The 72,089-nt window shown below is 43.7% G+C and overlaps 1 protein-coding gene across 1 annotated transcript; it reads left to right on the top strand.

Annotated features, from left to right (window-relative positions):
- Positions 1-3,417: 3,417 nt before the first annotated feature.
- LOC138753157 (uncharacterized) lies at positions 3,418-48,957 on the top strand. The gene is made up of 3 exons (XM_069915783.1): positions 3,418-4,763; positions 11,222-11,326; positions 48,028-48,957. Exons 1-3 carry the CDS (start codon positions 3,418-3,420, stop codon positions 48,836-48,838), a joined length of 2,262 nt encoding a protein of 753 aa, XP_069771884.1. The 3' UTR covers positions 48,839-48,957.
- The last annotated feature ends 23,132 nt before the right edge of the window (positions 48,958-72,089 follow it).

Genomic DNA, 72,089 nt, shown 5'->3' on the forward strand with positions numbered 1-72,089 from the left:
GAGTACAAGGACAAGAGAGAGGAGGAACCTTTTGTCCCTGAACCACAAGGGTGGGATGTGTTACATTCCCTCCCTCCACCTTATGTTCCTCCTATGCCGGCTCCTATCTTTCCTCCCCCTCATATAACCTACCCTTCTGCACCTTCCCCACCTCCCCCACCACTAGAGAAGAGAGAAGAGAGCAGGAGTGGTAAGATGACTTGCTCACAAAGCACTCGATTACCACCTCTGTTGACAGGAGAGAGAGGTAACTTGAATTCAGAACAGCGTGAGAGTCTTCAGGAAGAAAGGGCAGAACCCTTTGATTCATTTCCCAGGGAGCAGGAACCCAGACCTAATAAGCCAGAAACCAACTGGATGAGACCACTGCGGGAAGTTCTCATGGGAGAGGGTCTCGGTTTCGTAAATGTGCCCCTGACCAGTACTGAAGTGCGTAACTTTAAGAAAGAACTGACCTCCCTGATAGAAGATCCCCAGGGATGTGCCGAACAGTTAGACCAATTTTTGGGACCAAATATATATACAATATGGGGGTCTCGACATAGAATCCCCAGCAGGGGAACAATTGGTACTAACTGGTTTTGTTACCAACTCAGCCCCAGACATTAGAAGAAAATTACAAAAGACAGAATATTGGCATGAGCAGGGAATAACCCAGCTTCTACAGATCGCACAAAAAGCATTTGTCCAGACATCTGAGGATAAGCAGAAAGCAAAGGCTAACATTTTGATGCAAGCAGTTAAAGGAATAGTAGATGAGTAACATGAAAAAGGCAGGGACTGTGTGCCAGCTCCTGAATGTTGGGAGAAGCGTCGGGAGTGGGAGAGTAGAGACCAGAGATAATTTCATAAATCACGATTTCCCACTTCAGTCACTGACCAATATTGATTAAAATTCATGCTAAAATTTAAATGTCATAAAGGATCGTTTATCAATACTGTAGAATGAGCGAATTTAACTACCAGTTAATTCCAATTTATGAAATAAATTGTATTCAAATGTGATTTTGCACAGGGAGTACCTGAGAGTTGAGTGATGTTATAACATTTGCAGGGAGAAATGTTTGCGCAAATAGGGTGAGTTCTACACGTCAAATTTTAAGTGTATGTAAGATAAAGAAAGGATCTGATGTGTAAAGTGGCTGGATCAGCCAGTTGAAGGGGGAGTGTGCATGTCCCTTTAAGTGCACTGTGGCACTTGAAATTGAGGCTCCAGGCTCTTGTCTTGCAGTTAGAGGTATGGAGCCCTATCAATAGATTTAGTACATTTCTTCTACACATTCAGCAGTCAAGGTCCGTGAGTTTAAAGATCACCCACCTCTGGAGAATAAAGATACCTCTGGGGATTCCTATGGGGATTCCTATAAGTTTAATCATTCATTTCTCTGGTGCATTTTCCTCCGGAGTGAAATTAATGCCTCAGCACAATTTCTCTGTATTGCTGCTGTAATTTAATTCATGATAACTCTCCCCCTCCATTCATCAGGTTTATATTTAAATCCGGTAGTGCGGAAGTTTGATTGAATTGTCCCATATGCAAAGGGACCTTGTGCAGGAAAGCCTGAAGGTAGACTTGCAGAAGGCAAATGCAATGCTGAGATTCATTTCAAGAGGAATAGAATACAAGAGTGGGAATGCGATGTTGAGGCTTTATATGAAACTGGTGAGATCGCACCTGGAATATTGTGAGCAATTTCAAGCTCCTCATTAAGAAAAGATGTGCTGACATTGGAGAGGGTACAAAGGAGGTGCTCTAGGAGGATTCTGGGAATGAAAGGGTTACCATATGAGAAATGTTTGACAGCTCTTGACCTGTACTCATTGGAAGTTAGGAGAATGTAAAAGGCATGGCAGAATAGAAGTAGAAAGCTTGTTTCCCTTGGTGGCAGAGTGTAGGACAAGAGGGCACAACTTCAGGATTGAAAGACATCCACTGAGAACAGAGATGCAGAGGAATTTCTTCAGCCAGTGAGTGATAAATCTGTGAAGTTTGTTGCCACAGGCAGTTGTGGAGGCCTGGTCATTGGGTGTATTTAAGACAGAAATTAATAGGCTCCTTTTTTCTGAATATTTTATTTAATATTCCAATACATGCAGTAACTACAATTCTTATATCAAAAAAAGAACAAATTGATTACATACATGATGGTTTTCAGCCCACTCCAAAACCCCTCCCTCCCACCCAACCTCCCCCCCCAAAAAAAATATACAAATAGACAAAAAAATTATAGGCATAAAAAGAAAAGAGTAAGTAAAAAAAATCTTTGAATTGCAGACAGAGAGAGAGAGAGAGAGAGAGAGATGTCCTGCAGTACAACTAATCAGTTGTAACATAAACATACAGAGGGATAGAAAGTAGATCACTACAAATTTAATCCCAGTATTTGAATGTATGGGCGCCAGATTTGTAAAAACATAAGAGTATTTATTTCCTTGTTGATAGGTTGCTGATTAGCCAAGGCTTCAGAAGGTTATGAGGATGTGAGAGATGGGAAAACTGATCTAAAATTATGAACATGAAGGAAACTAAAATTCACATATCAGTTAATGGCTGTAACCAGTACAAACAGGATGAACTTGGGGATTAGGATGCAGGAAAGCAGAGTCAGCATGATTAACATAAGAATCTTCTAGTCTTTGTGACAAGACCATAAGACTAAGATAAGGAGTGGTAAGGAACAATAGAATGTAGGAAGTTGAGGTAGTCTGGATCAGATAAGGGTCTCCTAGCCCTGGACAGAAGTACCAAGTCCTACATATCTAATTAGCTAACCATACACAGATTTATACATATGAAATTAGCCAACCCTAGACAGGATGAGCCAACTCTGCATACCAAGAGACTGTAGCCCTGAGAATCAGGAAGGTGTGAATAAGGACAATAACATGAAGGGACACCGACAGGATACCCCCTGGTCCTCCAAGTCTACTGAAATTGCACGTAGGCAGGCAGGATTGCCTAATGCCAAACCTCTCCAGCAGGAGGCAGAAGAATGTAAGGGGGAGGGTATTCTTATACTGAAATCAACTGTATAAAAGTTGGGTGAGCCCCAGTGTATGTGTTCTACACGTCAAATTTTAAGTGTATGTAAGATAAAGAAAGGATCTAATGTGTAAAGTGGCTGGATCAGCCAGTTGAAGGGGGTGTGTGCATGTCCCTTTAAGTGCACTGTGGCACTTGAAATTCCCCAGGATAAGGGGAAGCACCCAACTTTGCATTGTTGCTGTATTAAATGTTCTTTGTTCTCAATTTTTGTCTCGAGCAATTTCTGTGAAGGTACTTCTGTTTCTAACAGGCAGAAAAATAGCTAGGCACAGACGAGAAGGGCCGATGTGCCTTCTTCTGTGCTGTCACGTTCTATAGGACAATCTCGGACGATAAACGCGCGATTTAAAATTAATGTTGGAGCACGTTTAATGGCCTCCACAATTACCCAGAAGTCCCTGGGCGGCTGCAAACGCCCTTTCCACGTAACAGGAGTCGGGTCCCGCTGGCGACGAGAGCGGAGAGTCGGAGCCCAACCGCCCGGGCTCCCCTGGCGCACGACCCCGGCTGGGGGTCAACCCGAGGACGCAGCTGGCACGAGCTCCGGGCGGGACGAGCCGTGGAGGGATCGCACCTCCGACCACAAACAAAAGGGAAGCCGGGGCTTAGCGAAGTGGGGTCGCGGATCCAGATCAGCGGAGCGGGGTCGCGGATCCAGATCAGCGGAGCGGGGTCGCGGATCCAGGTCAGCGGAGCGGGGTCGCGGATCCAGGTCAGCGGAGCGGGGCCGCCGGATCCAGGTCAGCGGAGCGGGGTCGCGGATCCAGATCAGCGGAGCGGGGTCGCGGATCCAGATCAGCGGAGCGGGGCCGCCGGATCCAGGTCAGCGGAGCGGGGTCGCGGATCCAGATCAGCGGAGCGGGGCCGCCCGATCCAGGTCAGCGGAGCGGGGTCGCGGATCCAGATCAGCGGAGCGGGGCCGCCGGATCCAGGTCAGCGGAGCGGGGTCGCGGATCCAGGTCAGCGGAGCGGGGTCGCGGATCCAGATCAGCGGAGCGGGGCCGCCGGATCCAGGTCAGCGGAGCGGGGTCGCGGATCCAGATCAGCGGAGCGGGGCCGCCCGATCCAGGTCAGCGGAGCGGGGTCGCGGATCCAGATCAGCGGAGCGGGGCCGCCGGATCCAGGTCAGCGGAGCGGGGTCGCGGATCCAGATCAGCGGAGCGGGGCCGCCCGATCCAGGTCAGTGGAGCGGGGTCGCGGATTCAGATCAGCGGAGCGGGGTCGCGGATCCAGATCAGCGGAGCGGGGCTGCCCGATCCAGGTCAGCGAAGCGGGGCCGCCGGATCCAGGTCAGCGGAGCGGGGTCGCGGATCCAGGTCAGCGGAGCGGGGTCGCCGGATCCAGGTCAGCGGAGCGGGGCCGCGGGATCCAGGTCAGCGGAGCGGGGTCGCCGGATCCAGATCAGCGGAGCGGGGCCGCCGGATCCAGGTCAGCGGAGCGGGGCCGCCGGATCCAGGTCAGCGGAGCGGGGCCGCCGGATCCAGGTCAGCGGAGCGGGGCCGCCCGATCCAGGTCAGCGGAGCGGGGCCGCCGGATCCAGGTCAGCGGAGCGGGGCCGCCCGATCCAGGTCAGCGGAGCGGGGCCGCCGGATCCAGGTCAGCGGAGCGGGGTCGCGGATCCAGATCAGCGGAGCGGGGTCGCGGATCCAGATCTGTCGAGTGGGGTCGCGGATCCAGAGAGGGAGACGGCCGGCCAACACCTTTCATCCAGAACAATGTAGGATGGGGCTTGTGAATGGGATAGGGGAGAAGCGAGGTGGTGGGATGGGAGAATTGAGGATTGGGGGGGTGTGGGGGAAATGGGGGTTGGGGATTGAAGGGTAGGGGATTGAGGGGAAGGGGAGGGGATTGGGGAAAGGAGATTGAGGTGTGGGGAGGATGGGTGGGGGGATTGAAGGATGGGGAGGAAGGGTGGGGTGGGGAATTGAGAGGAGGGGGGAAGGGTGGGGATGGGATTGAGGGGTGGGAGGTCGGGTGGGGGGGATTGAGGGCTGGGGAGGAAGGGTGGGGATGGGATTGAGGGGTGGGTGAGAAGATTGAGGGGAATCACACCCACACAAACCGATTCTCTCTGATCAGCCACTTCAGAATCTTGCTGAAGAAACTTCCCCCATCAGGGTTCTCCAAATGATAACCTCTTCTTCAGCAGGTCCCCACAGAGTTCCTTTTGCTCCGCTTACTTCAGGTGAAACACTGCTGGCCATTTCTTCTAATCTGGATCACAAGGGTTTTCAACAGGCTGAACTCAGAACTCACAACCAGTCTTCAAAAAGCTTCCAAAAGCCACTGCAGAAGTCTGTTTTTTTTTTCTCTCTCTCTCTTAAAGAAACCCTGTTTGGTCTCCTCTCTCTCTGCTTGCAAAATGACATGACCCTCCTAGAACAGCCAACTGCATCAGACAGACCTCATCTTCTGAGTCCATTCATCTGTTGCTTTCAAAACAAAAATCCATGACTCCACACCATGTCCAATTAATACCTACTTGTGAAGTCCTTTAGCAAATCTATTTTTATTGTCTTTAAAAAGGGAATGGGCCTGGTTTGAGCAGAGCTCTGGCATTTTAAATGAGATCTATTTTGTGCAGTGTTTGTTTGTTTGTGACCTACACAAAATCCCCACAATCTATCTGCTTCAAAAAAAATATGATATAATCCGTCCAGTACACATAAAAATTTAAAAGCTCCCCCTACCCCCCAAATTGTGAAATCTTTGGAGCTTCTGATGACTGTGAGACCCTAATCTGCATCTTATTTAGCTTCTGCCTAAATCTGGCCCCTGCCCAACGCCTCTGAGTTCGAGAACAGTTCCTCTCCAATGGATATCAGGCTGTTGAAGTTCCCTTTGTAACACAAATCAGGAACTGGCCGACTCCCCCACCTGGATGCACCATTTCATACGTATTCAATCTCTTTGAATTCAGTTTGTTTCTGATTAGACTTTTTCTCCAAATACCCGTTCAACTGCAGCAAATAAGATTTTTGGTCCATATGGACATTGTACAATATATCTGACAATAAACTCGACATTACTCATTCTCACTGGTGAATGGCAGAGTCAAACATGGTCAGTCACCAACTCAAATCCACATCTACCATGATCCAACAAACATCATTAAATATCTGTCACCAAATTACAATGGGTGATCTCTGTGATTTACATGTTCACGTTTCTTATCATCCGACTGCAAGCACAACGAGATGAAATAACCTTTCTCCAATCGTCGTAGATACACGCAGACACACAGACAATCGAGGCAGATATGTGCAGACACATTCAGATATGCGCAGATACACGCAGATATGCGTGGACACAGAAAATTGATGTAACTATGTGCAGACACGTTCCGATACGTGCAGACACTTGCAAATATGCGCAGACACACACAGAGATGCGCAGAAACGCAGATATGCGCGGACACATGCAGAAATGCGCAGACACACAGCACATAACAGTGTAATCACAAACATCCGAACGATCCAATACAAAATAAATATGGACATTTTGGGCTGATTTACTCAGTTACTGGACACCATTCTACAATCTCACAGCCTGCGTGAAGAACCTATTTCCCAGCCTGCCCATCCTGATTTTTTTCTGATGGTAGTGGGTCAAAGATCCTGTGTAGCAGCTAGAAAGGGTCCTCACTAATTCTTTGAGCCCCATTAAAGCAACACTCCCTGTGAATGTCGTCACTGCAAAGGACAGGGAGGCTGCTCTTTCCGCTGTTTTCTGTCACTGCCGACAAATTTGGTTCTAGATCTGTAAATTGGGTGTCGGCTCAAGGCTCTCATGGCAAGGCCTGTGGCTGGAGTAGGTAAAACAGAAATAGACTCAGTGGAACCAGAATTTGGAAAGGCCGATTGATAGTCCTGCCATTGTTCAAGGGCGTCTGGGAGAAACATGGTGCGTTGTTCTTCAAATTCACATTCAGCCTCACTCTGGCAGGAGTGTAAAGGTGGACTCACTGTGAATAAGCTTGCTGCAGAGAAGCTGCAGTGGTTGTAGGTGAGTGAGCGTGTTGCCTGCCTTGGAAGTGCATTGGCTGTAAAGACCAGTTGTCAGACAAAGGTCGGAGAGCTGTGCAGCATGGAAAATGGCCCACTCGTCCATGCAGCAAGCTGCCCTTTGGAGCAGATCCATTTAGCTGGGCTTGGCCTGTATCACTTCAATGTAGGTGAGCGTAATGCCAGACACATTCTACAACGTCCACATGCGCTGAAATTCATACTTGCTCCAGCCAAACAGGGACTTTTGTTTAAAAAAATACTATAAACAACCATTACAACTGTAGCCTTTGAGATAAAAAAGAGACAAAAGATCATATCGACCTCTGTGACCTCACAAGTATGACACTTGCACTTACACCTCCTTGCTCACCGCTGTTAGGGCCCCCAAACAGACCTTCCGAGTGAAGCAACGTATGAACCTGCAGGGGCCGTCTACTGCATCTGGTGCTCCAAATGTGACCTCCTCTACATTGGGGAGATGGGACACCAACTGGGAGATCATTTAATTAAGAAGCACTTTGGCTCTGTCCACTGCAATATCAAGAAACCTCCAGGTGACCCACCACTTTATTTCCACACCCCATTGTCACACTGACATGTCTGCCCATGGCCTGATGCACCTGCCAAATGGAGGCCACCTGCAGACTGGAGGGAAAACCCCTCGATTTACGATGGCATTAACATCGAGTGCCAATTCCCGTTAACCTGGACTCTGACCCTCCCTCCTGTTCCTTTCCTCCAGCTCCCACCCTCCTTCCTTCAATCAGTTACCTTTCTCCCCTCTCCCACCACCACCTCTCAGTGTCTTTCTTCTCCCCCCCAGCTGTATGCACCCGTATTCTTCCCCCCCCACCTGTAGGCACCCGTGTCCCTCCCCCCACCTGTATGCACCCATGTCCCTCCGCCACCACCTGTATGCACCTATATTCCTCCCTCCACCACCTGTAGGTACCCATGTACCTCCCCGTCACCTGTATGCACCCGTGTTCATCCCCCCCCCCACCTGGATGCACCCATGACCCTTCCCCCCCCCACCAATTGTATGCACTCATGTCCCTCCCCCCCCCCACCTTTTTCAGGCATCTACCTGTTTTCCCTAATCCCCGATGAAGGGCTCAGGCGTGAAACATGGATTCCCTTTTACTTCCAATACATGCTGTGTGAACTGCTGAGTTTCTCTCGCATTGTTGTATATTTAGTTTTCTTTGTGTTAAAAAAGTGGGCAGTGGGAAGGGGACTACTGCAACCTTGCCTTGTCCATGCATCTGTCCAGATGTGGCTATCTTACCACCTCCTCCATCAGCCTGTTCCAGGGCCGCACGACCCTCTGTGGAAAAGAACGCTCCTCGGATCTGTTTTGAATCTCTTCCCCGACACCTTCACCAACACCTTGTTTCTACTTTCTTCTAACATGGCAAGGTTTCTAAATGCTGTCATACATCTGTTCTGCAGCTTCAAGTTCTATCAGGCCCTGGGGATTTAGGGTTCCACACCTTCTTCAACATGGACTCTTTATTGAACATTAATTTTCCCTGATTCCCCAATACCTATGGGTGACAGATACGAGCTTAGGACCTTGCCCACTTCCTGTGGCTCCACACGTAGATGGCCTGTTGATCTTTAGGGGATATTAATCTCTTCCTAGTTACCCATGAATGTACTTCTGGAAACTAAGAAATGACTTCGCTGAGAACTTTCGCTCTGTCCACACCAGTGACAGGGACTGTTTCAGTCTGCTCCCCACTCCTACGTTCACCTGTCTGTCCATGTCCTCATGTACTATCCAACTAAATCCACCCATGAATTGGAGGAACCTGATTTTCCTTATGGCCACTCTCCAGCTGGATGATTTGAACATCGACTTTTCTGGTTTCTGCTAACCTGCTCCCCTTTCTCTCCTTTCACCCAGCTATCTGTCCTCCCCCAATCACTGCTGTCCCCTCCCTTCTCCACCTATCACCTCCTACCTATGTGACCACCCCTCTCCCCCCGCAATTCTTTTGCTTGGATGCCTCCTGACATTTTTCCATGCCTTGATGAAGGACACAGTTTGACCTGCTGAGTTCCTCCAGCTTCGTGTTTACACTCCTGGAATCTCTTTGGATTCTGCTAGAGCCCTTTTCCCTCATGATTATCCTTCAAGACCAATAGTTTTGAAACTGCTTCCCTAAACTCACATTCCACCTTAAGTAATCCCGATGCCATTGGTGCTCTGTGATCAATAAGGGATTGCTTAAAGTGGGATGTGGGTGGGAAGGGAAGGTTGAGAATCACTGCTCTAGACCCAATTGTTATTTTGCTTGAGAAAAATTGTCATTGGCCCATTTCCTTTGGAGTTATGAAACCCTGCACATAACGAGTCAATGAGGGACGATTAAAACTGGTTTTCAAACCATTTTTTTCACCATGAGTTGTGCCCAATGAAAGACAAAGAAGCCATAATAATGGTGAAAAACAAGAATAAAACAGTAAGAGACATCACCCAAACCTTAGGATGATCAGAACCAACAGTTTGGAACATTGTTAAGAAGGAAGTGTGTACTGGTGAGCTCAGGAATCGCCAAGGAAGACTCCACTGCTGGTGACAGAAGAATTTTCCTCATAATGAAGAAAAGTTCCCAAATGCCCGTTGAACAGATCAGAAACACTCTTCAGGAGGCAGGTGTGGATACATCATGACTATTGCCCTCAGAAATCATTAACAGAAATGCAGAGGCTGCACTGCAAGGTACAAACATGATTAAGGTGGTAGAGGGGGTGGCCTGGCCCTGATGGGAAACAATGCTATTAATATTAAATCAGTTGAAAGAAAAGACATAGGGGCAGAAATTGTGGAATCGTTATGGGTTGAAATAAGAAATGGCAAGCGTAAAAGGGCCTTTCTAGCTGTAATGTACAGGCTTTGGATTTTGGGCAGATCGTTCACGCCTCCACACTCTTGCGATCAGTCTGATACAGGTTAATCTTGGTCTCATCTGTTCACAAGTTCTTTCTCGAGAAGTCCTTACTCTTAAAGTGTAATCTGTCTGTCCTGTTTGTATCGCTAACTAGTGGCTTGTGTGTATGACAAGCTATCTTGTTTAGTGAAAAGGGTTCTTCTACCAGCAGACCAACTGGTCATCTCTAGCTAAGCACCAATTACAGAGGGTAGGATTACAATTAAAAGGAGGATGGGTTAGTAGAAAGCAAGGGCGGTGATGGAGCACTGTTCGTTCAGGAGCCTGCTGGCAGCGTGGAGAAGCCAGACCATGTGCGTTTTCACTCTCTTGAATGTTTCTCCCGATGGGAGGAGGAAGAAGAGTGCATGTCCCCGGTGTGTGGGGGGGGGGGGGAGGGGTGGCATGGAATGTGATGGGTCCTTCAGTGTGCTGGCTGCCTGTCCTGCCCAGCGAGAAATGTTGACAGGCCCTGTGTCGGGGGAGGAACGTTTGGGTCAGTTTTCAGTAGCATTCTCCACCTACTGCAACTTCCTCAATTTCACTCAGTCTGTCTCCAGCAGCATCTCCCTCTCCTCAATCTCTGTCACAATCTCAGGAAACAAACACTCGACAGTCATTTTCTACAAGCCCACCAACTCCCACAGCTGCCTTGACTACTCCACTACACACCCTGTCCCTGCCCTGGTCAACAGCTCCTGCCCAACCCCCTCCCCAGTTAACAGGTCAGATCCTGCCCACAACCCTCCCCCATCAACAGGTCATATCATGCCCACCCCATCCCCCCATCGACAGGTCAAATCCTACCCACTCCCCTGTCAACTGGTTGGCCCCTGCCCCCCTCTAACTCACTAATGCCCCCCTCTAATATACATTCTAGCACTGATCCTGAAATGTAGGTCGGCTTTTCCCACTGAGGGTGGGTGAGATACAAACCAGAGGACTTGGGTTAAGGGTGAAAGTGAAAAAGTTTAGGGGACCTTCTTCACACAGAGAGGGGTGGGGGTGTGGAACGAGCTGCCAGCTGAAGGGGTGAATGTGGCTCAGTTTTAACATTTAAGAAGAATTTGGACAGGGATATGGATTGGGTGCAGGTCAGTGGGATGGGAAAAAATGGTTCAGCACAGACTAGAAGGGACGAAGGGCTGGTTTCTCTGCTGTCGTATTCTACAGATGCTGCGTTTCTGTGAGTTTTTAACTACAATCGTTGACCACAGTTCCTTTCATCCCAGCAAGGACCGGGCTCTTCAAGGACTGGGCTCTTCAAGGACCAGGCTCTTCAAGGACCAGGCTCTTCAAGGACCGGGCTCTTCAAGGACCGGACACTTCAAGTACAAGTTTGTTATATCCTTACTATACTCATGCAACCAGATGAAGCAGCATTTCTCTGGACCGCACTGCACACACAATCCAGAACATAATGAATTGCATACATTGAGATAGAATTCTATTTATGCAGATAATTTGGAGTTATTTACTCATTTACAAGAAACTGGTTGGTTTCGTTCAGCGTGGTTAGTGTAGTGGTTAGTGTAACGCTGTAACAGCACCAGCATTTTAATCCTGTCTGTGAGGAGTTTGTAAGTCCTCCCTGTGACCTGCGGTGGATAGGGAGGGGGTCATCTCCTCCAGGTGCTCTGGTTTCCTCCCACCTTCCAAAAATGCACATGGTTTGTAGGTTAATTGGTGTATATGGGTAGCACGGGCTCGAGGGCCAGAAGGGTGTGTTACAGAGCTGTCTGAATTAAATTTAAAAGAAATGTTACAGCCTGTGGGAAGAAACTGTTCCCCAGCTTGGCCGTTTTAATGTTGATGCTCCTGGACCTCCTTCCTGATGGTATCGGGTCAAAGATCCTGTATGCTGCATGGAAAGGGGCTACAATAATTCTTTGAGCTAGATTTAACATAGAAACATAGAAAACCTACAGCACAAAGTTGTGCCAAACATGTCCCTACCTTACAAATTAGGAACATAGGAAGTAGGAACAGGAGGAGGCCAAAAATGGCCCATCGAGCCTGCTCCGCCATTCAATACGATCATGGCTGATCCACCTACCTGCCTTCTCCCCATATCCCCTAATTCCTCTATCATGTAAAAATGTATCTAACTGAATATGACTGGGCTTTCCCATAGCCCTCTATCTTTCTAAGGTCAATGTATCTATCCAAAAGTCCCTTCAAGGCTCCTCTCATATCCTGCCACCAGTGCATTCCACGCACCCACACTCTCTGCATAAAAAACGTAACCTTGACATCTCTGGACCTGCTCCTCAGCACCTGAAACCCGTGTCCTCTTCTGACCAACCATTTTGGCCCTAGGAAAAAGCCTGACTATTCACATTGATTGATTGTTAGCTATTTATTTATTTAATTTTAAGGTTTGATTTTGAAAGTTGGGCGGAGGCCGAGAGCACAGGTGCGTGACGTAGGTTGGGCGGGAGAATTTAAAAAGGGAAGGACAGATTAACCTGCTGTTCACTTGGTGAGGAGTCTTCAGCCAGGAGAGTCTCCTCACTGCTGATCTTTGATGACTGTGGGAGGGATTAATTGGGTAATTGAGAAAATTAGCAGGGACCAATAAAAAGGAGGGTTCGCTAAAGGAGTGGCCCAGTGGGTGAGTGGGACTTCAGAGCTTTGCTTCGGGAGGCTGAGGTTGCTACAAAGAACGGTAAGGCTAGAGTGATTTAGGTGCTTTAATTACATCGAGTTAATGGAGCCTGCCAGGGCAGTGGTGTGCTCTGGTTGTGGGATGAGGGAAATCTGGGACATAATTCTTGTCCCTGATGACTACACCTGCAGGTGGTGCATCCAGCTACAGCACCTCACAACCCAGGTTAGGAAACTGGAGCTAGATTTGGACAAACTGTGGATCTTGGGGGAGGCAGAAGTTGTTGCAGACAATGGTTTCAGGGAGGCCATCACCCCTAAACTTCAGGAGGCTGGTTGATGGGTGACTGTCAGGAGAGGGAAGGGAAAGACTTAGACAGAACAGGATTCCCCTGTGACCATTCAAGTCAACAAAAGGTTACCCTTTTTGATACTGTTGTTGGAGATGAGTAAGCAGGGACAAGTCGAGGTGGTGGTGTTTCCAGTCCAGGGTCTGGCCCCCCTGGCTCAGAAGGGAAGGGGGAAGAAGAGAAGAGCAATAGTGATTGGGAACTCTTTGACTCTGTGTGTGCATAGAGATTTCTGTGGACGAGATCGAGGTTCCTGACTGGTGTGTTGCCTCCCAGGTGCCAGGGTCAGGGATGTCTTTGATTGAGTTCACAGCATTCTGGCAGGGGAGGGGGAGCAGACAGACATTGTGGTCCACGTGGGGACTAATGACAGAGAGGAGTATGGATGAGGTCTTAAAAAGAGAATACGGGGAGTTAGGAAGTTGAGAAATAAGACCTCGAGGGTGGTGATCTCAGGATTGCTGCCAGCATCACATGCTAGAGAGGGTTGAAATAGGAGGATGTGGCAGATGAACGTGTGACTTAAAAGTTGGGCAGGGATTCAGATTTGTGGATCATTGGGAATCCCTCTGGGGAAGGTCTGACCGCTGCACCTGAACTGGAGGGGGACAAATATCCTGGTGGGCAGGTTTGCAAGAACTGTGGGGGAGGGTTTAAAGTAGTTGGGCAGGGTGGTGGGACTCTGAATCTTAGAGCTGAGATTAGGGTAGAAAGAAACCAGGGTGTAATGGTGGACACAGTTAAAATTGGAAATGAGTCCAAATTGATGTGCAGCAAAAAAGGCAAAGAAAAGAGAATTTGGTGAACAATGGAATTACAGATAAATCAGAGACCGGCCGGTCCAAGGGGATTGCACTTAAATGCACGGAGTATTAGGGATAAGGTAGATGACCTGGGTGTGCCGATGCAAATGGAAAGGTGGCCATCACCAAAACACGGCTGAATGAGGGATGTGACTGGGAACTGAATGTATAGGAAAGATAGGCAGGTAGGTAGAGGGGGTGGCCTGGCCCTGATGGGAAACAATGCTATTAAATCAGTTGAAAGAAAAGACATAGGGGCAGAAATTGTGGAATCGTTATGGGTTGAAATAAGAAATGGCAAGGGTAAAAGGGCCTTTCTAGCTGTAATGTACAGGCCCCAAAGACCAGCCAGGATGTGGACTGCCAGATGCAGCTGGAAATAGAAAAAGCAGGTCCGAAGGAGAATTTCCAGATAATTATGGGAGATTTTAAGATGAAAGGGGATTGGGAATGTCAGGAAGGTGCAGGATCTCAGGATAAAGAGTTTCTAGAGTGCCTAAAGGATGGCTTTTTGGAATAGCTGGTCGATCAGCCCAGCAGCGGATTGGTGGTTTGGGATTGGGTGATGGATAATGTTAGGTCTGCTTTGTTCGAGAATGAATGAGTCAGACACCAGACTGAGTCGAAATCAAGGTTCTTTATTACTGGATTGTAACACTTGCAACTAACAGTGTTAGTTGGAGAAGGCGCATTCTCCCGATATCAGCAAGTGGTGTTTTTTCTATACCTCAGGACACGAACTTAGTAAATTATCATACCATTACATTGTCCAATGAATAAGCTGTTGCTACCCTTCTCTGTTAGTCTGCTGCACATCATCTTGTTATTGCCACATTTATCTTGAGCGTACAAGGTCACACCTGCATCCTGTTACTCCTTAGTACTGGGTGACTCCTTCTCCGGTCCCAACTCATGATGTTAAAAAGTCTCTTACCGGGGCCTGCGGAGAGGAGTCGGCGTGGGAGGCGGCCATTGGTCGGACGGGCCTACAGGAGAGCATGTAGGGGTTAATTGGTAAAAGGCCAATAAATAAGAGGGACAGCAAGCGAGTGGCCCAGCGAGCGAGTGGCCCAGCGGGCGAGTGGCCCAGCGGGCGAGTGGCCCAGCGGGCGAGTGGCCCAGCGGGCGAGTGGCCCAGCGGGCGAGTGGCCCAGCGAAGGAGTGGGACTTCCAGGCTTTGGCTCATCAGGCTTCGGCGAAAGCAGGCGGAGCGAAAGGTTGGCTGTTTTTATTAGCACTTCCTAGGTGAGTGCACTGTACATTATAAAGCTGAGCCATGCCTATGGGGTTAGTGCTCTGCTCAAGTTGCCAGCTGTGGGAGGCATGGGTGACCTCCACCCTCCCAAATGACCATATCTGTGCCAGGTGCAAAGAAGTGGGGTTCCTTAGGGGCCGAGTTGATGAACTGGAGCTCCAGCTTGATGACCTTAGGCTCGCAAGAGAGAGTGAGGAGGTAAGCGACAGGACCTTAAATCTTCCCACAGGACATACCTGTAGGGGATGTAATGAGACACAAGCATTAAAAAATAAAATTAAAGAAATGGAGTTGCAGCTTGATGATCTGAGGCTTATCAGGGAGAGTGAAGAATTTATAGATACAACGCTCAAGATTGGGGGGGTCTGGATTACCCCTGGATTGGGGGGGTCAGGTAAATGGACTACTGTCAGGGGAGGGGGGAAAGTTGCTAGCTCTGTGGTGAGCACCCCGGTGGCTACTGCTCTTAGCAACAAATATAGTGTATTGGATGTAGTTGGGGAAGATAACCTGCCAGAGGTTGCACCACGGGAACCGGTGGTGCGGAAAGGAAGGAAGGAGAACAAGGTGGTCATTGGGGACTCCATTGTCAGAGGAACAGACAAAAGATTCTGCGAACCTGACAAGTGTCCCCGTATGGTGTGTTGCCTCCCAGGAGCCAGGGTGCGAGACGTCTCGGATAGGGTTCAGAGTATCCTGGGGGGGGAAGGTGAACGGCCAGAAGTCCTGATACACGTGGGTACAAATGATGTGGATAAGATGAAGGAGGAGAACCTGAAGAGGGACTACCGTGAGCTCGGAAGGAGGTTAAGAAGCAGGACCTCCAGGATTGTAATCTCGGGGCTGCTACCTGTGCTGTACGGGGGTGGGGGCAAAAATAATAAAATCAGGAGGTTAAATATGTGGCTGGAGGAATGGTGCAGAGTGCAGGGATTCAGGTTCATTGACCATTGGAATCTCTTCTGGGGAAGACAAGACCTCTACAGGAGGGATGGTTTACACCTGAATGCAATGGGGGCCAATATACTGGCAGTTTGGTTTAAAAATGCTGTCAGATTTGATTTAAAATAATTTGGCGGGGGAAGGGAACAGGACTGATAGGGAAGCAGATAGGAGTGTGAATATAGGGGTGGTTCCGTTAGATGGTGAAACAAGAAGGAAAAAGGGAACTAAAAAGAATAGGAGAGTAGGGGCAAGTGCATCGAGAACAAAGGTGGAGGGAGAAAGGAGATATGGTATCAAGGTATTGTGTATGAATGCACGGAGTGTAAGGAATAAAATGGATGAGCTTGAGGCACAAATGGCAATGGGAGGTTATGATATTGTCGGAGTAACGGAGACATGGCTGCGGGAAGGGCAGGATTGGGAAATCAATGTTCCCGGGTACACGTCCTATTGAAAAGACAGAAAGTTAGGAAGAGGAGGTGGGGTAGCTCTGTTGGTAAGAAATGAAATTCAGGCGTTTGAAAGAAAAGACATTGAAACAGGTGGGGTAGAGTCTGTTTGGATAGAATTAAGAAATTGTAAAGGCATGAGGACCATAATGGGGGTCATTTACAGGCCTCCGAAAAGTAGCTTAGATATCAGTAGAAGTATAAATCAGGAATTAAGAGTGGCATGTCAAAGTGGTAGCAATACAGTAGTTATGGGGGACTTCAACATGAAGGTGGACTGGGATAATCAGACGGGGGCAGGAGCACAAGAGACTGAGTTTATTGAATGTCTACGAGATACTTTCTTGGAGCAGCTAGTGGAGGAACCTACCAGGGGGAAGTCGATTCTGGACTTGGTGCTGTGCAGTGACGCAGAGTGACCTCGATGTAGGGGAACCATTAGGGAATAGTGACCATGGTATGGTTGCTTTTGAGCTGCAATTAGAAAGGGAAAAAGAAAGGAAGTCGGAAGCATCTGTACTGCAGTTAAATAAAGGGGATTATGCAGCTATGAGGGAGGAGCTAGCCAAAATAAAATGGAAAGATACACTAGCTGGGAGGACAACTGGGGAAAAATGGCAGGTATTTTTGGACATTTTTCACAGGATTCAGGACAAATTTATTCCAAAGTGGAGGAAAGGCTCTAGGAGATGCAAATGGCAGCCGTGGCTAACTAATGAAATCAAGTACAATATCAAATCCAAAGGGAGTAAGTATAAAATAGCGAAGCGGAGTGGGAAGTTAGAGGATTGGGAAACCTTCAAAGAGCATCAGAGGGTAACTAAGAAAGTCATAAGAGAGGGGAAAATGAAATACGAGAGGAAATTAGCAAATAATATAATGGAGGATAGAAAAAGCTTTTTTAAATATGTGAAGAAGAAATTGGTTCGGTCTAAAATTGGTCCATTAAGAATGGAAAAGGGTGGAATTATTACCAGAAACAAGGAGATGGCTGAGGAATTTAACAAATACTTTGCATCGGTCTTCACCAAGGAGGATATAGGTTATGGTCAGTTAGGGGGTAGTGGTCATGTAGTATCAAGAGACTTGGGGAACTTTCCTGGGGAAGTAGGGGATCTAATGGATATCCAGATCCAGAAACAGGAGGTTGTGAGTAAATTGTTGGGACTGAAGGCTGATAAATCCCCAGGGCCTGATGGGCTGCATCCCAGGGTGCTTAAAGAAGTTGCTATGGAAATTGTGGAAGCACTGGTCGACATTTTCCAAAGTTTCATAGATTCGGGGGAGGTCCCTGAGGATTGGAGAGTGGCTGATGTGGTGCCGATTTTTAAGAAGGGAGGGAGGGAGAAAACTGGAAATTATAGACCGGTCATCCTGACGTCAGTGGTGGGGAAGATATTGGAATCTATCATAAAAGGAGTAATAGCAGAACACTTAGGCAGAAATAATAGTATAAGGGCTAGTCAGCATGGATTCCTTAAGGGTAAGTCATGCTTGACTAACCTTCTGGAATTTTTCGAGGATGTGACAAAGAGGGTGGACTTGGGAGAGCCAGTGGATGTGGTGTATTTGGACTTCCAGAAGGCCTTTGATAAGGTACCGCACGGGAGACTAGTGGGCAAGATCAGGGAGCATGGTATTGGAGGAAAGGTGCTGACATGGATAGGAAATTGGTTAAGAAATAGGAAACAAAGGGTTGGGGTAAGCGGGTCTTTTTCAGGATGGCAGGATGTGACGAGTGGAGTGCCGCAGGGATCGGTATTGGGTCCTCAGTTGTTTGTAATTTATGTAAATGATTTGGATAAGGGGATTATTAATAACTTGAGCAAATTTGCAGATGATACGAAACTGGGTGGCGGTGTGGGGTGTGAGGAGGATGTCAGGAAAATGCAGAGGGACTTGGACAGGTTGGGGGTGTGGGCTGTTGAATGGAAGATGACGTTCAATGTGAACAAATGTGAGGTTATCCATTTTGGGGGCAATAATAGGAAAGCTGAGTATTATTTAAATGGAGACAAGCTAGGGAGTGGGGAGGTGCAAATGGATCTGGGTGTACTTGTTCACCGGTCACTGAAGGCTAACATGCAGGTTCAGAAAGCTGTGAAGAAGGCTAATAGCATGTTGGCTTTCATAAAGAGGGGATTGGAGTATAGGAACAGAGTCGCCCTTCTGCAGTTGTACAGGGCCCTGGTGAGACCCCACCTGGAGTATTGCGTCCAGTTCTGGTCTCCAATTTTGAGGAAGGACATACTAGCTATAGAGGATGTGCAGCACTGATTTACAAGGTTAGTTCCAGTGATGGCAGGGTTGACATATGCTGAAAGGCTAGAAAAACTGGACTTGTATCCGATGGAGTTTAGAAGGATGAGGGGGGACATGATTGAGGTATACAAAATTATCAAGGGGATAGACAGGGTGAAGTCGGATTCCTTGTTCCCAATGATGGGAGAGACGAGGACCAGAGAGCATAGTTTAAGAATACAGGGTAGGCCCTTTAGGACGGAGATGAGAAAATATTTTTTTGCTCAGAGAAGTGTGAATCTCTGGAATGCTCTGCCACAGAGGGTGGTAGAGGCAGATTCGCTGATTATGTTCAAAAGAGAGTTAGATAAGACTAGTGAGCAAAGGAGTTAAGGGTTATGGGGATAAGGCTGGAAAGGGGTACTGATAATAGTGATCAGCCATGATCTGTAAAATGGCGGTGCTGGCTTGAAAGGCCGAAGGGCCTACTCCAGCTCCTATTGTCTATTGTTATTGTCTATTGTTTTTACCTTACAATCCCTCCTTTGTCCTCTTTAGAGGACAATCTTGCCCTGACTACGCTACCACCGCGTTACATTAGTTCGCCTATTATTGCCAAGCTCTATACGGGTTCTGTTCACGGGGTTTTTTGGCTGGTGGGCGAGGGCTCCCCCCAACCCTCTTTAGCGTATACCCCCCATCCGTTTCCCCGATCCCATTGCCCGTTTACAAGTTTCCTCCCCGTTTGCTCCCAAGCAAATAACTGGCTATCCCTTCTAAGCATTTGTAATTAGTTAAGATAAAAGTTAACATTTTGCTACAATCTATTTTATAATATTTGTTCGACAATCTATTTTATAATCCCTCCTCCCTGTCGCATTCTCCATCAGACTCTGGATCGATCTCAGCATTTTTTGACGCCTCCTGTGACGTGAGATAGTCCCGCTCCGTAGCTTGTAGAGCTTGATATTTTGGAGGCAGCTCATCGCGGTTGGCAAAGGCTCTCAATGGTCCTCGTGACCAGAGTTCGAATGCATGGAATACAACAACAGCCACAAGTGATAAAAATGGATACAGAAATGAACAATCCTAGGAAAAGTTGTCCCAACATTGTGCCCCATTTCCCAAACACTCCATGTAACCAGGACAAAACAGGGTTAGAGACTCCAGATTGGGCTTTAAATTTCTTCGCCAATGCTTTAAGTTTTGTCAGCCCCTTAGTGAGTGACCCATCTGGCCCTGTGTTATCAGAGATAGAAGTGCAGCATAGATCTCCAAACATGGCACACACACCGCCTTTTTCAACCAGTATCATATCAATCGCTATCCTATTCTGAAGCGTCATGAGGGAAGTTTCTGACAGTTGTTGGTGTACTGCCTCAACGACGTCCCTGGTCAAATTTACAAGGCGCTGGACATTATAGTGAATTAGGTTGATCCTATTTACGTTTTTATTTACTGTGATGGGAAAAATTGCACTAAATATAGGAAAGTTTTCAAACCCAGCTGCAATCTCATCGGCTAGTTTAAATTCATCCGGTATATTCCGGGCTTGGCCAATTGCATCAATCCATACCCCGTCAGGGTTCCTTTCTTCTGGCCCCAGGAGTCCAACACTCCTTCTTCTTCTCCACATCCAACCCCCTGTGTGGTGTAGATCTAGGGCATCCTCGTCCCCCTCCTGCCTTTCCACAATCAGATTAAGCATTACTAAAGTACACCGACCATTCCAGTTAGAGGGGAGCCAGTCTCCCTCCGCAAAACCACCAAATATCTGCCCTAGCCTGGGTCAATCGGGTAGCATTTCTGCTGCCCGTGAGATCAACATGAGTCCTGCACTAGTCACTGGGTAGCCAACCCATGTGGAAAGCGTGTGCCGCTGTGTTGTTATTGGCGAAGCAAGTAACATTACTTATGTCCGTGGATCTAAAGATCTGGAGCTATGGGAAACGCCTGTTCCCATGTCAGACACCTATTCAGTGGGTTAGACTCTGACATTAGGTTCAAGGCATAGCATCTGTCTCCTCAAAAATCGATCTGCTCATCCGTAACGTTGGCCTTCCCCGGGCACAGATCCAGCAGTTTCCATACCTTGCCTGATCCACATATTTACCCATCTGTTCTATCCAGGAGTTTGTCTCATCTATACCTGTCTCAATTGCTATTTTCTCTCCCCTGGACAGCTTCTTACTATCAAATATTCGCACTACCTCCTCTGTAGAAGTGGGTTTGGGTATGTCCTAAAAAGTGAGTACAGGCAGTTAGGTAGGGAGTTAAAAAGAAGGACCGCAAAGGGGGTAATCTCTGGATTACTCCCTGTGCCACGTGACAGTGTGAATAGAAATAGAATGAGGTGGAGGATTAACACGTGGCTGAAGGGGTGGAGTAAGGGGCAGGGTTTTAAGTTTCTGGATAACTGGGACCTTTATTGGGGGAGATGTGACCTGTACAGTAAGGACGGGTTACACTTAAATCCCAGGGGGACCAGAATCCTGGCAGAGGTATTTGCTAGGGCTTCTCAGGATCCTTTAAACTAGAATGGTTGGGGGGAGGGAACAAAATAGTACAGAGCAGTAAGGAGAAGATTAGAATGCAAACAATGAAAGTTTGTAGTAAGTATTTGAATATGGATGGGCAGGTGATAGAGAAGGGAAATGCTCTGGAAGAAGATGAAGGGCAATTGGCAGGAAAAGTAAATAATGTTGTTCTTAAAGATGAGGGAAAACAGGGATTAAAAAATGGGAAATCCCTGAAATTCATATATTTTAATGCCAGGAGTATTGTAAAAAAGGTGGATGAGCTGAAGGTGTGGATTGATACTTGGAAGTATGATGTGGTAGCGATTAGTGAGACATGGCTGCAGGAGGGATGTGATTGGCAGCTGAATATCCCTGGGTTTCATTGTTTTAGGTGTGATGGAGTCGGAGGGGCAAGAGGAGGTGGGGTTGCATTGCTTGTCAGGGAAAATATTACAGCGGTGCTTAGGCAGGATAGATTAGAGGGCTCGTCCACGGAGGCTATTTGGGTGGAACTGAGGAGTAGGGAAGGAGAGGTTACACTTGTAGGGGTGTATTATAGACCACCCGGAGGGGACCGAGACCTAGAGGAGCAAATCTGTAGGGAGATAGTAGATATTTGTGATAAGCACAGGGTTGTAATTATGGGAGATTTTAATTTTCCACATATAGATTGGGAAACACATTCTGTGAAAGGACTGGATGGGTTAGAGTTTGTGAAATGTGTGCAAGATAGTTTTTTACAACAATATGTAGAGGTGCCGACCAGAGAAGGAGAAGTGTTAGATCTACTGTTGGCAAATGGGATGGGTCAAGTGACAGAGGTTAGTGTTGGCGAGCACTTCGGGTCCAGTGATCATAATGCCATCAGCTTCAATGTCATTATGGAAAGAGAGAAGTCAGGGCCAAGGGTTGAGGTTTTTGATTGGGGAAAAGCTAGATTTGAGGAGATGCGAAAGGACTTGCAGGGTGTGCATTGGGACAATTTGTTTTATGGGCAGGATGTAGTAGAGAGATGGAAGTCTTTTAAAGATCAGATTTTGAGAGTGCAAAAGCTTTATGTTCCTGTTAGGTTAAAAGGAGGGGCAAAAGGTTTGAGAGAGCCGTGGTTTTCAAGGAATATTGGAAACTTGGTTCGAAGAAAAAGGGAGGCGTACATTAGATATAAGAAGCATGGAGTTAAGGAGATGTTTGAAAGATACATTGAATGTAAGAGGAATCTTAAGAGAGGAATTAGGAAAGCTAAAAGAAGGTACGAGGAAACTATGGCAAGCAGGGTGAAAACTAATCCAAAAGAGTTCTACAAATATGTTAATGGTAAAAGGAAAGCTAGAGACAGAATTGGTCCCTTAGAAAATCAGAGCGGAAAACTGTGTGTGGAGCCTAGAGAAATGGGGGAGATATTGAACAGTTTCTTTTCTTTGGTATTCACTAAGGAGAAGGATATGGGGAGATGTGAGATAAAAAAAGCAAATTGGGTAAATATGGGGAAGGTGTAGTTTTAGGGCTTTTGAAGAATATAAAGGTGGATAAGTCTCCGGGACCAGACGGGATCTTCCCCAGGACATTGAGAGAAGTGAAGGAGAAAATAGCAGAGGCTCTGGCGGTAATTTTCCAAATGTCATTAGATATGGGGATAGTGCCGGAGGATTGGTGCATTGCGCATGTGGTACTGAATATTTAAAAAGGGTTCAAGGAGGAAGCCTGGCAACTATCGGCCTGTAAGTTTGACGTCTGTGGTAGGTAAATTAGTGGAGAAAATTCTTAGAGATAGTACTTATAAACATCTGGATAGACAGGGTCTGATCAGGAGCACTCAACATGGATTTGTGGGAGGAAGGTCATGTTTGACCAATCTGATTGAATTTTTGGAAGAGGTGACTGGGAATGTGGATGAGGGTAGTGCAGTGGATGTTGTCTATGGACTTCAGTAAGGCCTTCGATAAGGTACCACATGGAAGGTTAGTTAGGAAGGTGCAGTCTTTAGGTATAAATTTTGAGATAGTCAAATGGATTGAACATTGGCTGAAAGGGAGAGGCCAGAGAGTGGTAGTGGATAATTGTCTGTCAGGTTGGAGGCCGGTGACCAGTGGTGTGCCTCAAGGATCTGTATTGGGCCCATTGTTGTTCGTTATATACATTAATGATCTAGATGATGGGGTGGTGAATTGGATTAGTAAATATGCAGACGATACTAAGATAGGTGGAATAGTGGATAATGAAGAAGGTTTTCAAGGATTGCAGAGGGATTTGGGCTACTTAGAAAAGTGGGCTGAAAAATGGCAGATGGAATTTAATGCTGATAAGTGTGAGGTGCTTCATTTTGGTAAGAAGAATCAGAATAGGACATACGTGGTAAATGGGAGAGCATTGATGAATACAGAAGAGCAGAAAGATTTAGGAGTAACGGTACATCGTTCCCTGAAGGTAGAAACTCACGTGAATAGGGTGGTGAAGAAGGCTTTTAGTATGCTGGCCTTTATCAATCATTGCATGGAATATAGGAGTTGGGAGGTGATGTTGAGATTGTATAAGACGTTGGTGCGGCCTAATTTGGAGTTCTGTGTGCAGTTCTGGTCGCCTAATTATAGGAAGGATATAAACAGAGTGGAGAGAGTGCAGAGAAGGTTTACCAGAATGTTACCTGGGTTTAAGCATCTAGAGTATAGGGAGAGATTGGGCAGAATAGGTCTTTATTCTTTGGAGCGTAGAAGGTTGAGAGGGGATTTGATAGAAGTATTTAAGATTATGAAAGGGATAGACAGAGTGGATGTGGATAGACTATTTCCGTTAAGAGGAGGAAAGATTAAAACAAGAGGACATGAGTTAAGAATTAAGGGGCAGGGGTTTAGAGGTAACATGAGGGGGAACTTCTTTACTCAGAGAGTGGTAGACGTGTGGAATGAGCTTCCGGGAGAAATAGTGGCGGCGGAGTCAATTGTATTATTTAAGAAAAGGTTGGACAGGTATATGGATGAGAAGAAGATGGAGGGTTATGGGCATTGTGCAGGGAGGTGGGACTAGAAAGGGGTGTTTGGTTCGGTGCGGACTAGAAGGGCCTAATGGCCTGTTTCCGTGCTGTAATAGTTATGTTATGTCCTTTGTGTAGGTTGTAAGTCAAACCTCACCACTCCCCAAGGGTCTTTTCCACTTACAGACACTCCAATCATTAGGTAGAGGAGATCTCCGACTCCAGGTTCACTCCCTGTGCCCCCCTCGCATGTCTTAGAGCTCCATCCCTTCATATTCCACGGGTTGTTCAGCCCCGCTTTTACTGCCAAAATCAGGGGATTTTTGCCTTTCATAGTATGGGTAACGGCACCACGTATCAGGGAGACCTTAGTGAAAAAATTATAAAGGGGTCTGCTGGACCCTTTGTTAAGGGGCTTTCTTATCCATCTAGTGTTGAGTCCTGTCCACCACCAAACCTCGCCCCAGGACGGACATACATGTAGGCCCCACTCCGGATATCCTCTCTGAAAGTTACACATGTAAACATCATATCCTCTCCAGGACGCCTCATTCCTACCACACGCTATTACACTGCATAGATCAAACTGGAAGGTGCTATCCTTGTCTTTATCTATCTTCAGAATAACTTTGGCCCCGCATGGATCCGAACTATTCTGTTGGCTTGTTTGACAACCCATCAGCAGGAATGCCCATACGGCCCTTGGCATTGTCCACATGAGTTTCATCATATTTTCCAATATTCGCTACTTGTTGTTTTGCCTTGGAGCAAAAGGCAAAATGATGCCAATTATTATCCCCTGGTTTGTCAATTCTTACCGACCTATCTGTCACGGCGGTAACAGTGTATGGTCTAGTCCATCTAATTTCAGTCCAATGTACCTTCCCTGGTTTACGGATATACACCAGGTCTCCCTCCTTCACTGGAACTCCTTCAGTGTCCGTGTTCTCCTTATTTGCATTCGCCACCTGTTGTGAAACTAAAGCAACCATATTACCCAGCATCTGCATATAATGGTCCAGTTCCACTTCCCTTTCTTCCCAATTCTTTACCCAGGCTGGATCAGTCTTTGGACCGGGCATGGGTCGACCTGTTAGAATCTCGTGTGGTGACAGGAAGGTATCTTTGGCCTTCTCTTGTCGCATAGACATCAGTACTAATGGCAATGCCTCGACCCAATTCAACCTGGTCCCACCCAAAACCTTTCCTAATTTGGATTTTTATCGTCCTGTTTGCCCTTACTACTAGCCCCTGGCTCTCAGGCCTATAGACACTACCGAAACGGTGTTTGATCCCTAAGTATTCTTCAACCTTTTGGATCAGCTCATTCTTAAAGTGGGACCCATTATCAGAGCATATTTCTGCTGGGGACCCCATAGCAGGGTATCAACTCTCGCGTCAGCCAGCCTATTACACTATCTGCATCCTCCCTCTTCGTTGGGACAGCCTCCACCCACCGTGAGAACCTATCTACCACCACTAAGAGATATCAGTATCCTTCCTTTGTCCTAAGGTCAGTACCCATATCTTTATAGTCAATATAGATCTCTTTCCATGGGGCTGTCGGTACTGGAAATCATAAAAGCGGGTGGGGTAAGGTGATCCTTTGGTTATGCCCATTGCAGATAGTACATTCAGCTCTAAAATTGTCAATGTGGGGATTCCACCAATGTTGTTTAAGTGTATTATAAGTTTTGGTGGCGCTAATGTGAGTCGGCCCATGTGCTTCTTCAAATAATAGCGGAAGTAATTGGCGGGGGGCAACTATCGTACCTATCGGGGAGCGCCAGACATGTACTGTCCGATTGTCATAGATGATCTCCTGTCGTGTAGCACCACGTTTCATCCATTCCTCTTTCTCACTTGGGCTAGCTTTTTCCTGTATTTCTATCAGGTGTTCAATATTTGGTGGGGGTCCCTCTCCCTCCTTCTCTTTTTGGTCACTCAACTTGCTACTATTTTCTCTTCTCTCTAATTCCTCTTTTTTGCCATGGGACCTCAGAATCATCCCCTGTATAGGTTCTTGATATCCAGTAACCTATTTGGCTGCTCTGTCAGCTGCCGTGTTTCCTTTCCCTTCCTTTGTGTTTTGTAGGGAATGGCCTGCCACCTTAATTAGGCTTAGAGCCCGGGGAAGCATGACCGCCCTGACCAGTCTCTGTAAAACCAGTTCATGTCGGACGTTTTGTCCGGCTGCAGTCCGAAAGTCCCTTCTTATCCAGCCTGGTGCTTCAATATGGACTGCACTCCAAGCATACGCAGAGTCAGTATAAATGTTAACCGATTTACCTTCGCTCAGCTCCAATCCTCGTATGAGCCCTATCACTTCTGCCAATTGTGCTAATGCCGGTTGGGGGATGATAGAGGACTCTACTAGATAGGGTGCATCATCCTCCCGTCCTACCACTGCATATCCCGCCACATTACCCTCTGAACTTTTATGGCAACTTCCGTCTGTAAATAACTCCCAATCCACCTCCTCCATGGGTTCCTCAAATAGCTTCTCCCTCAATTTGGAATCTATCTTGACTCTTGCTACACAGTCATGCGTTTCCATCAATCCCGAGTTCAATCCCCTAGCCATGTTGGAATAGTTGTCCCTTGGCGACCTGAAGGTGATGTGGGGACCCTTAAGGGCGTCCTCCATCTTAATGGATCTGTTGGCTGAGAAGCTGAAAGCATTAGACATTAAAAGGGCTGAGACACTGTGGTCTGTATTAATAACCAGGGGATGACAGAGGACAATATGTGGGGTTTTTTTTGTATCGTTCTAGCTACTGCTGCGAGATATCGGAGACATGGGGCCTTTCCTCTTTCTACATTGTCTATAGTAACTCAGTACCTTCCTTCGTCCTCCATCCTTCTGATACAGAACTGAGCTAACAATGCCCCCAGTTTCAGCCACGTCCAAGTGGAATTCTTTACTATAATCCGGATTAGCCAGGCTGATTGTTTTCCCCAATTCCTGTTTAACACGCATGAAAACCGCCTCGCATTCTACATTCCACCTGACTGGTTCCTTAAGCCTCCGGTGACCTATCTCCGTGACCATTTCCCTCAAACCCTGGGTCAAACTCACATATCCTGGGACATAAGTTCGACTATATCCGCAGAGCCCCAAAAATGCTAGCATGTCTTGTACTGTTGTCGGTTTTCGATAACCTAGTATCGTTTCCCGATGTGTCTCGGACATGGCCGTACCATTTTTACCGACGAGACTTCCTAGGAAAGTTACCACCCTCCTTCCGATCTGACATTTCGACCTCTTTACTTTAAACCCTGCCTCACCTAGGCCCCTGAGTAAAACTGCTGTCTCCATTAGGCACCCATGTGCCGTCCTTCCTGCTAATAGCAGGTCATCTACATACTGAATCAGCGTAACATCTTCTGGGAGCTTCAATTTCACTAGGATTTCACTAAGGGCCTGATTGAACAGTCCTGGACTGTCCTTATAACCCTGAGGTAATCTAGTATATGTGTACCGATTCTCTTGGTAAATGAAAGCGAACCAGTCTTGGCATTCCTCGGCTAATTTTAAGCAAAAGAATGCGTTTGCCAGATCAATGACAGTGTAGTATTCGTGATCTGGACTCAGAGCCCTAAGTGCAACGTATGGGTCTGGGACTGGTCTCCCTATGGTCTTGGTAACAGAGTTAATTTCCCGGTGGTCGTGTACCATCCTCCAGTCTTTTCTACCTGATTTGGGGACAGGCATGATGGGCGTGTTCTACATGCTGTCTGGTGCCGCCCTTAAAACCCCTGTCTCCATTAATCCTCCTATCGTTCCCCTAATACCCTCCTCCTGGCTGGGCGACAAACGGTATTGTTTTTTCCATATCGGTTTCTGCCTGGGGTTGGCTAATTCCAGAAATACCTCCCCTTTTATTGCTCCCACATCGTAAGGCCCCGTTGTCCATATCTGTGGGCTCAGATCAGAAAGATATTTGTCTGAGTCCCCGTGATCAATATTTTCTCCTTTTATGGGTCGGTCTCTTTCTACTTTCTCATTTACTACCCGGTCCCATGCTTCAATATTCAGTCTGACAAATTTCCCTCCCTCCGAGGTGGAATATCCCAGGACTTCCGTCTGCCTGTATTCACACCCCATTGACTCCTTCACCATCGGTCCCAACTGTCGGGCGTAGTGATCTTTGGCAATTCCTAAGGTTACATGCGGTACACTTTCTACTCCTAAGTGGAACCACTCCATTTGTTCTTCCGACAAGATAACCTTAGCAGCTATTCCCTCCTTTCCCACAAAGATAAATGGACAATGTATCATTTCTGTCTTCCCTTCTTTTAGAGAGTCCCACCTCTCCTCATACTCCAGGTCCGGGTGGATGGTATAGTTTAATGCATGGGATCCAGTGGGTATTGGTACTCCCCATACTGGGGAATACTGGCCCTCCACTCAAAAAACTGTTTAATCAGACCTGGGCCTGGTTCGTCATACAATAGTCGACTCCAGAAAATAATAACCTCCACAGAGTCTTCTGAAGCATTGGTTGGGGTCATTAGTACAAACTGTCCTTCCCTCTGTATTGTGTCCCCTGGGCATGTTAACCGAAGGCCCTTCTCAGAACATTGTATGGTTATCCCCAGTTTAGTAAGAACGTTCCTTGCCAATAAATTAATGGGGCAGCTTGGCACAACTAGGACAGGTGCTCTGACCCTTTGTTGTCTAAATGTCATGTCGATGTTATCGGTATAGGGCTGTGTTTCCCTTATCCCGGAGAATCCTATTGTAAATAATGTTTTGCCTGAATATGTGCTCCCTGGGGGTTGTTTAATCACGGTCGTAACCGCTGCCCCTGTGTCAATCATAAATTCAATTTTTTCTCCATTCACCATCCCCCAAATTTTTGGTGGCTCCCAGGGAGGCGTGATTTTTGATTCTCCAGGGCCCCGTCAATAATCTAATTCAGCACCTTACCAAATATCGTCGTCATACTGGGGTGCCTGTACTTGTTGATCACTCTGCCATCCCCCAATTTTCTGGGGCCGATCGATGTGTCCACCCCTACCCCTTGCTTGTCCTCTTAAATTTTCTCCTCTTCTCCTCTATTACCTCTAATAGAGGGTAATCCTATGCCCCTTCCTCTCCCAGCCTCTGGACAGTCTCGCTGGTAGTGTCCAGGATTGTGGCATAGGGTATGTTCTCCTCTATACATGGTACTTAGTGGTCTTTCCCAACCATTCCTTTCTTGGGGTCCCGGATTTATCACTGGCCCCATGGCCTGTGGGACTATCTGTTGGGCCGCTAGTTTTATCCCTATTTGTTCTATGACTTTCATCAATTTATCGGTTGTCTTGTCCACTCCCTTCTGGGATGCACTTTCTGACAGCCTGTTCTGATTGACGATGTCGTTTGAGTGCATGTGTCAGGTGTCTTTTCCACAAGTCCTCTGGCATCATCTCTAACCCCACAATGTCCCTTAATTTTGCTTGAACTGGACCAGGTAGTCCATTTATTGTCCCATTTCGAAAATGAGCATTTCCTAGGGGGCTATGGTCCGGTCTTTCACCAGTCCCAGTTTCCCATAAGTCCCAAGCTCGAGAGAGGTACTCATGCGCACCTTCCCCTTCTTTTAGTTGGAGGGTTACCAAGGCGTCCAGACTATAGGGTGTAGGGAATGCTTCTCTAAGTGCTTCCCAAAATCTATTTCGAAGTGGGTCAAATTCTATTTCGTCCCCCAATTTTCCACTTTTGAGTGTTCTCTCTATTTGCTTCAGGGCTCTTTCTGCCTTCATTTTTATCATGATAGTTCTGACATCTGCAAGTGCTAATTGTTCCTGACAGGTTTCTCGCTCGAAACAAGAAATCCATGGACCAGCTTTCATTAGACTCTCTAAGTCCATTCATGACCAGGGTACATACTTTTGATTTCCCCGCCCCGTGATCAGCAATGGGCATTGATATCTCAATTTTGGGGATTTCTGTTCCATCTTTACTCTTGGAATACATCTATTTTGTCCTCCCTGTTCAGATACCTCTTCATCACTACTGTCACTGTCCCCGTCAGGTCCTGATGTCTCAGAGTCGGAGGTATATCGTTCACGCTTATCTCTAAGATAATTTCTTCGGTCATTGTCTAGTGGTTTCACATCTTTCTCTTTCGTCCTAACTATGTCCAGGCGGGCATGTCTACTCTTCTCCTTCCTGAGTTCTCTTGTGCTACTTCCCTCCCATGGTGGGCCGTATCTCGTTTCCTCATCTGTACTACACTTTTCGTCCTTTGCTCCTATAACTGTTCCTCCTGCTTGGAGTCCTGCTGACAGTGTCGTAGTTATCTTTTCCATTTCTCTCAATACATCTACCATTAATTCTTTTTGTTCCTTACTTATCTGCCCGAGCACAATCACATCTTTGTTTAAGTTTTCAACGTTATCCTGAACCTTTTTCATGTTCCTTTTCTGTGTCTCTAAGTCTTCTTCTATTTTCTTGGATCCTGCGGGGGTCTCGATGTCTATTAATCCCCCTTTTATTTTAAGTAAAGGGGCCTGTATCTTGACTGACGTGTCCACATTCCCGATGTTCCCGTCATGTCCCAGTGTTTCAATATCTGGATATAAGGGACGTGACTCCTGGGTCCCATCTGGGGTGTCGGGTACCTTGTGACTTAACGTATGCATAGGGTGGGGGTCTACAAGCTATTTCTACAGGGGCCATAATAGGTGGGTTATCAGGGAGACTAAATTCCTCGAATAGAGCGAGGACATCGCGGTAACGCATCTCCTTATCTCATCTTTTTTTTGTGCAGACTCTCGATTAAAGATTTTCCTTTCTATGTCTCGTTTTGTTTCTTCCAGCTTATCTAAGACCCTACGCTTTAGAATTTTGTTTCCCTCACCTGTCAGGAACATCTCGGCGCTCCCGGGTAACCACCCCATCTTCCTCCAGCGATCTACACATTTTCGGAGAATTCTTTGTTTCTCCAATGCCTCTTTACTGGTATTTCGCTTCTCTAATTCCTTATTAATTTCCCTAATAATTTGGACAAAGGTCTTAGCAGGCAACTGTGCAGCCATTGCTGCGGGGTCGCTTCCTAATGCTTCTCTTAATTTAGGTTCTTGTCCGTTTAGAGGATCTATGGTAACAAAAATCGCCTTTAAAAATGTCTCCTTGCAGGCCGGATGACAAAAGTTTTTTAGTGAAACAGTCTCCAAGTCTGGTCCTCCGGTGGACCTCAGACTGTCCTGTATACACTGATTGTTCGTCTTCCACTCTCTGTTTTCCCAAAGAGGTCTGAAAGTTAGGTTACAACTAGGAAACCAAGTTTTAGGGCTAAATTTTTGTCCAGTTTCCCTGTACCAATCTATGAATTTACGTAACTTTATCTCCTTGGTGATGCTGGGAATACCTTCATTTAACTTGTCAAAAATATTTCGAATAAACCGTGTGTCTCTTAGGATTCTGTCAACTTTTTCATTGATATCTCCTACCTGATCCGGACACAGCTTTTGCAGTGTTTGGTCGTCACCCTTGTTCACCAGGCAGGCATCTCTGAGTACTCTTTTTGTCATCTCAAGGTCTCTAATGTCCGCTGTGGTATTCCACCACGGCGAATTTGGGAAATAAATTCTTAAGTTTTCAAGTGTACAGACTTCATCATACCTACCGGACATTTATAAGCGAGTCTTATACAATGGAGACCAATAAGCCTGAACCTTCGTTTTCTTTCAAGCTCAACCTTCACGTGGGAGATTTCTCCTTTTAATAACCGGTTTAGGGCAGAAAACTCAAGTCCCCAATTGTTCTTGGACCACTTTCTCACTCTATTGGACTTTGCAACGTCACAATAAAGACTTTTTAAACTCTAGTGGTTTGTCGGCGAAGCACTTATCAAATGTCACTAAAACGCCTTAAGGACTTTTATAGTTTTGTTTGTAAATACTTACGTGTTACAATCCTGGCAGGTGACGACCTTAAATTATGATCGTCTAATTTGTCTGATCTCCAGTTCTTACTGACAATCATAAAGATTTTAAGAGAGAGAATTTTGTTAAAACAGGCTTCTCTGGACCTTTTTGTCAGCCGGCTGAGATGATTGTCAAGAAAAACAGAAACCGTCGTCTAGTGTCCACTCACCCATCACGTCGGGGTCACCAAATTGTTAGGTCTGCTTTGTTTGAGAATGAGTGAGTCAGACACCAGACTGAGTCGAAATCAAGGTTCTTTATTACCGGATTGTAACACTTTCAACTAACAGTGTTAGTTGGAGAAGGCCCATTCTCCCGATATCAGCAAGTGGTGTTTTTTTTTATACTTCAGGACACGAACTTAGTAAATTATCATACGATTACATTGTCCAATGAATAAGCTGTTGCTACCCTTCTCTGTTAGTCTGCTGCACATCATCTTGTTATTGCCACATTTATCTTGAGCGTACAAGGTCACACCTGCATCCTGTTACTCCTTAGTACTGGGTGACTCCTCCTCTGGTCCCAACTCATGATGTTTTTACCTTACAGTGATTAGGGATTTAAAGGTTGTGGAGCCCTTGGGAAGTAGTGATCACAACACGATAGAGTTCAGATTCCAATTTTAAAGGGAAAAGATGATATCAGGTGTGTCAGTATTTCAGTGGAACAAAGAGAATTATAGTGAGATGTGAGAGGAACTGACCCACGTTGACTGGAAAAGTCAGCTCAATGGGAGGTGGGGGGGAACACACGGCAGAACAGAATTAGATGATATTTCTACAAGAAACAAAGAAAGCCCAGTATAGAATATTCCAAGGAAAAGGAAAATTATGAATGGTAAAATGACACAAATGTGGCTAATGAGAGAGGTTAAAGCTAAAACGAGAGCAAAAGTGTGAGCATACAGGGGAGGACTAATTACTGGAAAAGCAGAGGATGGGGAAAGTTTTAAAGGCTTACAGAGAGACAAAGAAAGTCATTAGAAAAGAACAGATGAATTATGAAAGGAAATTGGAAAATATACAAAAAGATACTAAGAGTTTCTTCAAATATATAAGAAATAAGAGTAGATATGGGGCCGATTGAAAATGAAGCTGGAGAAATTATTATGGGTGACAAGGAGATGGCAGAGGAACTAAATGGATATTTTGCATCAGTCTTCACTGTGGAGAACATTAGCAATATACCTGATATTCAAAGGTCTCTGGGAATAGAATTAAGTACAGTCAGGATTACAAGAGAGATAGTGCTTAGTAGGATGAATTTATCAAAAGGTAGATAAGTCTCCCAGACCAGATGAGGTGCACCCATGGCTTCTGAAAGAGGTGGCCTTGGAGATTGTAGAGGCATTGGAATTGATTTTCCAGATAGCAATAGACTCTGGCTTGGTTCTCGAGGATTGGAAGGTCACAAATGTAGTTCCACTGTTTAAGAAAGGAGGGAGGCAGAAAAAAGGAAATTACAGGCCGATTAGTCCGATGTTGGAAAGTTATTAGAATTGATCCTCAAGGACAAGGTTATTGAATACTTTGAGGTGAATGGCAGGGTAGGTCCAAGCCGGCATGGATTCATGAAGGGAAGATCCTGCCTGACCAACCTACTAGAATTTTTTGAGGAAATCTCAAGTAGGGTGGACAAGGGAGAGGCTGCGGATGTTGTGTATAGGGATTTTCAAACGGCCTTTGATAAGGTGCCTATAAAAGGCTGCTTAATAAGATGGAGCCCATGGGATTACCAGAAAAATAATAGATTGGGTAGAGGGTGCATTGGCTGATAGGCAGAAAGCAAAGGGTGGGAATAAAGGGATCCTATTCTGGTTGGCCGCCGGTTACTAGTGGTGTCTGCAGCGGTCAGTATTGGGGCTGCTTCTTTTTACAATGTATATTGATGATTTAGATTGTGGACTAAATGGTTTCATGGCAAAGTTTGCAGATAACACAAAGATAGGTGGTAGAGTATGAAGTGTAGAAGAAATCGAAAGCTTGGGAGAGACTTGAACAGCTTGGGCAAAGAAATGGCAGATGAGATACAATGTTAAAAAATGTATGGCTGTGCATTTTGGTCAAGGGAATAAACCGTCAGATTATTATTTGGATGGGGAGAAAATTCAAACCAGGGAGTTGCACATGCATAGAACGCGCATAGAACGCACAAAAAAACGGAAGAACTTTTAAAAAATGATACAAGATACTCACAGCTTCAATGATCAAGAAGAGGACCTGGAAAAGCAAAGACCAAGAGCAATCTACAATCAAGAAAAAAGCAGAGAAAGGTACAGAAGTTTCTTTATCTGGAGAAATGCAGCAATTTTTAGATTCTTTTCAACAATCTATGGAAGTATTAACTGATGAAGTAAGGAAGAATGGTGACAAGATGGAAAGATTAATTCAACAAGTTGACACTAGATTTGAAATAATCAATCGAAACTTTAAAAGAAATTAATTTGAGATTCAAAATATTAAAGATCAAATGAAGAAAGTGCAAGCAGAAGCTGCTGCCAAGAACAATCAGTTATTACAAAACAAAATGGACATTTTGGAAAATTTTAGTAGACGGAATAACATCAAGATTGTTGAACTTGGGGGAGTCACGTGATGGAGTAGTGGCCGATCAGGGAATTACAGCCCTCTCCCGAAAAGTTTAAAAAAAAAACACACAAAGCACAAAGGTACAAGATTAAAATTTATAATAAAGTAAAAATAAAGGTGAGAAGAAAATGGCAGCGAAGAGAGAAAAGTCGAAAACAATGGGAAGGAAAGAGGAAGAAAGAATGTCGGAAGAAGAAGGTGAAAGCCTTACCTGTCCGAAGAGCCCCGCTGCGGAGAGAGAAGCCCGCTCCCTCAGGTCAGTGGAAGTCCCGGGCTCGGGACTACAAAAATGGCTTGCAGAGTCGAATAAAAGTGCGCAACCCTAACCCTAACCCCTAACCCTAACCCTAATAAAAAAGTTAAAGAGGCACATGAGCTGTTAGCTCAGAAGATAGATATAATAGAAAACTATAATAGAAGAAATAATATAAAGATAGTGGGCCTTAAGGAAGATGAAGAAGGCAAGAATATGAGAGAATTTATAAAAGATTGGATCCCCAGGGTCCTAGGAAGACCAGAATTACAGGAAGAAATGGAAATAGAGAGGACACATAGAACTTTAGCCCTGAAACCACAACCGCAGCAAAAACCAAGATCCATTTTAGTAAAATTCTTAAGATATTCAACAAGAGAAAATATATTGGAGAAAGCAATGAAGAAAGTAAGAGCGGACAAAAAGCCACTGGAATATAAAAGTCAAAAAATTTTTTCTATCCAGACATAAGTTTTGAACTCCTGAAGAAGAGGAAGGAGTTCAATACAGCAAAAACGATCTTATGGAAAAAAGGATATAAATTTATGTTAAAGTACCCAGCGGTACTTAAAATAGTTATTCCAGGGCAACAAAACAGACTATTCTCGGATCCAGAGGAAGCAATGAAATTTGCAGAACAACTACAAAACAAGCAGAGAGATGAAGACATGTAATGAGAGTAAAAATGACCACGAACTATATGTATGTGTGTAAAGGGGTATATATATATAGTGTGTATACATGAATGTATCCTTATTTAGAGGAAAATATATAGAGTATAGACAAGAATTAATAAGGGAGGGAAAGGGTATAGAGGGAATAAGGAGGGAATTAAAAGAGTGACCTTTGTTACATATGAAAATTGAAATCTTTTCTGGGGGGGGGCTGGGTGGGGAGGAGTTGCGGTCACTGCAAAATCAGCTGACGTTTGCGAGTGAATTCGCAAATCCAAATGGAGAAGGGAGATGTGGTTGCCCGACAAGGGATAAAGGACAACTCAGGAGGGGGAGGGGAGAATGGGGGTTAAAGAAGTTTTAAATAGGAGAATAAGGAAAATGTTTGATGTTTTAGAAATGTTGTCTTATAAAGTGTTCAAAACAAGAAAGCAGAAATGGATAAGAAGGAAAGGTGATGATGGAGAAACGGAAAGGGAAGATAAACAAAGTATTAAATGGCTACGCTGAACTATATGACTTTAAATATTAACGGAATACATAACCAAATTAAAAGGAAGAAACTGCTAAATTTACTGAAAAAAGAAAAAATTGATATAGCATTTGTGCAAGAAACACATTTAACTGAATTGGAGCACAAGAAATTAAAGAGAGATTGGGTAGGACACGTAACAGCAGCGTCGTATAATTCAAAAGCAAGAGGAGTAGCTAGATTAATTAGAAAAAATGTGCCAATTAAAATAGAAGAGGAAATAATGGATCCAGCAGGGAGATATGTAATGATAAAATGTCAGATATATTCGGAGTTTTGGAATCTACTCTCATAATGTATATTCACCTAACGAAGAAGATCAAAAGTTTATGCAAGATATTTTTTTGAAGATAGCAGATACGCAAGGGAACATATTAATAGGAGGGGATTTCAACCTGAATTTGGATTCAAATATGGACAAAACTGGGGAAAAAATTAACAGAAAGAACAAAGTAACCAAATTTATAATTAAATCAATGGAAGAAATGCAACTTTTGGATATATGGAGGAAACAACACCCAAATGAAAAGGAATATTCATATTACTCGGGTAGACATAAAACATACTCAAGAATAGACCTATTTTTGTTATCAGCTCGTATGCAAGATAGAGTAAGAAAAACAGAATATAAAGCTAGAATATTATCGGAGCATTCACCCTTGATATTGACAATAGAGTTAGAGGACATCCCTCCAAGAATGTATAGATGGAGATTAAGCTCCATGCTACTCAAAAGGCAGGATTTTAGAGAATTCATTTAAAGACAAATTAAAATGTATTTTGAAATAAATACGGAATCAGTGAAAGATAAGTTTATACTATGGGACGCAATGAAAGCGTTCATCAGAGGGCAAATAATAAGTTATGTAACCAAGATGAAGAAGGACTACAATCAGGAAACAGAGCAGTTGGAAAGGGAAATAGTAAATATAGAAAAAGAATTAGCAATGAAGGAAGATACAACTAAAAGATGAGAATTGGCAGATAAAAAAATAAAATATGAAAAACTACAAACATATAAGGTGGAGAAGAACATAATGAAGACAAAATAGAAATATTATGAACTAGGGGAAAAAACGCACAAAATTCTAGCATGGCAGCTTAAGACAGAACAAGCTAAGAAAATGGTATTGGCATCAAGGAAAAAAGACAAACAAATCACATATAATCCAACGGAGATCAAGGAAAACTTTAGAGAATTCTATGAACAATTATACCAAACTGAAAACGAAGGGAAAGAAGGGAAAATAGATGAATTTTTAACTAAAATTAAACTACCAAAATTACAAATAGAGGAACAAAATAAATTAACAGAACTATTTGAAATAGTAGAAATACAAGAGATAATAAAAAAATTACCAAATAATAAAACACCAGGAGAGGATGGATTCCCAATAGAATTCTATAAAACATTTAAAGATTTATTAATTCCTCCCCTCCTGGAAGTAATCAACCAGATTGATAAAACACAAAGCTTACCAGATTCATGTCTTCTTCTTCTCTTTGGCTTGGCTTCGCGGACGAAGATTTATGGAGGGGGTAAAAGTCCACGTCAGCTGCAGGCTCTTTTGTGGCTGACAAGTCCGATGCGGGACAGGCAGAGACGGTTGCAGCGGCTGCAGGGGAAAATTGGTTGGTTGGTGTTGGGTGTAGGGTTTTTCCTCCTTTGCCTTTTGTCAGTGAGGTGGGCTCTGCGGTCTTCTTCAAAGGAGGTTGCTGCCCACCAAACTGTGAGGCGCCAAGATGCACGGTTTGAGGCGATATCAGCCCACTGGCGGTGGTCAATGTGGCAGGCACCAAGAGATTTCTTTAGGCAGTCCTTGTACCTTTTCTTTGGTGCACCTCTGTCACGGTGGCCATATAACACGACATATAACACGATCTTGGGAAGGCGATGGTCCTCCATTCTGGAGACGTGACCCACCCAGCGCAGCTGGATCTTCAGCAGCGTGGACTCGATGCTGTCGACCTCTGACATCTCGAGTACTTCGACGTTAGGGATGAAAGCGCTCCAATGGATGTTGAGGATGGAGCGGAGACAACGCTGGTGGAAGCGTTCTAGGAGCCGTAGGTGATGCCGGTAGAGGATCCATGATTCGGAGCCGAACAAGAGTGTGGGTATGACAACGGCTCTGTATACGCTTATCTTTGTGAGGTTTTTCAGTTGGTTGTTTTTCCAGACTCTTTTGTGTAGTCTTCCAAAGGCGCTATTTGCCTTGGTGAGTCTGTTGTCTATCTCATTGTCGATCCTTGCATCTGATGAAATGGTGCAGCCGAGATAGGTAAACTGGTTGACCGTTTTGAGTTTTGTGTGCCCGATGGAGATGTGGCGGGGCTGGTAGTCATGGTGGGGAGCTGGCTGATGGAGGACCTCAGTTTTCTTCAGGCTGACTTCCAGGCCAAACATTTTGGCAGTTTCCGCAAAGCAGGACGTCAAGTGCTGAAGAGCTGGCTCTGAATGGGCAACTAAAGCGGCATCGTCTGCAAAGAGTAGTTCACGGACAAGTTTCTCTTGTGTCTTGGTGTGGGCTTGCAGGCGCCTCAGATTGAAGAGACTGCCATCCGTGCGGTGCCGGATGTAAACAGCGTCTTCATTGTTGGGGTCTTTCATGGCTTGGTTCAGCATCATGCTGAAGAAGATTGAAAAGAGGGTTGGTGCGAGAACACAGCCTTGCTTCACGCCATTGTTAATGGAGAAGGGTTAAGAGAGCTCATTGCTGTATCTGACCCGACCTTGTTGGTTTTCGTGCAGTTGGATAATCATGTTGAGGAACTTTGGGGGACATCTGATGCGCTCTAATATTTGCCAAAGCCCTTTCCTGCTCACGGTGTCGAAGGCTTTGGTGAGGTCAACAAAGGTGATGTAGAGTCCTTTGTTTTGTTCTCTGCACTTTTCTTGGAGCTGTCTGAGGGCAAAGACCATGTCAGTAGTTCCTCTGTTTGCGCGAAAGCCGCACTGTGATTCTGGGAGAATATTCTCGGCGACACTAGGTATTATTCTATTTAGTAGAATAACAGCAATAATTACAGTAATACTAAAGCAAGACAAAGATCCACTCACACCAGCGTCTTATAGACCAATATCTTTACTTAACACAGATTATAAGATAATAGCTAAACTATTAGCAAACAGATTAGCAGAGTATGTACCTAAAATGGTAAATCTAGACCAAACTGGATTTATTAAAAAAAGACGCACAACAGACAATATTTGTAAATTTATTAACTTAATTCATGCAGTAGAAGGGAGTAAAGCGCCAACAGTAGCAGTTACTTTAGACGCAGAGAAGGCCTTTGACAGAGTAGAATGGAATTATTTATTCAAAGTATTGCAAAAATTCAGTTTACCAGAGAAGTATATTAATTGGATTAAAGCATTATATAAGGGGCCATTGGTGACAGTAAATGGAATTATATCAAAGCAATTTAACTTAAGCCGGTCAACACGGCAGGGATGCCCACTATCACCCTTATTGTTTGCGTTAGCTATAGAAACACTAGCAGAATTGATAAGAACAGAAAATAATATAAAAGGGATAAAAATAAAAGACAAGGAATATAAAATCAGTTTATTTGCGGATGATGTTATAGTATACTTAACAGAACCAGAACTATCAATAAAAGAATTATATAAGAAATTGAAGGAATATGGAGAAGTGTCGGGTTACAAGATTAACGTAAATAAAAGTGAAGCAATGCCAATGAATAATGCGGATTTCTCAAAATTTAAGAAGGAATCACCATTCAGATGGCAAATTCAAGCAATAAGATACCTAGGTATACAAATAAATAAAAATCTCGGCCATCTATATAAACCCAATTATTATCCACTAATGAAAAAATTACAGGACGATTTAGAGCATTGGAAAGATTTACCATTAACACTAATAGGAAGGATAAACTGTATTAAAATGAAGATTTTCCCAAGGATATTATACCTATTTCAGGCATTGCCAATACACTTGACAGAGAAATTCTTCAAGGAGTTAAAGAAAATAATAAGGAAATTTTTATGGAAAGGGGGGAAACCGAGGATAGCACTAGATAAATTAACAGAATGGTATAAACAAGGAGGCTTACAACTGCCAAACTTAAAAAATTATTATAGAACCGCACAATTAAGATACCTATCAGATTTTTATAAAATAAGGGAAAAGCCAGATTGGACTAGATTAGAATTAGATAAAATAGGGGAAAAGATACCTGAACACATATTATATAAATGGGATGAAAAATTGGTACAACATAGAACTTCTCCAGTATTACATCATCTCCTCAATATTTGGAAGAAGATTCATGTAGAAAGGAATAAAACAAATTACCAATTACCAAAACTAATATTGACGCAAAATAAGTTACTCCCTTTTACAATAGATAACCTTTCCTTTTGAGAATGGGGAAAAAAAAGGGATCAAAAGAATAGAAATTTTTTTTCAGGAAATAGATTATTATCCTTTGAACAAATGAAAGATAAATACAATATAACTCAAGATACAGTGCTGGCATATTACCAATTGAGATCCTACTTGAAGGATAAATTAGGAAGCAGTCTGAGGTTACCAGAGGGAAGTAACCTTGAATATGTGATTACAGATACAATGAGAATCAAAAGATTTATAACAAATATGTATATTAAACTGCAAGAAAAGGAGAATGAGGAAACAAATGGTAAAACTAAACAAAAATGGGAACAAGATTTAAATATAAAGATAAAAAAGGAAACATGGGAGAAGTTATGTTCTGGAACGATGAGAAATACAATAAATACGAGGTTACGTATGATACAATATAACTGGATACACAGGCTATACATTACACCTCAAAAGTTAAATAAATGGGACCCAACAGTATCTTACAGATGTTTTCGATGTAAAAAAGAAATAGGAACAACAATTCATGCAATCTGGACATGTGAGAACGTAGAAAAATTTTGGGAAGATCTAAACCAAATATTAAATAAAATTACAGAAAACAATATACCAAAAAACCCAGAGATCTTCCTCCTAAGTAACATAAAAAACAAAGAATTTTGAATTGATTTGGATGGTGCACAAAAAAAAGATTTGTTAAGATAGCTCTAGCCGTAGCAAAAAAATGTATTATGTCAACCTGGAAATTGGAAGATAATTTGAAAATACAACAATGGTATATAGAAATGAATAAATGTATTCCATTAGAAAAAATAACATATAGTTTAAGAAATAATATTGAAATATTTGAACAAATATGGGAACCTTACATGAAACACAATAGAGAAAACCTACCGGGGACATTCACTACCTAAATTAACGAAAGGAGAAGGAAATGAAAAGAATTGACTCAGTGGAATTTCTTGTTTATTTTTATTGAATGACAACATTGTTTGACTGGTTTAATGTATCTTAGATTTTGTACTTTAAATGGATGGGGGGGGAGGTAGGGAGGGTGGGATGGGAGGAGGGAGGGGGGGTGCGAAAATGGCACTGTATATATTTGAAAAGTAAAATGTATGTATCATGGTCAATGTGGTTTATGGTGTGAAAAATAAAAAATTAAAAAAAAAGATTGTTGGACTTAGAGAAGGGGATGAAGGTCAAGATATGAAAAGTTTTTGCAATGGTGGATACCGGAATCTTTGGGCCAGGCTAAATTTCATGGAGATTTGGAGATTGTGTGAGCCCATAGGGCACTAAGACCTAAACCTCAGCCTGACTAAAGGTCCTGTCCAATATTTGTCTGATTCCTTCGATATGAAGTAAGAGATAAGATATTGGAGCTGGCAGTGAAACAAGCTAAAGAAAGACAATCACCTTTGATTTATACTGGAAATAAGGTTTTCTTTAATCCAGACACGTTTTGATTTCTTAAAGAGAAGAGTTTAAGATGTGCTATGCCTTTGTTTTGAGATATCCTTCTGTACTGAAAATATTTGTCCTGGGTGGGAGGAATAGATTTTTCCACAGAGCCTAAAGAAGCAAATGCTGATTCATTGCCTGCTAAAGACCAACAGGTCGTTGCTGATCTTAGAAATAATTACATAACTGAAAGAATTTTACTGTAACTGAAATTACATTGTGTTTCGAGAGAGTTTAAAGGGGGAGGAAGGTTTAATCTATAAATCGCATGATCCATTATCTTTTGATAAGATCAATGGATTATTAGACCAGTTGGAAAATTATAGTAAGGGATGGTATGGTATATCGAGCAAGTTAGTGGGGAGTATGACACTGACCACTGCAGAGTCATGGCACAAATGTGATATTTTTGCATCCCATATAGATCAGAGGATTAGAGACATTTTACCATCACACGCCTCTGGGGTTTTTCTTCACTTTTCTTCTTTTTTAATTATTATTTTTTGTCCAAAGCCTGGATTGTTTATGAATGTAGAATGTAGAATGAAAGGAGTATTGGGGTGAGTGGTGGGGGGGGGGAGGAGAATGCTGGATGGACATGCGGTCTAATACTTGTGTTTAATGGCAGAGAAATTGTCATTTATTAGTATTAATATTAATGGAATTCAGAATCTGTTAAAGAGAAAATTGTTATTAAGTTATATGAAAACAACTAAACTGTAAATTCATTTAACGGAAATAGAACATTCAAAATTAAAGAGGAATTGGGTAGGAATGGTAATGTCTTCTTCATTTAACTCTAAAGCCTGACAGGTAGTGCTATTAAATAAAAGTTCACCAATTAAAAGATTGGATATACCTATTGATAAAGCAGGAAGATTTGTGATAACAAATTGTAAAATTTATTCAGAATGTTGGACATTAATGAATATATATGCATTGAATGGAGTTGAGGGAAAATTTATCACAAGATGTTTTTGTGCAATTAGCCAGTGCAAAGGGGAAAATAATTATGGGAGGAGATTTTAATTTTACTTTTGATTCTAAGTTGGATAGATCAGGTGGAATTATGATTTAAAAACAAGGCAGTTAAAACTGTGAATTTTATGAATGAAATGAAACTCCTTGATAGTTGGAGGAAGGTGCATCCTGGTATTAGGGATTATTCATTTTATTCCTTTAGACATAAGACATATTCACGGGCTGATATGTTTTTAATCTCTTTGCAACTGCAAGCAACAGTTCAAAAGATTGAATATCAGCAAGAATACCATCGGATTATTCATCTTTAGTTATGCCAATTGTATCCGAAGAAGAGCAAAATATTGGTTATAAATGGAGGTTTAATTTCTGCATTGTTAAAAAGGCAAGATTTTTGTGAATTCATAAGAGCAGATAAAAAATTTTTTAAGACACTAACAAACACTCTGTACCTAATGAATTGGTCTGGGACTCTATGAAGGCTTATTTAAAAGAGTAAATAATAAGTTATACAGCTGAGATTAAAAAAAGGAATATATGTCTGAAGTTAACCATTTGGAAAAAGAAATAATAAAGCTGAAAAAGAATCACAGAATCAAGTGAATGATAAGAAATGAAGAATATTGAAATATAAACATATAAAGTGGGGAGAGATAATAAGGCAAACTCAACAAAAATATTGAGTTGGGAGATGGAGCCCACAAGGTTTTAGCATGGCAATTGAAGACAGGTCAATGATCGAGAACAATAACAGCCATAAAAAAGCTTGAATTAACAAACTGTTACAGTATTATATGACATATTGATGTCTTTACCAAACACTAAAGCTCCAGGAGAAAATGGTTTCTCTCAAGAGTTTTATAAAGAATTTAAATATTTATTGATCCCTATATTTATGGGATTGCTATATCAAATGAAGGACACCTGTGATTTACGGGAGTCATTTAAAACAGCATTAATAACAGTCATTCCAAAAAAAGGGAATGATCCTTTGCTTCCATCGTCATATAGACCAATATCATTATTGAATACAGATTATAAAATTTTGTCTAAATTATTATCTAATAGATGAGCTAAATGTTTTCCTAAATTGATAAATATGGAACAAACAGGTTTCATCAAGAATAGAACATCAGATAATAATATTAAGTTCTTAAGTTTATTAAATGTAGCTCAAAAAAGAAAAATACCATTAGTAGCTTTGGTTTTAGATGCAGAAAAAGCATTTGCGAGATTAGAATGGGACTATTTATTTAAAGTACTGAAGATTTTTGGAATTTCAATAAATTTTATAAATTGGATAAGGGCCTTATATAATCACCCAAAGGCTAAAGTAGTTATAAAAAAAACAAATATCAAAACCTTTCTAATTGGAACGATTATCTGGACAAGATTGTCCATTCTCACCTTTTTCATTTGTGCTGGCTATAGAACCTTCAGCAGAGGTGATGAGAAGAAATGATGTGATTAAGGGCTTTAATATAAAAGATAAAGAACATATAATATTACATCATCTGCAAAAAGACCAATTTTATCTTACAAACCCTGTAATTTCATTTAATAATAAAAAAAGTAAATATTCATTTGGAGTATGGGTTAAAATCAGGTTATAAAGTAAATATTGATAAAAGTGAAGATACTAATGATTGAAACTGATTATACTCAAATTAAGAAAATGACAAAATTTAAATGGCAGAATGAGGGAGTTAAATATTTAGGAATTAATATAAATAAGAATTTGAATAATTTATTTAAATTAAATTATATACCTTTATTGAAGAAAATTAAAGATGATTTTAAAAGATGGAGGGAGTTACCGATTTCTTTAATAGGAAGGGTAAATTGCGTGAAGGTGGATATTTTTCATAGAATACAATACCTATTCCAATCATTACCAATTTCTGTACCAACAACACTTTTTCAAGATTTAAATAAAAATGTAAGAAAATTTATTTGGTGAGACAAATGTCTCGCACGGCAATGGAAGAATTAACATGGAAATATGATTGGGGTGGGGGGGGACTATGAATGCCTAATTTTAAAAATCATTATAAAGGAGCTCCACTTACATTCTTGTCCTCCTGTTATCAGACTGGTGAAAAGACAGTATGGGTTCAATTTGAAGTGAGTAAAATAGGAAAAAATAATTCCAAACATATTTTGTATAAATGGCATGAAGAACTGTTGAAAGGGAAAATAGATCCACCAATTTTGAAACATATACTTAAAGTATGGAATGGAATCCATATAGAAAGAGGAATGAAGAATTGGCAAATAGCCAAAATGTTATTAAAGCAAAATAATTTCATTCCTTTTACAGTTAATAATTAAATTTTTGATATTTGGCATAATTGTGGATTAAAAAGGATAAAGGATTGTTTTTTTGGGTTTTTTTTTTAACTTTGACCAATTGAAAGACAAATATAATGTAGCAAATAATACTATTTTTCTTATTATCAACTTAAATCATATTTAAAAAGAAAGTTAGGATTGAATTTTGATTACTTGAACAAAGTCCATTTGAATATTTAATGACTGATACATTTATTAAAAGATGTATTACTAATATTTATATAAAATTGCAAGAGACTATGCAGAAAAAGGGTCAAAAATATGTATTGAAAGTGTAACTAACACAATGTCAGATATCAAATTTAATTTTTTACACCAATTATATTCTACTCCACATAAATTACACAGACTTAATTCAAACTGCTCTGATCAATGTTTTAGATGTAATAAAGAGGTAGGAATCTTTTTACATGCAGTTTGGCAGTGTGAAAAAATAGAAAATGTTTGGGAAGATATGAATATTTTACTGGGACAAATTATGAAGATACAAGTTCTGAAAGACCCAAAAATAATTTTATTAGGTGATATTCCTAATTTGAGGTTGGATATTCATCAGAGGAATTTTCGAAGTGTAGCAATAGCAGTAGCAAAGAAATGTACGGCAGTAACGTTGAAAATAGACAATCATGTGGGGTTGAATAGATGGCAAGTGGAATTAGAAAATTCTACACCATTAGAAAAAATACCGTATAATTTACAGAATCAACCAGAAAATTTTATAAGATTTGGAAAACTTACATGGATTTCATTGGAAAGAGTTCATTACAGTGTCCGCTGCTCCCACTCCAACTCACCCTTGTTCATTTGGAGGTTTAAGATTATATCTGTAAATTTGAAATTTAATTAATCAATGAATGATGTATGATAAATTCAGGTCTGCTTTTTTTCCTACTTTTTTGGAGAGGGGGAGAAAATATAAAATTATGTATTCTTTTTGCATCATTTTATTATTCTGTATGGTTATGGACAAGTTTGTTGTATTTGACATTGATGCAAATTAAAAATAAAATTCAAAAAGAATAGAGGTGTTGAAGATGCTCTATCGGGCACATTTGGAGTAACTGTGCAGTTTTGGGCCCCATATCTTAGAAAGGATATAGCAAGGTTGGAGAGGGTACAGAGGTTTACCAGGATGATTCCAGGAATGAGAAGGTTAACATACAAGGAATGCTTAGCGGCTCTTGGACTCTATTCATTAGAATATAGAAGAATGAAAGGGAATCTCACAGAAACATTTCAAATAGTGAATGGATTGAAGATAATTTCCCATTGGGTGATTCGAGGAGAAATTTCTTTAACCACAGGGTAGTGGATTTGTGAAATTCGTTGTCACATGCAGCTGTGGAGGATGGATCATTGGGGGGATTTAAAGGGGAAATTGATAGGTATCTACTTAGTCAGGGTAACATGGGATATGGAGACAAGACCAAAACTTAGCACTAGATGCAAGAACAGTTTAGCTCAGAGGTTACACGGAGCAGACTAGATGGGCCAAATGGCCTGCTTCCATTCCTTTTCCTTGTGATCTTGTACACCTCTATCAGGTCACTTCTCATCCTCTCTCGCTCAAGGAAAAAAGTCCAAATTCACTCAACCTGTTTTCATAAGGCCTACTCCCTAATCCAGGCAACGTCCTTGTAAATCAAGCAGATTTGTGGAAGCCTCCCAGTGAATGTCATCAGTAGACAAAAGATCATCTGTAGAAGTTGATGAGTGATCTGGGTTGGAACATGGAAAACTTCCTGGGTCCTCTGTCACCATCCCATCAACGTGTTTCACCCAAGACAGGTCACTAGAAATGTTTGTTTGTTCCCAAGAACTTACTTTAAAAAAATTAGAGAGACTGGTCTTTCTGGTCCACACCATTCAAACTACAGCCATGTGACCAATACCCCACCCCATCCCTCTAGAATGTGGGAGGAACCAGGACTCACGGAGTCAAAATAAAAACACATGATGCTGGAGAAATTCAGCAGGTCAAGTAGAGTCCTTTATGTCGCAAAGGTAAAGATGTGTAACCGATGTTTCTAGCTAAAGCCTTTCATCAGCAGGAGAAGGGAGGGAGGAGACAGCAACAATCAATGGGAGGAGGGATGGCTGGGTGAGGGGAGGGAGGAGAACTGGAAAGGGGAGAGGAAGGGAAGGGGGAGAGAGAGGGGAGGTTAGTAGAAACCAGAGAAGTCGATGTTAATGCCATCAGGCTGGAGGGGGCCCAGATGGAAAATAAAGTGTTGTTCTTCCAATCTGTGGGTGGTCAGGGTGGGATCGTACACAAGGCCATGGCCATGTGGGTGTGGGAGTGTGACACAGAAGTGAAGTGGGTGGCGACTGGGTGGACAGAGTGAGGTGATCTCCCAGTCTCTCCAATGTAGAGAAGGGCACAGAGGGAACACCAGATGCAGTAGATCAGGCCTGCGGATACACCAGTGAAGTGTTGCTTCACTTGAAAGGCCTGTTTGGAGCCTCAGTCCGTGGTAATGGAGGTGTAGGCATAAGCTTCGCCTGGAGAGAAAAGGACACATTTGACATCGGTAACGTTGACAGGGTTACAGGCTCTGAACCCACCCCTCACTCTTGATGTTAATGATCCAAACTCCCCATGACCAGAAGAACTCTGGGTTTTTCCCCAGATTCTCAAAATGTTCAGGTTTTCATCACAAAGTTTCTTGCTTTTCAATCATCCTCTGAAGTCAGCCTTCTCACACTGCCTTTTTTTTAAACCCACCTCCCCTCACCCCCTGAACCATTTCATATTCTTTCACAGGGATTTATTGATGGCAGATTTGCAGAGGGGAAACTCAAAGGAAACACTCCCTTGTGACCAGCTGGAGTCTGCAGACAGTCCGGGTCCTGAAAATCGCTGGCCTTTGAAGGTGGGAGTGCTCGGCTCCTCCTGCAGTGAGCAGAAGCAGTTCTCGTGCCCCGACTGCAAACGGAACTTCCTCCGAGCCTCTGGGCTGACCAGACACCAGTGCTGCCATGCCAGGGAGAAACTGTGGACATGTGGAGACTGTGGGAAGGGCTTCCGTTATCCTTCCTGGCTAGAGATTCACCGGCGGAGTCACACCAGGGAGAAGCCCTTCGTCTGCTTCAGGTGCGGGAAGGGTTTCTGCTGTCTTTCCAACCTGACCACACACCAGAGGTTTCACACCAGGGAGAGACCCTTCACCTGCTCCGAGTGTGGCAAGGCCTTCAGCCAGTCATCCTCCCTGCTGACCCACCAGAGAGTCCACAGCGGGGAGAGGCCTTTCACCTGTGCAGAGTGCGGCAAGGGCTTCACCTTATCCTCTCACCTGGTCAGGCACCAACAGGTGCACACTGGCGAGAGGCCCTTCACCTGCACAGAGTGTGGCAAGGGCTTCATCCTGTCTTCCTGCTTGGTCAGGCACCAGCAGGTGCACACAGGTGAGAGGCCTTTCACCTGCCCCGAGTGTGGGAAAGGATTCACGCAGCTCTCCAACCTGGTCTCCCACCAGCGAGTCCACACTGGAGAGAGGCCTTTCACCTGCACCGTCTGTGGGAAAGGCTTCAGTTATTCATCCAATCTGCGAAAGCACCAGCGCATTCACAAGTGAGAGCTGGATCTCACTGCTGTTCACTGTCCCAGCCAGGACTCACTTTGCTGATGGATTGCAGGTTGTATGCTATCTGGAATAATAGCATTTTAATCAAGGGAACACAAAAAATATTAAAATATCCAACTTTGTGAGATTGTCCTACCTTGCTTGTGCATTTATACAAAAAGGTGCATCGAGGAGAAGAGTGATGTGCATGGCCTGTGTTCTCACAGTCAATGGGACGGTCCACAAGCAGGCTGACATCATTCCTGCATAGGTCGCATCATCCAATCTTGTAGCCACTGGATCACATGATGGCTGAGATAGGCATGCCCTGGGTGGCTTTGTTAGTCTGCAGACACTGTGATTGTAGTAAAAACTCACCAACATGCTGGAGGTACTCAGCTGGTCTTTTCAATATCCATAGGAGACAAAGAGATATCGCTGATGTTTCAGGCCTGAGACCCTCTTCAGGGAATAAGCAGAATGATCAAAAAGACTGGATATCTGAGCATGGAGAGAATGCTGCTTTGGGGGAGGATTCCAGACCAACAATTGGATTAAGGGGAGAGGTGAGAATTGATTATCTGTGCAAAAGGAGTCAAGTAAGGGAGAGACCGAGCTGGGGGATGGTGATGGGGAAGAAATGAGTGGGAAGGATTAAACGAGAGCCAGAGATGTCGATGTTGATGACGTCTGGTTGGAGGGTGCCCCGTCAGAAGGTGTGTTGTTCCTCCAATTTGCAGGTGGTCTCTGTCTGGCAGCAGATGAGACCATGTCAGCAAGGGAATGGGACAGGGAACTGCAATGGCGGCCACTAGGAGATCCAGGTTATTGTGGCAGACAGTGTCTGCAGACTTTTGTGTTTGACTTATGGGAGTTGGGTTATGGTAAAGTTGTATGAGTGCAGTTTTGGTCACTGAACTACAGGAAAGATATCAATAGGATGGAAAGAGTGCAGAGATTTATTAAGATGTTGACAGACTTCAGCAACTAGGTTACAGTGAAAGGTTAAACAGGTTAGGACTTTGTTTCCTGAAGCGCAGAAGAATGAGGGGAGATTTGATAGAGGTACACAAAATAGGCCTGTGTCCAGTCTCCTCGATGTCGAGGAGGCCTCATCGGGAGCACTAGATTCAGTAAATTACCCATACATATTCACAGGTGGGGCTGTTTCACTTGGAAGCACTGTTAGGGTCATCACATGAATACAAGAGGAAGCGACAACCTTCAGTCATCTCAGTAGCAAGGATCATTACTCAGACTGCTGCCCGATTCTAACAGGCCGTGTGAAGTTCCTTCCTTCTGTGTTGAATGCATAGTTAGACTGGAACGTAAATCATGGGTAAAACTGTCTCACAAATCAACTTTCAATGTTTCATGATTAAGTCGTTCTCTACATTCTCTCCCAACACTGGACCTGAGTTGTGGGCTACTTTTAAATGAGTGAGTGCCATTTGGTGTGTTTAACATGACTGATCTTGTGTACAAACTTGTCAAAGCCCTCCAGTATCTAACGGGCACTGGGCCTGCACATCCTGTGATCAATGGAATAGAGGAGACCTCTCCAGGTTTTATTGTACATCATACATAACCCCAGAGACAAAATGTATAACCATTTACAGCACAGAAACCGGTCAGTTCAGTCCTTCTAGTCTCCCACCAAGTCCCACTGACCTGCATTTGGCACATAACCCTCCACACCTCTCCCATCCATACACCTATCCAACCTTTCCTTGAATAGTAACATTGATCTCGCTTCTACCACCACTTTGGGAAGTTCATTCCATACCCCCACCACCTTCTGCATGAAGAAATTCCCCCTTATGTTTCCCTTAAACTTTTCCCCTTTGCCTCTCAATCCTTGCCCTCTTGTTTGAATCTCCCTCACTCTCAGTGGGTAAAGCCTCCATGTTGACTCCATCCATCCCCCTTATAACTTTCAATACCTCTATCAAATCACCCCTCAACCTTTTATGCTCCAGGGAATAAAGTCCCAGCCTGTTCAACCGTTCCTTGTTACTCAAACCCTGAAACCCCAGCAACATTCTCGTAAACCTCCTCTGCACTCTCTCTTTTTTTTTTTTAATTTAAATTAACACAAATGATGAGCATTTTAATTTGTTGGCAGCTTTTCCAAGGCAGCAGGAGTCAATGGAGAGGAAGGAGTATATGTGTGATGGTCTGAGGTACGTTCACAACCAAAGCAGTTCCTTGGGCAGACCAGATCCCGTACCACGCAGTGATGCATCCTGACAGGAGGCTTTCAAATGGTTCACCCGCGGAACTTGTTTTTTTTTTTTTATTAATTTTTTTTATTTTTCACACCATAAATCACATTAGCCATGATATACACTATTTCTTTTTCACACATATACAGTGACTTTTTCTCCCCCCCCCTTTCCTCCCAAACCACCCCCCCACCCCCCCCTCTCATCCATTTTAGGTATACAATCTAGGTTGCATTAAGCCAGTCAGACAATGTTGTCATTCAACAAAATTACACCAGAAATTCTACTGAGTCCATTCTTTTCTATCCTTCTCCTTCCATCAACTTAGGTAATGTTTGTCCCCGGTAGGTTTTCGCTATTGTATTTAATGTAAGGCTCCTATACTTGTTCGAATATTTCAATATTATTTCTTAACCAATATGTTATTTTTTCTAATGGAATACATTTATTCATTTAAATTTGGTAGTTTCTTCCTTTTAATTTGGTTATGTATTCCATTAATATTTAATGACATATAGTTCAGCGTAGCCCTTTTATATTTTGTTTATCTTCTCTTTCCGTTTTTCCATCATTACCTTTCCTCCTTTTCCATTTCTGTTTTCTTATTTTCAACTCTTTATAAGACAACATTCCTACAACATCCAACATTTTCCTTATTCTCCTATTTCTATCTTATTTATCCCCAATCTCCCCTTCCCCTCCTGAGTTGTCCTTTATCCCTTGTCGGACAACCACATCTCCCCTCTCCATTTGGATTTGCGAATCCACTCGCAAGCGTCAACTGATTTTGCAGTGACCGCTATTTCCCCCCACCCCGCCTCCCCCAGAAAAGATTTCACTTTTCATATGTCACAAAGGTCACTCTTTTAATTCCCTCCTTATTCTCTCTATTCCATTACCTTCCCTTATTAATTCTTGTCTATACTATCTATATTTTCCTCTAAGTACAGATACATTCATGTATGCTCATTGTCTCTATTCACTCTTATACCTCTTTACCCGCATACATATCAATCGTGATCATTTTTACTCTCATTACCCGTCTTCATCCCTCAGTCTATTTTTGTCTTTACCCACATACATATCAATCGTGATCATTTTAACTCTCATTACCCGTCTTCCTCCCTCAGTCTATTTTTGTAATTGTTCTGCAAATTTTCGTGCTTCTTCTGGATCCGAGAATAGTCTGTTTTGTTGTCCTGGAATAAATATTTTCAATACCGCTGGATGCTTTAGTATAAATTTATACCCTTTCTTCCATAAAATCGCCTTTGCTGTATTGAACTCTTTTCTCTTCTTTAGGAGTTCAAAACTTATATCTGGATAAATGAAGATTTTTTGCCCTTTATACTCCAGTGGTTTGTTGCCCTCTCTTACTTTTTCCATTGTCTTCTCCAGTACCTTTTCTCTTGTAGTATATCTTAGGAATTTTACTACAATAGATCTTGGTTTTTGTTGTGGTTGTGGTTTACTTGTGCCCTTTCTATTTCCATTTCATGCTGTAGTTCTGGACATCCTAGGGTCTTAGGGATCCACTCTTTTATAAACTCCCTCATATTCTTGCCTTCTTCATCTACCTTAAGGCCCACTATCTTTATGTTATTTCTTCTGTTATGGTTTTCCATTGTATCTATTTTTTGAGCTAGTAGTTCTTGTGTCTCTTTAGTTTTTTTATTAGATTTCTCCAATTTCTTTTTTAAGTCTTCTACCTCCATTTCTGCTGCTACTGCGCACTTTTACTCGGCTCAGCGAGCCATTTTTGTAGTCCATTATTTACCGACCTGAGGGAGCGGGTTTCTCTCTCCGCAGCGGGCCTCTTCGGACAGGTAAGGCCTTCACCTTTTTCCTCCTTTGTCTTCTCTTCCTCTCTTCTTGCCGTTGCTTTCGATTTTTCTTTTTTTGTCGCCATCTTCTTTCCACCTTTATACTCACTTTTCTGTAACTTTTATTTCTGTGCCTTTGTGTTTTCTCTTGTTTTTCCCGACTTTTCTGGAGAGGGCTGGAGTTCACCGTCCGGCCACTACTCCATCACGTGACTCCTCCCCTCTGCACTCTCTCTAAACTGTTTATATCCTTCCAGTAATTCAGCCACCAAAACTGCACACAATAATCCAAATTTGGCCTCACCAATGCCTTATATAATTTCAACATTGCATCACAACTCCTGTGTTCTATACTCTGATTTATGAAAGTCAACATATTAAATGCTTTCTTCATCATTATATCCACATGTGATTCAACTTTCATATAATCATATAACCATTTACATCGCGGAAACAGGCCATATCAGCCCTTCGAGTCCGCACTGGTTCACTTAAACTAGATCCCCCCTCCCGCTCTCTGCCCAAAACCCTCCAACCCCCTCACATCCATGTAGACATCCAACCTTGTCTTAAATGACAGAAAGGACCTTGCCGCAACTACCTCTTCTAGAAGATCATTCCATTCTGCCACCACTCTCTGAGAGAAGAAGCATCCTCTAACATTTCTCCGAAAGTTTTTCCCCCTTACCCTTAACTTATGCCCTCTTGTTCCAACCTCCCCTGCCCTCAGGGGGAAAGAGTCTACTCATGTCTAGTCTATCTATTCCCATCATAATTTTAAATACCTCTATCAAATCCCCTCTCAACCATCTATGTTCCAATCAATAAAGTTCCAGTCTCCTGAATCTTTCTCTGTACTCTAGATGTTGTAAGCCAGGCAACATCCTTGTAAATCTTCTCTGTACCCTCTCCACCTTATCTATATCCTTTCTATAATTTGGAGACCAGACTGAACACAATACCCCAAACCTGGCCTCACCTGCACCTTAAACAGCCGCAGCATCACTTCCCAGCTCCTATACTCTACACTATGATTTATGAAGGCCAGTGTACTATATGCCTTCTTAATCATCCTGTCTACATGGGAATCCACCTTCAATGAACTCTGTACCATAACTCCAAGGTCCCTCTGTTCCTCTGCATTCCTCAATGCCCTTTCCTTAACTGCATACGTCCTATTTTTCCAAAATGCAGCACCTCACACTTATCTACATTAAATTCCATCTGCCATCTTTCAGCCCACTTTTCCAAACAAACCAAATCCTTCTGTAATCCAAGAAAACCTTCTTCACTATCCACCACTCCCCCTATTTTGGTATTGTCTGCATATTTGCTTAGCCATTTAACCACCCCCTCCTCTAAATCATTAATATAAATAATAAACAACAGGGGACCCAGCACCAATCCCTGAAGCACACTGCTCATCACAAGCTTCCATCCTGACAGACAGTTGTCCACCATGACTCTCTGCTGTCTATCTTCCAGACATCTCTGAACCCATCTCACTATCTAAAATCCAAATAGATAACATCAACTGCCCTACCTTCATCCACTTTTTTTGTCACCTTTTCAACAAAACTCAACAAGGTTCATCAAACATGACTTTCCCTTCACAAATCCATGCTGGGTGCCCCTAATCAATCCATGCCTATCCAGATATTTGTACATACTCTATCTAAGAATACCTTCCATAACTTTCCCCACCAACAAAGTCAAACTTACTAGCTGATAATTACTTGGCCTGCACCTTGTGCCTTTTTTAAATAACGGAACTACATTTGCAACCCTCCAATCCCATGGCACCATACCCTCTTCCAGTTATCATTGAAAAATCACTGTCAGAGCTCCTGCTATTTGCTCCCTGACCTCACTTAACATCCTGGGAAAAATCCCATCAGGACCAGGAGACATCCAGCTTTATTGACCCTAGAAGCTCTAAAACCCTCTCTTTACTAATCCCTATCATTTCCATATCTAAGGCATTTGCCTCACTTATCTCACATAGTTCAACGTCCCTTTCCCTCGTGAATACAGATGAGACAAAATCGTCCAGTATCTCCCCCATCTCATACAGTTCCTCACATAGTCCACCGTTCCCATTTTCCAGTGGACCTACTCTATCCTTAACCCTCCTTTTACTGTTCACGTATCTATAAAAACCCTTAGGATTCACTTTCACTTTTTTAGCTATGGACACCACACCTTTTTGCCTTTCTAATTTCCCTCTTAAGGTTTTTTCTGCAATCTAAGTAATGATCATACATCTCATCAATCTTTTGTTTCTTATATTTGGCATAAGCCTCCCTCTTGTCCCGAACCAACTTCCTAATTTTGCTAGAAAACCACGGCCCCCTTTCGGCCAGACTGGAACGTCAAGATCCTGTACTCTCAAAATATCACCTTTAAATACCCTCCAATTTTCCTCTACATTCTCTCCAGCAAAAAATCAGCCCACACAACTCTCTGATAATCCCTTCTCATTTCCACAAATCTGGCCTTCCCCCACTCGAATACCTTCGACTTTGGACCCGACCTATCCCTTTCCATAATTAAGCTAAAGCTAATGGACCCATGATCACTGGATCCAAAGTTCTCCCCAATGCTCACCTCCGTCACCTGCCCTATTTCATTCCCTAACAACAGATCTAATGCACCTCCACATACTGCTGCAAAAATCAATCCTGAACACATTAAGCTTCTTCAGGTGCATTCTCTGCCAAGAATGCGCCTGTAGAAGTGGAAGCGGCCCTTTGAATTGCTGTTCAGGTGGCAGCGCTAAAAGTGCAGCGTGAGCCACCTGAAGAGACAGCTGCACCAGATGCACCTCTGAGTGCACTCTGGCTCTTGTCCCTTTGGGCTGTCAGGTTTGGGATGACTGGCTGTCAGAGCTGGGACAGCCAGCGCGGGCTATCAGCACGGGGACCGCTCTCCTAACAGCCCGACATGTGGGGACTCATATTAGGCTGTTGGGAGAGCAGGGTAGCGGTATCAATTAGCCCACGCCGACTGCCCCTGCCCCAACAACCCCTGCTGGGGGGCAGGGGCAGCTGGGAGGGGAGATGTCAGACGCTCGTCAGCTGACTGTCATCTCCTTAGCAGCCACTTTCAGGTGGCTGCATTCATGTGGCGAGAGGACCTTGGTGCTCTGGCGATTATCCCTCCTTGAGGAGGGTTACAAAGTTCGCTTCGCAGGCACCTCCTGCGTTTTCAAGTGGCCTCCCGAGAGCTGCATATTGTCATAATATGCAGCTTTACAATCAGGGATTTTGGCCACCTGAAAGTGCCTATTGTATAAATTCTAAGCCATCCTGCCCTCTTACTGACTGTGTTTCCCAATCTATGTTAGGAACATTGAAATCCCCAACCAACACCACCCTATTCCTACTGCACATCTCAGCTATTTCCTTGCACATTTGCTCTTCTAGTTCCCTTTCAACATTTGGAGGCCTATAATATCCCCCTATAATAGTGACCTCACCCTTCTTATTTTTTAGTTCTACCCACACTGCCTCCCTCGACGAGCCCTCCAGTCTATATTGCCTCAGCACTGCTGTAGTATCTTCCCTGACAAGTAATGGCACATCTCCCCCTCTTACTCCACCAATTCTGTCACATCTAAAACAGCGAAATCCTGGAATATTTAACTGCCAGTCACAACCCTCCTTTAATCACGTTTCACTAATGGTCACAACATCATAGCGCCATGTGTCAATCCACACCTTTAGCTCATCCACCTTCCTTACAACACTCATCGCATTGAAATAAATACATCTCAGAGATCTCCCGCATCCTCTCTACCGTTCTCACAATTTTTATTATAGCATCTATTTATTAGTTCCTGCCGTTCCAACCCAAATTTATTTGAATATCCTTCTTTCCTTTGTCTACAAACCCTCTCCTTGCTGTCCTCCCTAACTTGAACCCCTGTCTCCAACCATACCAGTTAAAGCTCCCCTGGCAGCCTCAGCAAATGCCCCCCCTGGAGACTGGTTCCTCTGGAATTCAGTTGTAACCCATCATTATGGTATTGGTCCCATCTCCCCCAAAAAAGGTCCCAGTGGTCCAAAAACTTGAATCCCTGTCTCGTCATCCCTTTAGTCACGTATTTAACCTCCACCTGATTCTATTCCTGCCCTCACTGTCACGTGGCATAGGAAGAAATCCAGACCTTACACCCTTAGTGGTCCTTCTTCTATGGTCCCTACCTAACTCCCTAAATTCATTCTGCAGGACCATTTCCTCCTTCCTTCCAATGTTGTGGTACCAATATGTACCACAACCTCAAGCTCATTACCCTCCCCTTTTAGGATGTCCTGGACATGCATAGTTACATCCTGGACCTTGGCACCAGGGAGGCAAACCACCATCTGATTTTCTTTATCGCATTCACAAAAACTCTGTCGGTCCTCCTGACCATCGAATCCCCTATAACTATTGCCCTTTTCCTCTTATCCCTACCTTTCTGGGCTACAGAGGTTGACACCACACCTCTGCCCACCTTAGTCTGACTATCCCCCTCCTCAGTACTCAAGGTGGAGTACCGATTTCTGAGGATTTCAGACTCAGGTGCTTTCTCTTGAAACCGAGCCCTCCCTTCCCTCTTCCTAATGGTAACCCACTGCCCCTCCTCCCGTGGCCCTGGTGTGACCACCTGCCTATAGCTCTTGACTATGATAGCCTCATTCTCCCTAACCAGAGTGAGATCATCAAGCTGCAGCTCAAGTTCCCGGACCCGGTCCCTTAGGCTATAATTCTTGTCTATGATGGCCTCACTCTCCCTAACCAGAGAGAGGTCATTGAGCTGCAGTTCAGCCCACTTTGTGGACATGTGGATGTCTGGTAGACGAGAAGACTCCATGACTTCCCACATGTGACACTGAGAGCAGAAAACTGCCCTCACACTCATCTCACCTCCTACTCCTCTCACCTTACAAAGTAAAAAAATAAACATATATTAAATGAAATATGACCGTCTTACCTTAGTCCAGACACTCTCATCCTCAGCCTCTGCTTGCCTAAGCCTCTTGAACCAAAGCCTCTAAGACCCATTCCTTCACCAGGCCACTCACTCACTGGGCCACTCCTCACTGGCCGCTCCCCTATACTTACCATCCTTTTATTGGGCCCTTGACCAATTAACCCCACGACCTCTCCTAGCTCCTCTTCCTCGGTAGTGATCGCCCGAGCTCCGAATTGCTGCCTCTTCTGACTCCTTGCCCGAACCTGTAGGCTGAAAGCCCAGTAAGCCGAGTTTTTATACTCTTACCTTCCAACAGCCTCTCCTAGCCCCTCCTCCTCTGTAGTAATTGCCCGAGAATTATGTACCATGACTCCTAAATTCCTTTGTCCCACTGCAATCCTCAATTGTCGACCATTTAACGTGTATGTCCTTTTTTTAATTAGTCCTACCAAAATGTAGCACCTCACATTTATCAGTATTAAACTCCATCTGCCATCATTCAGCCCACTCTTCTAGCTATCCTGCATCACCCTGGAAGTTTTGATAATCTTCCTCACATCCTCAACACTGCCAGCCTTTGTATCATCTGCAAATTTACTCATCCAGTTTCCCACCCTATCATCTAGATCGTTAATATATATGACAAACAGCAGTGGACCTAGTACCGATCCCTGAGTCACTCCACTCATCGCTGGCCTCCAATTGGACAAACAATTTTCCACCACTACTCTCTGGCATCTTCCATCCAACCATTGTTGAATCCATTTCACTACTTCGTCATTAATACCTAACGCTTCCACCTTTTTTTACTCTTATGGGGAACCTGATCAAAATCCAAATAGACCACATCCACCGCCTTCCCCTCATCAACCTTTTTAGTAACCTCCTTGAAAAACTCTACAAGATTTGTTAGACATGATCTACCATGTGCAAAACCATGCTGTCTTTCCAAAGAGTTGCATATGCCATCTCCAAGAACATTTTACATTAATTTATGCACCACCCCAACGTCAGACTCGTAGGCCTATATTTACCAGGTCTACTTTTTGATTGAGCCTGTGTATGATCAGAACAAGGGTGGACAAGAGAAAGCTGGTTGTTTACCTGGTTCAGAATGTTGATGGTTGGAACTTTGAGAATCAATACCTGGAATGTTGGTTATTTTCATGTACACCAAGATGCAGGGAAATATTTATTTTGTGGGCTATCCAAACACTTACTTCAGTATAGCAAGAAGTGCTGGGTGTGGTGTTACAATGTCAATGTTGTGGTTCTGTGGGTCACTTGGACAAGGCAGAATAATAGTTGGACAGGGACAAAGGGCATGATTGTGGGGTTCCATGCTCTAAAGAATGAGGGGTACAGAGAGAAATAGAGTTAAAACAGTGCACCATGAGAGTGATAATGGAAGGAAGGAACCTGTAAAAACAACGCTGGAGAAACTCAGCAGGTCAAGCAGTGGCCTTTAGATAGCAAAGGGAAAAAGGAGGAACCGACATGTTTTATGCAAGGCTTGGAAAAATGTCGGCAGGGGTCCAAATAAAAAGGTATGGGGAGGGGTGGTCACAAAGGCAGGAGGTAATTGGTAGAGAAGGGAGGGAGGGGACAGCAGTGATTGGGAGGAGGGATTGCTGGGTGAGGGAAGAGAGGGAGGGAGGAGAACTGGAAAGGGCAAGGGAAGGAGGGAGGGAGAAGAGGGGAGCAGGGTAGTAGAAAATGGAAATGTTACTGTTAATGTCATCAGGTTGGAGAATGCCCAGACAGAAAATCAGGTGTGTACCAATTTGCAGGTGGTCTTGGTGGGATAGTACATTAGGCCATGGACAGACATGTGAGTATGGGAGTGTGACACAGAACTGAAGGGGGTGGCCACTGGGAGGTCTCTGTTACTGTAGCAGATGGAGCAATGGTGCTCAGTGAACCCATCTCCCAATCTGCGCCCATTCTCTCCGAAGTAGAGAAGGACACAATAGGAGAACAGGATGGAGTAAATCAGTCCTGCAGATACACAGGTGAAGTGTTGCTTCACTTGAAAGGCCTGTTTGGGGCCACAGACTGTGGTGAGGGGGAAGATGTGGGCGCAAGTGTTGCACCGCTGCAGCCACAGGGGAAGATCCTGGGCAGAATGGTGGGGAGGGATGAGTGCATGAGGGAGTCACAGAAGAAGTGGTTCCCTACAGAAAGCGGAGAGGGGAAGATGTGTCTGGTGTGGGATCCTGTCCCTGAATCTGTCCTTTTTCATACTCACAGATCTTGTGCTTGATGAAAGGAGGAAGAAAGGCATGTGTAATGGAGCAGGGTGGGCACTTCCCTGGGAAAGTGGGTGGGCACTTCCCTGGGGATGTTTCCCTGGGAGAGAGGGTGTGAACTTCCCTGGAGAGTTTTTGCACTTCCCTGGGAGAGTGGGTGAGCACTTCCCGGGGGGCGGGGTGGGCACTTGCCTGGGGGAGTGCGGGCATGGGTGGGGCATAAGGAAGGGCAATTTGGATGGCCTGAGCCTTGTTCTTTATTCTCTTAAGGGAGGCAGGATGGGCAGGAATTGTCCCCAGATGAGTGGAAAATGGGAACTGGGACCTGCTGAGAATGCAGATCCTTCTGTTTTCACAATTTATTTTATTGTCACGTAAGAGTACTTTAAAAATGTAAGATACATGATGTACTTCAACATTTGGCTGCTGTAAGTCACCATTAGTATTGCCCAGAACTCCTTAAAGTACAATAGTAACAAAGCAAAAGGGTCCCTGAGTATCCATTTTCTCGCCTCCAGCACTCAGTAACCAGCACATGGGTACTCCTCTGTCAGTGTGTCCATGTGGCTGCACCAATCACATTTGTCTCCAGATGTATATAAAGATCAAACACTATCATGGATAAATTCCCCAAGGTTAAGGCCTGCTGAAAGGAGGGGCACATACCTCATCACCAAACAAAACCATTCTTGTCTGGAACTGTTCCCATAATTTTCCCCAGCAACCAAGAATTTCTTGTGCAGAATCGTCCATGATAATGACAATGTCTCTGCATACAAAATTGGGTTTAACTTTGGACCATTTTGGACCAAAATAAATCTGCAATAAATTGCATTTATCTCTATCTGAGTCTTGCATAAATATTAATCATATCACCATATTCAGCACAGAACAGGCCAGTTTGGCCCTACTAGTCCATGCCGGAACAAATTCCCACCCTCCTAGTCCCACTGAACAGCACCTAGTCCATACCCCTCCAATCCACTCCCCTCCATGTAATTATCCAGTCTTTCCTTAAATGTAAATAACGTCCTTGCTTCAACCACCTCCGCCAGAAACTTATTCCACATCCCAACCACCCTTTGCATGAAGAAATTTCCCCTCGTGTTCCCCTTATAATTTTCCCCCTTCAATCTCAAACCATCGCCTCTGGTTTGAATATCCCCCTTTCTTAATTGAAAAAGCCTATCCACATTTACTCTCTCTGTCCCTTTTAAAATCTTAAACACCTCGATCAACTCCCCTCTCAATCTTCTACGCTCCAGAGAAAAAAGCCCCAGTCTGCACAACCTTTCCCTGTAACTCAGACGTTGAAATCCTGTCAACATTCTCGTGAACCTTCTCTGCACTCTCTCTATTTTGTTTATATCCTTCCTTCAAGATGCAGCAAAGGGGGACAAAGGGATTAATCAAGAGGGCAGAAATAAATTATGAAAGTAAGCTTGCAGCAAATATAAAAACCGACTGCAAAAGCTTTTATAAATATGTCAAGAGGAAAAGATTGGTGAAATCCAGAGTAGGTCCCTTGCAGTCAGAATCAGGGGAATATATAATGGGGAATAAGGAAATGGCAGACCAATTAAATTCTTACTTTAGTTCTGTTTTCACAAGAGAGGATACAAATAACCTCCCAAGGATGTTGGGAAACATAGCGACTAATGCAAGGGAGGAACTGAAAGAAATCAGTATCTGTAAGGACATGGTCTTGGGGAAATTGAAGGGATTGAAGGCCGATAAATCCCAAGGGCCTGATAATCTACATCCTAGGGTACTTAAAGAAGTGGACATTCAGATAGCAGATGCTTTAAGAATTATTTTCCAGAACTCGATAGACTCAGGATCAGTACCTATGGATTGGAGGGTAGCTAATGTTACCCCACTATTTGAAAAGGGGGGTAGAGAAAAAGTGGGGAATTATAGGCCGGTGAGCCTTACATCAGTAGTGGGTAAAATGATGGAATCCATTATTAAGGATGTAATAGCGGAGCATATGACTAGCAGAGAAGGGATCGGACAGAGTCAACATGGATTTACAAAAGGTAAATTGTGCTTGACAAATCTATTGGAATTCTTTGAGATGGTGACAGGTAAAATAGATGGGGAGAGCCAGTGGATGTGGTGTACCTGGATTTCCAAAAGGTCTTCGATAAGGTTCCACATAAATGACTGGCTTCCAAAATCAAGGCTCATGGGATTGGGGGCAAAGTATTGATGTGGATTGAGAACTGGCTGGCAGGTAGAAGACAGAGAGTTGGGATAAACGGCTCATTTTTTGCGTGGCAGGCGGTGACCAGTGGGGTGCCACAGGGATCTGTACTGGGACCCCAACTGTTCACAATTTACATTAATGATCTAGATGAGGGGATTGGATGTAATATCTCCAAATTTGCAGATGACACTAAGCTAGGAGGGGTTGTGTGCACGGAAGAGGGGGTCAGGAAGCTCCAGTGTGATTTGGATAAATTGGGGGACTGGGCAGATACATGGCAAATGCACTACAATGTGGATAAATGTGAGGTTATCCACTTTAGTAATACAAACCGGAGGGCAGATTACTATTCGAATGGCAATCGATTGAGAGATGGGGAAGTGCAGAGAGACCGAAGGGTTCTTGTGCATCAGTCACTGAAGGCCAGCATGCAGGTACAGCAGGCGGTTAAAAGGCAAATGGTATGTTGGCCTTCATATCAAGAGGGTTTGAGTATAGGAATAAGGATACCTGACTGCAGCTGTACAGGGCCTTGGTGAGACCCCACCTGGAGTATTGTGTGCAGTTTTGGTGGCCTTATCTAAGGAAGGATGTTCTTGCAATGGAGGGAGTGCAGAGGCGATTCACCAGGCTGATACCTGGAATGGCAGGAATGACTTATGAGGAAAGATTGCGCAAATTGGGATTGTACTCGCTGGAGTTTAGAAGATTGAGAGGGGATCTCATAGAGACCTATAAAATTCTGGCAGGACTGGACAGAATGGACGCAGAAGGGATGTTTCCAATGGTGGGGGAGTCCAGAACCCGGGGCCATGGTTCGAGGATAATAGGCAAACCATTTAGGACCGAGATGAGGAGGAATTTCTTTACCCAGAGGGTGGTGAATCTGTGGAATTCATTGCCGCAGAGGGCAGTAGAGGCAGGTTCATTGAATATATTTAAGAGGGAATTAGATATATTTCTTCAGTATAAGGGAATTAGGGGTTACGGAGAGAAGGCGGGGACATGGTACTGAACTTTAAGATCAGCCATGATCTCATTGAATGGAAGAGCAGGCTTGAAGGGCCGAATGACCTACTCCTGCTCCTATCTTCTATGTTTCTATGTGACCAAAACTGTACACAGTATTCCAACTTTGGCCTCACCAATGCTTTGTACAATTTCATCATAACATCCCCACTCTTGAATTCAATATTCTGATTTATGTAGACTCACAGGTCAATACTTTCCAGGCTTACATTTGGACCCTTTCTTAAACAGCGGAACAACATGAGGCACCCTCCAATCCTCTGGCTCTACCCCCATGACCAGTGACATCCTAAATATCTCTGTTAATGGCCCCACTATCTGGACACTAGTCTCCCTGAGTGTCCTTGGGAATATTTTGTCCGGACCCGGAGATTTGTCCACCTTTATCTTTTTTAACACAGCCATCACTACCTCCTCGGTTATCCTTATATGATTCATGACCTCCCCACTATTTTTCTTTACTTCAACTGGTTCAATAGTTTTTTCCCTAGTGAATACCGAGGAAAAGAAATCATTTAAAATTTCCCCCATTTCCTCAGACTTCTCACTCAGCCTACCCTCGCTATCTACAAGGGGTCCAATTTTATCTCTCACTAATCTTTTACTTTTAATGTACCTATAGAAACCCTTTGGATTTATTTTTACTCTGCCTGCCAAAGCCTCTTCGTGCCTCTTTTTGGCCTTTCTAATTTATTTCTAAAGGTTTTTTCTACACTCCTTGTAGTCCTCTTTCAATTTCTCAGCACCCTGCTGTTTATACCTCTTGTACACCTCCCTCTTTCTCCTAACCAAATTTCTAATATTTCTCAAAAACCAAGGCTCCCTATGACTTCCAGCCTTTCCTTTGATCCTCACTGGGACATATCTAATCTGTACTCTCAAAATTTCTCCATTTTTCATTTACATCCTTCCCACTCAATACTCCCCAAATCCATTCTTATTCCTTTGAAATTTGCTTTTCTCCAATCCAGAACCTCAACTTTAGGCCCTTCTTTGCTCTTCCCTAAAACTACCCTAAAACTAATAGAGTAGTGATCACTAGACCAAATTTGTTCTCCAACATTAACCTCAGACACCTGACCTATCTCGTTCCCTAACAGGAGATCCAGTATTACACCATCCCGAGTCGGTTCCTCTACATATTGATTAAGAAAACTATCTTGTACACATTTGACAAACTCTAGGCCATCCAGCCCTCTTACTGTATGGGTATCCCACTCAACGTGAGGGAAGTTAAAATCTCTCATGATCACTACCTTATGTTTATTACACATATATGCTATCTCCTTACAAATTTGTTCTTCCAATTTTCTTGGCCCATTTGGTGGTCTATAATACACTCCTATTAGTGCCCTCATGCCTTCTCCACCCCTCAATTTCACCCAAACAACCTCACTGGATAATCCCTCCAAACCATCCTGCCACCTCACGGCAATAATGTCATAGGAACATAGGAACATAGGAAGTAGGAACAGGAGTAGGCCAAAAATGGCCCATCGAGCCTGCTCCACCATTCAATACGATCATGGCTGATCTAATTTATGACCTAACTCCACCTACTTGCCTTCTCCCCATATCCCCTAATTCCTCTATCATGTAAAAATTTATCTAACCTAATTTTAAATATGTTTAATGAGGCAGCCTCAACCACTTCCCTGGTTAGAGAATTCCAAACATTCACTACTCTCTGGGAAAAACTATTTTTCCACATCTCTGTCCTAAATCTACTCCCCCGAATCTTGAGACTGTGTCCTCTTGTTTTAGTTTCCCCGGCCAGTTCAAAAAAAGCTTCCTACATCTATCCTATCCATACCCTTCATAATCCTATATGTTTCTATAAGATCTCCTCTCATTCTTCTGAACTCAAGCGAATACAATCCTAGACGATTTAATCTTTCATCATAAGTCAACCCCTTCATCCCAGGGATCAACCTAGTAAACCTCCTCTGGACCGTCTCCAAAGCCAGTATATCCTTACTCAAATATGGAGACCAGAACTGGACTCAGTACTCCAGCTGCGGTCTCACCAGTACCTTATACAGTTGCAACATGACCTCCCTACTCCTGAATTCAATTCCTCTCGCGATGAAGGCCAACATTCCATTTGCCTTCTTAATAACCTGCTGCACCTGCAACCTAACTTTTTGCGATTCATGCACAAGCCCTCCCAAGTCCCTCTGCACCACAGCATGCTGTAGTTTTTCACCCTTTAAATAATATTCAGCTCTTTTATTTTTCTTGCCAAAGTGGATAACCTCACACTTACTAACATTGTACTCCATCTGCCAGACCTTTGCCCACTCATCCAGCTTAACTCTATCCCTCTGCAGACTCTCCACGTCCTCATTACAATTTGCTCTTCCACTCAATTTGGTGTCATTCGCAAACTTGGCTACACCACATTTTGTCCCCTCCTCCAAGTCATCAATGTAAATGATGAACAGTTGTGGGCCTAACCCTGACCCCTGTCATTTCCTTCAGAACCCTTGGATGCATATCATCAGGACCAGGTGATTTGTCCGGCTTTAGTCCCATTAGTTTCTCCATCACTACTTCCTTTGTAACAACTATTTTATCAAGGCCTTCCCCAACATTCGCATCCTTAACTCCGCACTTGGGCATCCTCCTTAATGAGCAGTGCAACTCCTCCCCCTTTTTTTACCCCCTATCACATCTAAAACATTTGTATTCTGGAATATTTAGTTCCCAGTCCTGTCTCTCCTGTAACTAGGTCTCACTAATTGCCACAACATCATGATTCCAAGTGCCAATCCATGCTCTAAGCTCATCTATCTTGTTCACTATGCTTCTTGCATTAAAGTACGTGCAATTCAGAGAATGACCCATATATAACTATAACCATGTTACTGTTGACAGCGCGGAAACAGGCCACGTCGGCCCTTCGAGTCCACGCCAGTTCACTTGAACAACTCTACTAGCTCCCCTCTCCTGCTCTCTGCCCATAACCCTTCAACCCCCTCACATCCATGTGCACATCCAACCTTCTCTTAAATGACAGAACCCTCACATATATTCCCTTTTCTACCTTTTACCTTAACCTCCATCCTTCCTTTGTTATCTTTATCATTCTTAACTAGGTGGCCATGCACCCTAGACACTGCTCGCAAACTCTGCTCCCCACCCCCCCTGCCAAACTAGTTTAAACCCTCCCCCACAGCTCTAGCAAATCTGCTTGCCAGGATATTGGTTCCCCTCAAGTTCAAGTGGAATCCGTCCCTTTTGTACAGGTCCGACTTTCCCCAGAAGAGATCCCAATGATCCAAAAATCTTATCCCCTGCCCCCTGCACCAGCTCTTTAGCCACACATTTATCCTCAATATCCTCCTATAACTACCCTCTAGCACGTGGCACCGTCAGCAAACCAGAGATTACTACCTTAGAGGTCCTGTTTTTTAACTTCCTGCCTAATTCTATGTATTTCTGTTTCAGGACCTCATCCCCACTTCTAACTAAGTCATTGGTCCCCACAATGACCAATATCTTTCTGAAATTGACCTGGAGGCATTAAAGGTTTAGATTTAAGAAGTACGAGATGATTCGGTGTAAGTCCCTTGACGTCATTTGAATTAACAGAAATTTTCATTAATAGATGACAATTTAAAATAGCTTGGATCTCACACAATACTGTCTGAAGATTGTTATCGTTCAGTATTTGACTATTCAAAATGGAATTAAGAATTTTCTTGATTGATCTAATCATTCTTTCCCACACACCTCCATGATGTGATCCTGTGGATGGGTTAAATATCCAACTAATTTCCTTTTGAAGTAAAGCATCATGAATTTGATGTGGATTCCAATTTTGAATTGCTTTTCGTAACTCTAGTTGAGCTCCTGTAAAGTTCAATTCATTATCAGAAGGCAATTCCTTCACTTGACCATGTCTGGCAATAAAATGTTGAAGAACATTGATAAAAGAATCTGTATCAAGTGATGACGCTACTTCAATATGAATTGCTCTCGTATTCAAACAAGTAAAATTAGCTCCGTACTGTTTTTCAACACTTCTTCCTAATTTTATTTGTAAAGGACCAAAGTAATCAACTCCCACTTATGTAAATAGGGGTTCATCAGGTGAAACTCTACCTTGTGGTAAATCCACCATTTGTTGTGGTCCAGGTTTAGCATTTGCACTTCAACCATATAAACCATATAACAATTACAGCACGGAAACAGGTCAACTTGGCCCTTCTAGTCCGCACTGATCCAAGTCCCCTCCTCTAATCCCACTTACCAGCACCCTGCCCATATCCCTCCATCCCCCTCCCATCCATACACTTATCCAACTCTTTCTTAAATGACAAAACTGACCCTGCCTCCACCACCTTTCCCAGAAGCCCATTCCACACAGTAACCACTCTCTGAGTCAAGAAGTTCCCCCTCATGTTACTCCTAAACCTTTGCCCGTCAACTCTCAACCCATGACCTCTTGTATCCATCTCTCCTACTCTCAGTGGGAAAAGCCTTTCCACATCAACTCTATATATCCTTCTCATTATCTTAAACACCTCTATCAAATTCCCTCTCAGCCTTCTACGTTCCAATGAATAAAGTCCTAATTTGCTCAATCTTTCCTTGTATTCCAGATGCTGAAACCCAGGCAACATTTTTGTAAATCTTCTCTGCACTCTCTCTAGTTAATATCCTTCCTATAAATTGGTGACCAGAACTGCACACAGTACTCTAAATTTGGCCTCACTAATACCTTGTACAGTTTCATCATTACTTCCCAACTCCTATATTTGATGCACTGATTTATTTCGGCAAGCATAGTAAAGTCCTTCACCACCCTATCCATATATGTTCCTACCTTCAGGGAACAATGCACCATTATTTTTAGATCTTTCTGCTCAACTGCATTCTTCTATGCCCTCCCATTTACCACATAGGTCTTGCTTTGACTATTCTTTTCAAAATGAAGCACCTCACACTTATCAGCATTAAACTGCATCTGCCATCTTTCTGCCCACTCCTCTAACCAGTTTAAATCCCTCTGAAATCTTTGAAAACCCTCTTCATCATCCACAATTCCCTCTATTTTGGTATCATCTGCATATTTACTAATCCAATTTACTGCCCCATCCTCCAGATCATTAATATACATGACAAACAGCAACAGTCCCAATACCGAACCCTGAGGTACACCACTTGTCACCGGCTTCCATCCTGATAATTATCTACTACTACTCTCTGGCAACTTCCTTCCAGCCACTGTTGAATCCATTTGACTATCTCCAAATTAATACCTAAGCACTTAGTCTTCCTAACTAACCTCCTATGCGAAATCTTATCGAAGACCTTACTGAAGTCCATATAGACAACATCCACTGCTCTACCCTCATCAACATTCCTAGTCACTTCTTCAAAAAATTCAACAAGATTGGTCAAACACGACCTTCCACGCACAAATACGTGTTGAGTGTCCCTGATCAGACCCTGTCCCTCCATATACTTATATATACTATCTCTAAGAAAGCTTTCCATGAATTTACCTACCACAGACGTCAAACTTACAGGCCGATAATTGCTAGGCTCGCTCCTCGAACCCTTTTTAAACAAAGGAACCACATGCGCAACACGCCAATCCTCCGGCACGATACCCGTCTCTAATGACATTTGAAAAATTACTGCCAGAGCCTCCACTATTTCCTCACTAACTTCTCTTAAGGTCTTGGGGAAAATCCTGTCAGGAGATGGAGACTTATCCACCTTTATATGTTTCAAAAGCTCCAGTACTACCTCTTTCTTAAACACTATAGTCTCCATATTTACCCCCTTTGCACAGTTCAATATCCTTCTCCTCAGTAAATACTGAGGAAAAGAAATTGTTCAAGACCTCCCCCATCTCTTTTGGCTCCACACACATTTGTCCTTTCTGATTCTCTATTGGACCAATTTTATCTCTCACTTTCCTTTTGCTATTTATATATTTGTAGAAACCCTTTGGATTTATTTTCACCCTGCTTGCTATAGCCACCTCATACCTTCTTTGAGCTTTTCTAAATTCTTTCTTAATATTCTTTTTACATTCAATATAGTACCCAAACATCTCCTTTTTTCCCTGTTTCTTATATTTATTGCAGTACTCCCTCTTTTCGAACCACGTTTCCAATATCCCTTGAGAACCACGGCTCTCTCAAACTTTTGACCTTACCTTTCAATCTAACAGGTATATAAAGATTTTGTACTTTTAAAATCTCTCCTTTAAAAGACCTCCATTTCTTTATTACATCCTTCTCAGAAAACAAATTGTCCCAATCCACCCCTTGTCAATCCTTCCGCATCTCCTCAAACCTAACATTTCCCCACTCAAAAACCTGGGCCCAGACCTACCCTTTTCCATAATTATCTTGAAGCTAATGGCACCATGATCACTGGACTCGAAGTGCTCCCCCACGCATACCTCCGTCACCTGACCCATCTCATTCCCCAACAGTAAATCCAACACAGCTCCCTCTCTAGTTGGTACCTCCACGTATTGATGTAAAAAGCTATCCTGTACACATTTTACAAACTCCAACCCATCCAGCCCTTTCACAGAATGGGTTTCCCAATCAATATTCGGTAAATTAAGATCCCCCACTATCACTACCCTGTGCTTATTACAAATATCTGCTCTCTCCTTACTAATTTGTTCCTCTAATTTGTGTTCCCCATTTGGTGGTCGATAATACACCCCAATAATTGTAACTTCACCTTTCCCATTCCTCAATTCCACCCAAATAGCCTCCCTGGATGAGCCTTCTATTCTATCACACCTAAGTACCGCTGTAATATTTTCTCTAACAAGTAGTGCAACCCCACCCCCTCTTGCCCCCCCCCCACCCCGGTTCATTCATACCTAAAACAACTAAGTCCAGGAGTATCTAGCTGCCAGTCACATCCCTCCTGTAACCATGTTTCACTAATCGCTACCACATTATACTTCCAAGTGTCAATCCATACCTTCAGTTCATCCACCTTCCTTACAATGCTCCTTGCATTAAAATATATGCATTTTAGAGATTTCCCACTTTTAACTTCCTGTATGTCCCTATCTTTACCAACAGTTCTCTTATCTTTTGCAGTCGACCTTTGTCCATCTTCGTATCGAGCACCCCCCGCTTTTCTATCACCTGCCTTTCCCCCCTCAAACACTGTCTCAAGCTTTCTTTGCACTCTAACCTTCTCCTTGCTGTTCTCCTTCATTTGGTTCCCTTTCCCCCAGCCATTCTAGTTTAAAGTCTCCTGAGTAACCCTAGCAAACGTCCCTGCCAGAATTCTGGTCCACCTGGGGTTCAAATGCAACCCGTCCTTTTTGTACAGGCCACACCTACCCCAAAAATGGTCCCAGTGATCCACAAACTTGAATCCCTGCCTTTGCTCCACCCCCTCAGCCACGTGTTCATCCTCCATCTCATTCTATTCCTGCTCTCACTGTTGCATGGCACAGGCAGTAATCCCAAGATTACTCCCTTTGCGGTCCTTCTTTTTAACTCTCTACCTAACTCCCTGTACTTACTTTTCAGGACCTCTTCTCTATTCCTCCCTACATGAACCACGACTTCTGTCTCATCTCCCTCCTCCTTTAAGATGTCCTGGACTCGAGCAGCAACATCCCAGACCCTGGCACCAGGGAGGCAAACCACCATCCAGTTCTCCTTGCTCTGTCCACAGAATCCCCTGTCTGTACTCCTGACTATCGAGTCCCCTATGAGTATTGCCCTCCTCTTCCTTTCCCTATCCTTCTGAGCCTCTTCCTTTCCCTACCCTTCTGAGCCAACCCAGTGCCAGAGGCACAGCCACTGACGCTTTCCCCAGCTGGGCTGTTTCCCCCAACAGTACCCAAAGAGGAGTATCTGTTGTTGAGGGCCACAGCCATAGGGGTCCTCTCTACCACCTTACTATTCCTCTTCCTTCTCCTAACCGCGACCCACCTGTTGTCCTCCCGTGGCCCTGGCGTGACCACCTGGCTGTAACTTATATCTATGACGACCTAACTCTCCCTGACCAGAGCGAGGTCATCGAGCTGCAGCTCTAGTTCCCTAACACAGTTCCTGAGGAGCTGCAGCTCAGCAACACCTGGTGCAGATATGGACATCAGGGAGGCTGGAAGACTCCAAGACTTCCCACATCTGACACAGAGAACAGCAAACTGCTCTCACACTCATCCCTTCTCTCTCCTCCTTCCTCAAATAAGTAGAAATTACTAAAGAATACAAAAACAATTAAACAGTCTTACCTTGACAAGCTTGACCTCAGCTTCTGCTTACCGAAGCCTCTTGAGCCAAAGCCTGAATTCCCTCACCTTCCCTGTCCACTCACTCCCTGGCCACTCCTTGCTGGCCACTTTGACCTTATCCTCTTTTTAATTTCCCTCTACCAGTTAACCCTGTCAGTCACTTCTTACCCTGCCTCCTCTGGACGCCTCCGAGCCCAACTCCAATGGCTCCCTGCTCGACCTGCAAGACTTGAGCTCTGGTAAGTACTTTAATTACAGTACTTACCTCTCCTCTTGCCGACCTCCTGCTCCTCCGACTCCTCGACAATTAACACATTTTGATAAAATTCTTTTGATCCATGTTGAAGAACCAAGTATCCAATAATTCTGGTGCAAATCTGATAACACATGATTACAACCACCATGACCTGTTTTTTTCATATATATGTTGAATGATCAATTCAGAAATATGAAATGCTTTAGCTAATATAGTTGGGTGTTTCACTTCTTCTGACATTATTGCTTTTTCCAATCTTCCTCCTACTCT

Source organism: Narcine bancroftii, chromosome 1, assembly GCF_036971445.1.
Source record: "Narcine bancroftii isolate sNarBan1 chromosome 1, sNarBan1.hap1, whole genome shotgun sequence".
Classification (NCBI taxonomy): Eukaryota; Metazoa; Chordata; class Chondrichthyes; order Torpediniformes; family Narcinidae; genus Narcine; species Narcine bancroftii.

Bases quoted from the DNA above. Each gene is read 5' to 3' on its own strand.
- LOC138753157 (XM_069915783.1), top strand. From the start codon at position 3,418: ATGGCCTCCACAATTACCCAGAAGTCCCTGGGCGGCTGCAAACGCCCT. The intron at 4,764-11,221 runs GTAGGATGGGGC...CTTTCATCCCAG, and splicing joins CACCTTTCATCCAGAACAAT to CAAGGACCGGGCTCTTCAAG. The intron at 11,327-48,027 runs GTTTGTTATATC...ATTCTTTCACAG, and splicing joins ACCGGACACTTCAAGTACAA to GGATTTATTGATGGCAGATT.